This window comes from Seriola aureovittata, chromosome 9 (genome assembly GCF_021018895.1).
Source record: "Seriola aureovittata isolate HTS-2021-v1 ecotype China chromosome 9, ASM2101889v1, whole genome shotgun sequence".
Classification (NCBI taxonomy): Eukaryota; Metazoa; Chordata; class Actinopteri; order Carangiformes; family Carangidae; genus Seriola; species Seriola aureovittata.
The window spans coordinates 16,254,977-16,327,065 of NC_079372.1; the positions used below are offsets into that span (position 1 = coordinate 16,254,977).

The 72,089-nt window shown below is 42.3% G+C and overlaps 3 protein-coding genes across 8 annotated transcripts in view; 1 reads left to right on the plus strand and 2 right to left on the minus strand.

Moving 5' to 3' along the window:
* Positions 1-628: 628 nt before the first annotated feature.
* Positions 629-35,205, minus strand: wu:fa11c10 (protein FAM110A). 4 transcript variants are annotated; one of them, XM_056385342.1, is made up of 3 exons: positions 35,090-35,205; positions 4,072-4,489; positions 629-3,694 (listed from the first exon to the last, which is right to left on the minus strand). In XM_056385342.1, the coding sequence occupies exon 3, from the start codon at positions 3,682-3,684 to the stop codon at positions 2,269-2,271; it is 1,416 nt and encodes a 471-aa protein (XP_056241317.1). In that variant the 5' UTR covers positions 3,685-3,694; positions 4,072-4,489; positions 35,090-35,205; the 3' UTR covers positions 629-2,268. The 4 variants fall into 4 exon arrangements, with proteins under 4 accessions (XP_056241317.1, XP_056241318.1, XP_056241319.1 ...); XM_056385343.1 differs by lacking the exon at positions 35,090-35,205 and adding an exon at positions 22,051-22,069; XM_056385344.1 differs by lacking the exon at positions 35,090-35,205 and adding an exon at positions 14,284-14,301.
* Positions 35,206-45,398: 10,193 nt separating this feature from the next.
* Positions 45,399-50,109, plus strand: LOC130174538 (cytochrome c oxidase subunit 4 isoform 2, mitochondrial). Its single transcript, XM_056384445.1, has 5 exons — positions 45,399-45,559; positions 47,368-47,467; positions 48,409-48,573; positions 49,213-49,344; positions 49,665-50,109. Exons 2-5 carry the CDS (start codon positions 47,368-47,370, stop codon positions 49,796-49,798), a joined length of 531 nt encoding a protein of 176 aa, XP_056240420.1. The 5' UTR covers positions 45,399-45,559; the 3' UTR covers positions 49,799-50,109.
* Positions 50,110-50,397: 288 nt separating this feature from the next.
* The window catches only part of bcl2l1 (BCL2 like 1), a 31,099-nt gene continuing 9,407 nt past the window's right edge, over positions 50,398-72,089 (minus strand). For all 3 annotated transcript variants that reach the window (XM_056384441.1, XM_056384444.1, XM_056384443.1), the window contains one exon: positions 50,398-54,662. In XM_056384441.1, coding sequence (XP_056240416.1) covers positions 54,519-54,662 — 144 coding nt within the window. In that variant the 3' untranslated portion in view covers positions 50,398-54,518. The remainder of the gene's footprint in view (positions 54,663-72,089) is intronic.

A 72,089-nucleotide genomic window follows, 5' to 3' on the forward strand; every position in this document is an offset into this window, starting at 1 on the left:
AACTTACATGTGCTATGAACGGCTACAGCTTCAGTAGCCAAAGTGCCCCTTTCACACCCAGTCATTTTACCCTCCGTGCCCTACAACAGTGCTTTATTGAGCAGTTGCTCTCTTAAAGAGGGTCCAGAGCCGTGAAACAGGGTGTGGTATTGAGGAGAAGGTGGAGGGTGGGGTCATCACGACAGCCCACCAGACTGCACTCTGTGGCACACAGTAACACAACTTGTGTAGTTTCATGACAGAGCCTTAATGAAAGACTGCGAGTCCGAGACTGGAGTGAGAGATTGTGTGCATGTCCACATTTTGCCGGGTAAATAATGCAGCAGTCGAACACGATCAAGGTAAACAAAAACCATCCAGGGGAGCTCTGTGAAAGTGCTGCGTCTCAATTATTGATGCTGAAATGAGATTTGACGAGCCAAACACCTGCCTGTGCTGAACTGGACCAGCACCAGATTTCGCATCATCAAGACCAGGACTTGGCGCTGGCACTTCATAAACTCCCAAAACACTAGAGAAAGGGAGGAGTGGCAGTTTGCAGCCATATGCTGGAACCAGGAGGGTCTGTCATCCTGTTTACAGTCAACTTCAAAGGCTAGAAAAATAAGACAAACAGTAAACAGGAACATAAGTTTAACATTTTTTATTAACTGTTTAGAATACACCATGGTAAAGCATTTTGGATCTTCACTTGTAGACTCTTTGGGCATCCAGTGCCAGATTCAACAGCACACTTTGTTCACTGCTGTCGTGTTGCCCAGCCCTCTGATCTTTGCTGCTCTCCATCTACCTGTGACAGGTACAGGTACGAAGAGGAAAAGAAAAGAAAAACCCTGGCTGGTGCTGTAACTGAATATCCTGAAAAGTTAAAAAGAGCTCGATTTCAGAGGGTGGAGAGCTTGTTCCCACAGCGACAAACAGGAAGTCAAATAAATACACAGGTCTCACGTTCTGTAGCGCCCCCCGCCTCCCCGCAGGGCAGCAGGGCACATGTAGCATTCCTCTGTTTACAACATCCACACTTGTGACTGGTGCCTGTGTTTGCATGTGTTTAAATGTGATCCTACATATACTGTAGTTGTAGATGCGATCAGATTGCACTTAAAAGCAAAAAGATTGAATTCTGTACACACTCGTCCAATATTAAAAATACATTAAATTACATTTTCCAAATAAATATTGGTCCATTTTCATTAGTATGCCAAGTACATCTTCCTGAGACACTTTCGGAACTACAAACATATTTATACACCATAGATATATATTTTTTTAAATCCATGATCTATACTCTTATCAGTCTTCCTTTTACCCATCCTTTGATTTTCTCTCCATCTCTCTGGAGGCAAAATAACTTCATGCTACACTTACTTCAACCATCCACTTGAGATCATCCCTTATCATATGACTTGCTCTCTCATCCGTGCCAAGACATACATAGTAAACAGATTTCTCTGGCTGCACCAGCGCAGCGTAATCCAAGACGTGAAACCTTGTTTCACATGCAAACGCACACCGAGACATTGTCACAGTCAGACATACAGACTGCAGCTGCTACCGTATTTACTGACCTGAATGTACACCTGTGCTGTGAAGTGATTACTTGTGTGAGAGTAATACGTGTGCTTTGTTGAGAGGACATACCCTTAAGTAGATGTATACAAATGGTTCACTCACATGCTGACAAAAACTTGTATAATAACAGTCTTACAGCCAAAATGTTTTTTGAAAATACAAATGCGTTTATGGAAGCTTTTTTTGTGAAGTTTCACAGTATCAACGTGGTTCTCTTCCTGGCTTGCTCAACAGTCACCACACTGTAGCAGTGTGTAAGGGATTTACACAAACACACACACACACACACACACACACACACACACACACACACACACACACACATTAAGTACCTTTAACAGGGGGAACCACAATCGCAAACATCATCTGGCTTCATCCCCACCATCATCATTTATACCAGTCTATTATTGCTTTCGTATACCAATGTTGTTACACAAGATCAAGTGAAGAACAAGGGGAAATGTATCGTCCATCTAGTCTTGCAGGGAGGCAGTCCTGACTTGCAGCCCAGATAAGAATTTTCCAAAACAAAAGTCTTCACAGGAAACAGAAAAAAACAACTACTGGATTATCCATAAACTTGATGTAAGGCAGCAGAAGATCAACAGACAGGTATCCCTTCTTCTACGTGTGTGTACATACAAAAAGTACTGCGTCCCTGTTTTTTCGGTGAAGTCTTTTCAAGTCCTCATTAGTCTATACGTTAGACACAGCGTTGTTAGCATCTCGCGCCTGACGGATGCCGTATAGCCATTTGATGACTCGAGCGTTCCTCTCGATGACGGAGATGCCGTAGGGGACGCGGTCGTTGGCTCTGGTGGGCCCGTCCTCGTCGTCCTCGTCCTCCCTTGCCCGGTCAGCCTCGTCTCCGCACTCTGAGCTAGGCGTGCTGACGCTGCGGAGCTTGGAGACGGACACAATGTCTGAGTTGGCTCTCGTGAAGCGCTCCACTCCACCCATCCCCTCCACCTCCTCTGGGTCCAGCCCGCAGTAGTTGAAGAATCGCTCCAGGTCGGCTGTTGCGCGGGAGTAGCGGTCGCTCAGGTCCGATTTGGAGCGGTGCAAGGATGGGTGCTTGCGGGCGGACCCCTTGGAGCTGGCGTTCGATATACGGGTGAAAGCGGGGGAGGCTGGTGGGATCATGCCCGCTCGGACCAGCATGGGACTGGGCGGCAGGTAGACCGGAGGGCAGGGCAGGGTTTGGGAGGGGGTGTTGAGCTGAGGATGAGGTTGGGGTTGGCTGTGAGAGGGTGCAGGCGGTGGAGGAGGGGGAACCTGGGGGTGTGCAACTTGGCCTTGGGGAGTCTGTCTGGGCCTGAGCTGGGGCTGCAGCTGGGCCCTCTGGGGCTTCCTTATCTCCGCTTGAGGCCGGACATCCACCCTGCGCACCGTCACCGAGTTAGGGGAGCTATAGGGGGCTGGAACCCCAATGCGAGGTGCTCGTGCCGGGATAGGGGGTGGACGTCGGGTGAGTTCTGCTGCAGGGGTCCGGAGGTTGTTATTGAGCGGAGAGGAAGTTGAGGAAGAGGTGGATGACGAGTTGGTGGTGCCATGATTCAAAGGTTTGAGGTTGTTGAGGAGTCGGTTGCTCCTCTCCTGTTCTGCTGACAGGCTACTCCCGATGCTCTTAGCTCCCGATGAAGGAGACGATGAGGAGGGGGAGGTGGAGGAAGAGGACTGGGAAGAGGGCAATGGTCCATCACATACATCATTGATTAGATTATTCAGAATATCCAAGTTAAGAGCAGGTCCTCTCCTCCCTACTGGACCCTCTCTCCCTCCTCCATTCTCCACGTCCGCTGGGCAGCGGGGAACTTTGCGGGCTGGAGGAGTGCTGATCTGGCACTGGAGCATCATTCCCGGAGGAACTAGGGGCTTGCGGATGATTGGTGGTTTGATGGGGGCCTGACGAGTGAGGGCCACCTGCTGGCTCTTAACGTACTTGGCCTTGTCAGCCTCCAGACGCTCCACCGCGCTCAGTTTACGGGCCCCAGGCTCAGCTTGGCGGCGGAAGTAATCTGGGCCCTTGTTAAGTATCCTGAAGGGCATGGCAGAGGTGAAGGGAACTCCGGCCAGACGGCCATCTGACGGCCGCAGGGTCTCCACCGGCATTCTGGAGGAGCTGATGGAGACAAAAAGATTTTCAGTCAAATGGTTTTTCAAACAGAATTATGTGCAAAGAGACAAAGAGTGAATGAGCAAGAGCTGACAGAAAGACTAAGTGACTGATTTCTTCACTGTATTTATTGTGCTAAGTGTAAATAAGTTTTATAGCTTTATGTTGTGAGCATGAGGAGGTGTAAGGTAATGTGACCTGACAGACGGAGAGCTGGGTGCAAGTGGGGCTTTAATGGTCAACGAACATCCTTCTGGAGCTCCCACATGTCCTCTCTAAGCTTAAGAAAATAGCTCTTTTGTACTCTCTCTTTTCTTCCCACTCTCCTCCCCCTCCTCCCAGCCTCCCACCCTCGCTCCCAGAACCCCCTTTAACTTCCTTACCGGTTGCTGTGCTGCTGCTCTCACTTCTCTCCTTTTCTTCTCCGTCGCCCCTCTTGCTCTTTTATCCTTCCTTTTTCCCCAGTCCGGGATCAGTGAAAGGCTACTTGTGGGACAGGGTCAGTCGAGGTCAAATTCCACATCAGGCCCGGCCGGACCACCTCTATTGGCACAGCAGTGGCCCAGAAGGGGGTTAGGCTGCAGATCGGGGTCACCGGTCAGCGACAGTGCAGCTGATGGGAGCTCTTTATCCAAAAAATTCAGGTCTGGATCAGCCAGCAATGATACCGGCAACACGACAGCCTTTATGATCCCCCTTCACGGTCTCTGTCCAACTGGTCTGTTCAGCCCCCGTCCGCCTGTCCAGCTGTGATCACACACAACAAGCCGGCCGGCAACTCAGCTGGAGAGTCCCGCAGTCCTGGAGAGGGTTGAAAACAGATGCAAGTCCAAGTCAGATAATGGTACAACTCTGTGTTTTCTGTCCGTCTGTCATTAACAAAAACATCCACACACTGATACACACACACATTCACACACACACACGCTGCTCCGGCTAACAGACAGGCACTCTCTTCAACACTGAAGTGGAGCAGACGGGACAGGCTTTAATACCACGTCTGGCTCCTCCCAGCCGGCCAATCGCATGTCAGGCGGGGAGCCTCAGCGGGGCTCGGGGGGGCGGGGCAGTGGGCGGGAGGCATGCTCACATTGGTCCACCTCGAAAGGGATTCTGACCAATTGGACCCCTCCCCCCTTGGAGCACAACAAAACACTGAGGCAGGGTTTTCATTCAAATGAAAATTCTTTGAAAGGGAGAAAGGGTGGGGGGGAGAAAGGGAGAGGAGGACAACGGGCAAAACAGCTGCAATTTTTTACATTGAATTGCATCAAGCTCAGTGGGGTGCTCTGAAAACACAGAGAGCTGCACAACTGTTCCTCCTCTATAGCTCTTTGTTTTCATCTCAGTGGAGACAACGTGTGGACAGCAGGGACACAGTAAACAATAGAGGATTATCTTATTCCTCAGTCTAATTCCGCTTTAATTTGTAGTTTAACCTTTTAGCTGGTGCCTGTAGTGCAATGATTACAGTGTCTAAAAACTGACCACATAAATGCCACGCTTCTTTAGAGACGAGAAACAACAACAAAGACAGTGAACGTTTTTTTTTCCTGTTTCTACAACTTATCCCCCCCATTTACTCTCTGAGCTAAGGCGCTGCTGACACACACACACACAGTTCATCTATTTTCCTCTTTCTCCAAGCCCCAATTTCCCAGAAAAACAATTCTCTCCACCACCACCCCCAACACCGCTCATCCCTCCACTCCTTATCGTTTACAACATTACACTTCAGGGTTACATCACACTCAGTCAGCGTGCCCCCCCTCCCCCTCCTCACCTCCACCTCTAAGATATCTATCCACACATTTTTAATTAGTCTTTTTATAGCAGTCTTCCTTTCCTGTCTCCCTCAACATGTGATCCTGTTTCCCCCACATCTCCCCTCTCTCTCTCTCATCTCTGAACAGCAGACCAGCAGCAGACAGAGAGAAAAAGCAACCATGACAGCTTACACTTGGACACACACACACACACACACACACACACACACTTTCAGGTACTTCAAGAGCTTGAAAACTCAGAGATGTGCGCACACAGCCGCACACTTTACTTTCATCTCAACATTGTGACAGACCAAAGAAGAGTCTAAAATAGTCCAGCTTAAATTAAAAACACATTTGCATCACAGAAAATAATTATTCACAAACCTTGTGAGACCAAAAGCCTTCAGGCAAATCCTGAGGGAATACATATAGGTGGAAGAGCAAAAAATAAAATACTATATGGAAAGGAAACACGGGAGCAAAGAGAACGCTCTGAGTGAGAAGAAAATTTCACATCTTATAGACAAAGAAAGGAGGGAGTGTTTAGTTAGTTTCAGTCAGAGGAAAACAGAAACTCTCTAGATGAAACATACAGGAGATGAGGACGGCAGTTCGGACTTATGAGCCATTCAAAAGGGCTTAATGATGTGATGATGACGAGGGAGAGAAACACGCCTGTCTTTGAACCCTCAAGCTTTAATTCATTTTCCACTGATTTGTCATTGTACATCTAAAAAGTCTCAAAATCAATGCACAGACCCAGAGATATCATTTTTATTGCATGGACTCCTTTCCGTATCACAACCTGGCTCCTAAATTACCCATGATGCAATTTGTGTGCTAAAGAGTTCTCCTTTAGCACACGCATTAATGTGTGTGTGAGGTGTCAATGAGCCCAGCACATGCTACTTAGAACAGGTTTGAAACACAGTACAGTAAATTCTCAAAGGACCACAACCTATGCTGACACATGCAGTATCCATGAAAATAAGCTATTATAACTTAATTATATTGTTCTGAGTCTTAGAATCATACTTTAATTTGTATTTACATTTTTTATGATAAAGTACATTTTGATAATCTTTCTCGTTACAGATGCTCAAATGCTTTTCTTAAAAAAATCTCCTGACGAGAGGAACTACTCAGGAAACAGAAAGAAAATCCTTCAGTAACACCCTGGTGCACCAGGGAAGAAAAGACCTTCAGCCCAGCCACCACACTGAAAACACCAGCTTCACTGCAACAGCTATAGGTAATTATAGAAATGGTTGTATATGTGTCCATTCATAGAAACTCATCCTAAAGACTTTACCAGAAATGTTGAAGACAAACGTCTGGTGGTAGAAACCTCAGCTCCCTCACGTTTAGTATGCTGAGGCCTTGTCATTACCCTCACACAGGCCTCTCCTGGAAAAAACACATCCTTTGAGTCCAGATTTAGAGCCTTTTCATGTCCACAAAGACCAATGTCTTTAATAATGGCCGATGGCTGGTTCTAAGAAAATGACAAATACTTTGACAGAGGTCCCAGTTCAATGTGTAATGGCCTAAAAAGTGTACATATACTAACCTGCCCCCTTTCATGCCTTTTCAATAAAATATAATGATGTCATTTAAAGGCTCCATCTCTGCTGCTATGACACACACTTTACTATGTATAAATATTATGTATAAATCACATGAACACAAAAGGGGAAGATACTTTGTTATCTCCGCAGCTCAACTCTTTAACATAAGGTGTTAACAACCGTACAAGAGCTGTGTGCATGCAAACACACACTCACACACACCCGTGTAAACCCATTTCAGCTGATAACTAGAATCCCATGATCCACTCATTATTCTGTCTCTTTGTTGCCTCACTGATCCCAACACTTCAGCCTTGATACACGATACATGGAAACTATGGGAGATGGAGAAATGGAGAGACAGTTTGAACTGCTAACAATAACTATTGTCAGTGCAAGGACTTGAAGAAAAGGTCAAATAAAAGCTGGTAAATGAATTCACACTGCACGGAGATCAGTATGTAAATGAAAACCTGAGGAGAGCCATCTACAGTTTTAATGTTGTATATTGTTGGCCTAGATAGTCCCGAATCCTAAAAACAGCAGCTATTGTCATTTATTTCCACATTGTACAGGGTCAGAGCCTAAAGCGACGGCTGCTGTGGTGCTAACGTGTGTGCTAACGGCACCGTTAAACCTCGCGCTGCCACAGAACAAGGTGCGAATTGATCAAGCCCGGGTCCATGAGTCTGTGTGTGAGAGTGAGTTAGCAATAACTTCCTAAGGGAAACAAAAACATCCCTCAGTCTGTTGGACTCGGTTTTTCTAACTTTCCATCTTTCATTTTTCCATTCATGTTCTGTACTGCAGTTACACAAACAGCTGATGTCTCCAGAAGCGACGAGCACGCCACAGGCACCGACCGCAGCGTCAGACCCAGGAGTGATATTTTTATTCCACCATGGAAACTTGCTCGGGTCGATTATCACAAAACTATGCAAGCCGCTGCGTTGTTATGAATCTGACTGCTTTTGCGTTCAGCTTTCCAACCACCATATTAGAGGGTAATGATGTTTGCTGTGTGTGTGTGAGAGAGATTGTGTTTCATAGTGACTGAGTGGGTGAGTAATATATTAGCAAGAGACAGAAAGAATAGGAGGTGTGTATGTTTTTAATCCAGATTTGTTGGAACGGGTGGAAGGGGATGCTCCTGCTGAAAGGAAGAGATGACTAGCACTTTACCACAACTGACTATGGTCCTCTACCAACCAGCCTGCACAACACTAATTACAGGGAGAGCCCAAGATTTTCTAGCACTTAGTAACTGAGTGACTGAATAAACAGCAAACATCAGCACATGAGGAAGAGGAAGGAAAAACACGGGCCATATCTAAAAGTTTTTATACTTTTCTTTCTAGAAAATGTCCTGAAACGTGACAAATACCAAAAACAGGAAGATGCAGCAAAGATTGTGCGACAGGAATAAAGTGCGTTAATGTGTGTGTGTGTGTGTGTGTGTGTGTGTGTTCTGTGACGCCAGCTGGATTGTCCTATCGCAGCGGCCTTGTCCCAGCGGACATTGACCCCAGACTGTATAAAAAAACAGGAGAGACCCCACCTTAAAGAGATGTCACCAGAAACCCCTCCTGTCCAGAGTGAAACTCAGAAAAAGAAAAAAAAAAAAAAAATGTAGATAAGATGGTTTCACTGAACAACTATTTTCCTTTATGCAGCTAGATGCTGGAAACAATATTCACATCCTTCAATCTTTGAGGAAAAAACTCTGTATCATACATACTCTTTGCAAGAGTCACCTTCACCCCAAGCAGAGGGGAGGTGGTAGTGTGTGGCAAGTTAGTGAGTGGTGATTTCTCAGGTTCTTCTCCCACTGGAGGGACGAGCAGGAAGCAATGACGCATTTCACAACAGGAAACGTGTGAGAAAGAGAGTAAAATAAAACAAACATGCTCGGTCGGAGTGTTTGTTTCTGACTGTGTGTGACCAGCAGGTTAAGCCTGTTTAACAGTGACCGTAGCATCTATTTCTGGCCACTCGGACCAGCTTATTTTTTTGCTGTAAAGTCGGTACACAATGCCCGACCAGCCGCTGCAGAGAAATCACACAGCGAGGTAAGCCGTGGCGCTGACTGTCTGATCTAACCACTGTTTAACAGAGATGACAACACTATAAAAAAAGAAAGAAAAAAACAACAAGACTCCTAAGTACAGACTTCAGTAAAGCCTCTGTCATATCAACCTTTTGTGGAAGGGGAGAAACAGCTCTGATAACAGCTGTGACTACACACCTAAGTATTTTGAGAATGATTGTAAAAGTAAATGTTTTTTATCTATATAATGCGATTATATTTTTATCTGTTCAACCTCCAAAGTTCAGCATCAAGCGTTAAAGTTAATTTACTAGCCTTATCGTGGAAATATCTGATACACACAGATATACTGTTTATATCTAGCTTCTTTTTTAAGGCGATCCGGGTCACGCAGAGATTGTGTGTCTTGCTCAAGCGCAGTTTGGCTGATATCAGGGGATCAGCCAAGTTAGTACTAAGGATGCCACGGTGTGGAAATTTTACAACCATGTAATAAGCTCGATATTGGTATTACTTCCAGATGCTGCCGTATGTCCATCGGACATACTTTTCATATTGCCTCATTAATGTTATCAGGTTCCCTTTTGGCATTTAAATCTAAAATATTGCCAAACAGGAGGTTTTGCTTTTCACTTTGACACCAAGTCCTCAGCCACTGTCTCGTCAGTCAACTGTGGCATCCCTACTCAGTACAATTCATCCTCTGGGCACCATGAACATATGTTCAACCACCAGACCATAGAGTAGAGCGATGCAGCACTATGTCCTAAAACTAAACTAAAACTGTCCCATTTTTTTGTCACTTTACCTAGACGGAAAACATCATTCAGTTACGAAATGATGTCAAGTGCCCAGAGACCGCGATGTAATCACGTCGTCTTTGCAGGACAGGACAGGCAGTAAGGAAGAAAGTACTGAAGGACCTTTCCATAACATATCCACAGTCCAATCAGCTCTTGTCCCGGCTGCTGCTTGAATATCTGGCTTAATTGACTCAGTTAAGCATCTTCCTAGTGTCTTCTGGTTGAATAATAGTCTAACCTCATGATGAGTAGGTTCATACCCAGGTTGTGGCCGATCAGGTTATGTGTGTGCAACACTAACCCCGGCCAATCACCCCGCTGAAACACCCCGGCTTCAGTTTTTAAGTCAATAAAAAGCTTGAAAGAAGGGTTCAAAAGGTTATCAGCCACACCCCCCCAGGGCTGATTTAGGGAGCTCCAAACACAGCTAATGAAGACAGAGAGGTGAGCGCCACAGTACTAGACTTCAACCTTTAATGCCTTGGCTTCATCACACAGCACTGTGCAGTTATCAGCTCTGGCCACGCTGCTCATTTCCTACACAAAATAGCTCTTGGCCGGGTGGAGAACTCGACTGACATGCATGACTGAAGTGTCTGGACTAGAGGGTTATGAAACCGTGATATGCACCAGGGTCTAGTCGACTGCAAAAACAACCACTGAACCATAAGCAGACAGTTATTATAGCATCCAGCTCCATCTTTGTATGCCACTCCCCTACTCTCTCCATCTATTGCTCTCCCCCTTAAACCCCCTCCTCCACCTCTGCCCATCACTGTCTGCGTCTGTGGCCCCAGGAAACACACACATCCATGCATAATTACACCCAAGGGTGGGATGAGGAGGGGGCCCAATGAAGTCTTGTCTCGTGTGCTTATGCGTAGCTGTGCATCCATGAATGTCAGAATCCTCATTTTCTCTATGTGTTTATGTGACGAAGAGAGTTTTGACTGAGTAGGTAATCAGTGGAGAGCAGGTGGCCGAGTCCTCCCTCAGGAAAACTAAACCCAGCATCGAAGACAAACATACTGTAACATCTGCCATTTGCCTGTGTCAGCCGATAGAAATGAACCGATTAAATGCATTTGCAACATGAACAAGAACAAAATACAAAAATAGTTTCATATTTCCATCCATTCATCTCTAAAAATGAAAATGTTGTGAGATAGTTACCATTAAAAAAAGTGTCTCACCGTCACTAGATAAGTCTTTGATAGACAGCCAGAGAACTTCCAGCTCGCTCTACTAAGATGTACATACTTTAGTGTGTTTCTCTTGCAAAACCTAGTGGAAAACAGCCTGTTTTATTTCAGATATAGTCATCATAAAATGTTGGGTGACTGTTTTCCTCCCTGTGCCGAATAACTAGCATGCAGGATTTACAATGCCCGTAGAGATTCTGGCATGGCTGAGCCTCTGGAGGGTGAAATAACTGATCCAGCAAAGAATTTCTGCTGATGATGGAAACTGTTGTGATATTCCCGAAATTGATGTGCAGATCTGGGTTTGTGGAAAAATCAGTGTGTGTTTAAATGTTTGGATCAATAGTTAGAAGCAACTCCTCTCATCTCACTCAGTTGCAGCTAATCCGTTGGGTAACACACACACACACACACACACACACACACACACACACCTGGGGACATATGGGCACACAGACAGAAGTGTGCTTAAACAATTACATGCTAACTGCAGACAAAAAGACACACAACTACATAAAGCAGACACCTCAATAGTCAAATTCAAATGCACAGTTACACACAGCTGTGTGTTGCAACAGTGATGCCTGAAGGCAAACAATGATGCACGGAGATAGAAAATGACCGAGACCCCCCCGCCCCCCTACAACGTGGCGATGAACGCATTCCAGAGACATGCAGGCTTGGAAGCAATCACATACTGCTGTCCTCTCTCAGCTACAGAGCCACCACACACACACACTGTGGGGAGGGAGAGTGGTCACCGTGGAGTCGCCTGAATTGCTAGGCCTCACTGTTGGTTTGGATGCAGGGAGGATTACTCACACACACACACACACACACACACACACACATACACACACACACACACACACACACACACACACACACACACACACACACACACACAGTACAAACAGTCGCACATTGGACTCATTCCTCAACTGTTAACCCTTTTTTAATTCCTGATTACCTCTCCACTGACAGAGAGAGGAGCTGAAAGTTTACAAAGTGATTATGAACAGGTGACATGTCTTTCTCTCCCATACACACACACACACAGGCTTAAAAACACAAGTAAAACCAGACATGATTCATCAAACTCGGTTAGATCTTCGCCCTTTATCAACTCAGTCTGCAAGATAATCTGAAGGCACGATAACACTCTGAAACACTTTCCTTTTCTGCTGGAAATAAAACGTCAGCGTCAACTTGTTAGAGGTACAATACATGTGCTCTGCCAGCCTGCCACACAGCCTCTCGCCGTGTTACAGCTGAGAGGGCTGAGAGAATGAAAATAGTCCTGGAGCAGCACTGCCAAATGTTATAATCAAGACCAGTATTTTTAGATTTGGCATACCATCTCAAGGACAAGGAAGCACAGGCAGGGACACAGAAAGAGACAATAGCTGCCTCTATTATAATGGAGGTTTTCAGTTGCTCTGCATGGTTTCGACAAGTGTCACAGTGAAGACTTAATGCACATCCTCTTGCTATCATTAGATTTTAACAGCAACAAATGAATGAATGTCTTCACATAAAGACAATAAAAGGAAACAAAAGATCATTAAAGAGATACTGACAAAAAAATTTATAGTAAAAACATCACTCAATTGCTTTAATTACACAGACCAAACACTGCAGGCACACTGCTCTGTTCAAACAGGACAGAAGGTTAAGTTTACTCACATGGTGTGTAAAATCCCTCAACCTGATCTCTGGAATACACGAGCTGCGAGTCGCACTGAAAGAAGAAGGTAAGGAGCTCGGAGTCTGGTAAGAGCGTCACTGTGCCGGTATGTGTGCCTTGTGCTCCTGTGTGTGTGAGCGAGCCAAATAAACACTAACCTGAGCGTCTCTCCGCTCCTTAGACTAATAAGATCCCCTCCTTCTCCTCCCACTGCTGAGGAGGACTCCACCCCCTCTGTCTAGAAGCAGGAAGAGAGTTGGGAGAGCAGGAAGCAAGCGCCTTTGCTTGTAATCACTTGATCTTCCTGACTCTCTCATTACCCTGAGTTTCTTTAGAAGTGCCATTTCCACTACCTATGGCAGTGGCACCATTAATCCGGGAAACTGAGCAATGTTTTTTTTTTTTTTTTAATCCTGTTGATACTGTGGTACATGTAAAGTATCACCAATGATCATCATGACTAAAACACATATGAACACAAATCAGTTCTGTTAAAGTTCTATAAGTGTCTGCAATGCACACTTCTGTGATTTCACAACCAGGATTGATTTAGCTTTGAATGACAACTACTTTGTTTTTCTGTCCTTATTCCAAACAAACTGTCGCTGCAACTTCAGCAGATGCTGCTGAAAATATCAAATGCATCCTTCCTGTTCACGAGAGGACTTTTCCTGGAAGAGAGAGAGCAGCAAGTCTAGCACAATAAAAACTCTCTTTTCCTGTGCAATTCATGACTTAGACACTACTTCCTATGAATACAGTACAACTTTTTATAATTATATTATTGAAGCTGCAATGATTAAATCGATTAATGGTGGAATAATGTAGACAGTGAAAAACTATCAAAACGCTCAATCTATGGAGAAATGCACCTATTCAGAAACTTTAAAACAAGCATTCAAGACCTCGACCAACCATCATTTTAACTTTTCTAACAATACAACACCAAGCAATCCTTCTGCTGCTAAGCTAGCAAGCTACAAGACAGAAAAATGTCACAGAAACGCTGCACAATCATTTGATGTCAGGAATATATCATTGCATTCCTAAGGAAACAAATCTCCATATATCTCCATATTTAAACGATATTGGACAGGTTTTCACCTTCCACCTTCTAGTGTGGCCGTTCAGCACAAATACAAACACATTTGATTTTCCAACACGTCATACGAACCAGTTCTGTTGTAGAATAACCTTTAGGAAAATGTTTAAAAAATCTGATCTCAAAGGGCTGCTGTCATATCTTTTACACAAAAGCGGAAGCTTATTGAGACATGAGACCGACATGTAAAATGTGCAGTGCATGTCTGAAAGGAGCAAATAATTTAAAGACACCATCTTTGTACAGTTTAAATCAGTTTGAGACTAGCCCTTATGAATAACACTATTACCTTAGAGAACATTAATGGCAGCATAATTAAGTGGATAAAAGCTAGTAATTGACTGACTTCAGGGTGGGTTTACCCTCTAAATAAGTTGGAATTTGTCTCCATTCCTATCAGAAGTTTATTTCACTTACTGCACACCGTGGCTGAGCTGCCATTCCTCCTTACAGTCCAAACACACACAGCAGTGCTTATTTAAAGAGTCAGCAGGGCGGAGTGCACCAGACCAACTTGTGGTACACGTACACACACACACACACACAACACACACACACACACACACACACACACACACACACACACACACACACACAGAAACACATGTATACAAACTGACACACAGAATCAGGAACCCACACCCACGGCCTAAAGACAAACACACACATGCAGTGGTCGGTCAGTCTCCTGAGCAGCAGCAGGGAGCGGACTTCCACTCAGACGCCGCACTGTAGAGGAAAAGCAAGTGTTTGCTCTGAAGTCCAAAACACACAGCGGGAGCCAGAGAGATAGGATGATAAATATTTCAGCTAGGTCAACAAATTCCGACACCTTTTCTGCCGCCATTAACACCATCAATCACACTCTCCTCCCTTCCTTCCTCCCCTCCCTTCCATCCATCCCTCCCTCCGAAGACTGGGCCTGGTTGAAAATCACATACTTTCTGTTTCTGTTTTTTACCTTTTGTGTCATTCCTCTCTCCAACTTTCTTCCTCCCCTCCACTCAGTCCCTCTCACATCTCGAGAAAGCTACACAATCTCTGTGCCTTAGGGAAATATTTTCAACGTAACACCCTGTGAGCATCCCAGCGGCCCCTCCGGCAGTGGTAATGCACCTCCATGACAATGCACACCTTCGCTCGGAGACACAGTGGAGACAGGTGGATTAGGAGTATTAGTGCCTTGTCATTTGGCCAAATACTCTGTGATCCATGATGCACAGTCACATGCTTATCCCCCCCCCCCCAGCCCCCCACACACACACACACACACACACACAATGATGAGTCTATATTGACACCACACTGGATGTTTAGTAACACACACACCATTAGCTCTATTCAAAATTCTCATTTTTGACACCAGCTGAAAATGTCTTTTTATAGTGTCCTCTAACAGAAGGCAAGGGGTGTAAAGTTACTGCAGCTCTAGCTCCTTTCTCTCATACCAAAATCATAAGCTCCCTCACTTGTTGCACCCACACACACACACACACAAACACACACACAAACACACACACAAACACACACACACACACACACACACACACACACACATACCACAAGTGCAGGGACTCACATCTCACATTACTGCTCACATTACACACTGACATGCCTGAGCAGGGCCCGTCTCTGTCACCCTGCATCCTAGTTTAGTGCAGATACCAAACTGGAATCAATCTCCTGAGAAAATCAGATCTGGAAATGTATAACAGAGCTGAGCTGAATGCTTCGCAGCAGACCGTTGCCATGGGAATCGACGTCCAAGTCAGCCCATGAAGTAAGAAACAGTAATCCGACATTATTCATTATGCATCAGCATTGATTACAATTACTTATTGTCAGACAAGAGCATTTAATCTCACTGATAGTTTTGTGCGTCACAGCTCTCCTCTAACGTTACCAGCACTGACACTGGGACAGTGTCACATGACCACGTGACAGGTTCACAAGTTAAAACACAATGTTAGCAACATGTAGAAACAGTCAAGCATCTGGAATAACTTCTAAATTCGTGAAAATGGCCCCCCAAAAAAATGAAGGCTTCCACTCCAAGTTGAACAACACTTCTTAGAAAGCTTCATTGACATGGTAACAGGTGGCAAGCACAAGCAGTTATATCCATGGTCTTAAAACTTATCTGCTCAAATTTGCAATTCATGTCTTGACATTGGCCATGTAAATGGGATTATTTCACGAATGATAATAGACGGCAGTTGAAATTCAAATATCAGGTCTGGTTGGACAGACACTCAACATATGTTGACTTTCACATACTCAGTCGTGCTGCAAACAGACAGAGCAAATATTTTGGGCTTGTTTAAACATTAAGAGTTCTTTAGGGCAACATGTGACAGACCCCTTGACCTACTTTTTTAATAATAAATATAAAAAATGAGCAACCATACTGACTCACAGCAGAGAAAACTCTGTATTCAATGCAAATAAGGTGTGTTAATCTTTTAAAAAGAGCAGTGACATTCGTGTCACTTCTGGTCTGTATGAACTTTATATCCTCTTCAAACCATCAAGGGACATCTTACCTTGAACTATGCTCCTAGCACAGTGAAGGGCTCTACCTATATGTCTTTGCAAACACAGTGAAACAGGATCAAACCTTGTATTTGCGTTAGGTTAAACGATGGCAGAACTTGATCAACTGGTAGAGATTTCACCACCACAAAGGTTACAGTGGTAGCTATTCTCATAACATCTCTGCTTGTCCTAGGCCACTGCAGGCAATATTTTAAATTAAAACGAACTTGTACATTAACCTTGAAAGATTTTATTCATACCGCCCACTTCTACTCAGTATTATAGAGGTACTCCAACAATTTGGTATCATACCTCCATAAAAGCTGAGGGTCAGCTAAGGTATCCTGACTTTTATGCCGTGTCTCAATTCATGTACTTCCATGCTTACACTTGCTATTTTGAGTGCATGAATGCATTCACAGTGACAAGTGCGGCAACAGGCAGTGCACTATAAATACCTGGATGTTTCACTCAAAATGGTCAAAAAAGTTGAGTGTAAACACTTCTGTAGACTGTAGACACTTCTCACCTATAGCAGTTGCCATATCTTGGCTACGTGGTGGAAGGGGAGGGACCGCCAACGTGTTTTCAAACTCCTGCGGTGCCAATGGCGGCATAACTTCCATGTATCATGACACAAAAGGCGCGCACAGGAAAGTAAAATGTTCATTTTCAAGTCAAGGGAGCAAAGCGGTCGGCAGGCAGGCGTTGCGGTTGTCATTTCCAGAGAGTGCACAACGGCAGTGTTTCATTTGGCACGACACTACCCTGTCGGACTTAAGGCGTTACACCAGTGAGTACACTGTGTACACAGCGTACTACATGTGGGTGTACTGACTGAAGTATCCAATTTGAGAAAAAGCAACAGTCTCTAATTAGGGTCAAGCCCCAAAAACACTGGATCGGACAATTCCCACAATTAGGGCTGCAATAATGATTATTTCCATGATCAATTACTCAATGATTCTTCTGAACTGAACTTCATGTGTAAAAATCATTAAAAATGTATCACTGTAAAACTTTCAAGAGGAATGTTATATAATTTTCATTGTGTTGAAAGTACACAACTTGTGTTTTTTTATGTATCAAGTTAAACAAATGCTGCTTTCCTTCAGAATGCATCAGCAAAATCAACAGGACATTTACAGTACAATACAATACAACTGATAACCGCATATTGACCTTTTCCTCTGAGTTGATTTGGACTGTGAGACCCTTACGTGTAACTCTACAGACAGTCTGCAGCGATATAAAGATAGTATTGTAACAGTGATCCCAACAACAGGGATCTATAACACACAGACATGTTTGAAGCTCTCTGGTTAATAGGTCAGTGGGTCCAGTGTGGAGGGGGGCAGGGTAAATAATGGTTAACCAGAAGCATGTTAGTGACCTCTATACAGCCCAAGGCGCTGACAACAGGCAAACGGCAGTCTCTCAAACGTGCAGCGAGGAAGCATGGCCCTCTGGGAACGAGAAAAAAAAAAAAAAAAAAAAAAAAAAAAAGAGGGAATGATGAAGCGAAGGTTGGCATCCAGACTGCTGTCGTTTGTCTTGGAGGGATGGGGCAGATGGTTGACAAGGGAGAGCCTCCAAAAATACACGAGCAAACACACCCACATGCAAAATGCTCCTCCCAGCTCACACAGCGTGGGTGTGTAGGGATTCATGAAGACAAACTGATGAGCGCACACTTTGTGACCTATCAGAGACACATACAAACTCATCAAACCAGATATTGTGTTTGTGTAGTCACTGTTGATTCAGTCTAAACTGTCTGGTTCCCAGCCTCCAACCCATTTATGATAAATGACTCAATCTGTGTGTGAGCTGCATATACAGGAAATAGCAGCAAACAGGTACAAATTCACCCGGCAGAAAGACAACAAAACATCCAGAAGTCAGCCATTAAAAAACAGAGTCACATGATGCATCTACAATTTACACAAAGCATGTGGAGGGCAGCTGTCAGCTGCATTAAAAACAAAACGATAAAGGGGTTTGCAGGACCCTAACATCATGCAAGGACCTCCTCTCCACATTACCTCTCATGGAGCAAATCGCTGTCAATTTGTCTTTGTCGCGCAACTTCACACGAGGTGTTTGCATGTGAGGAATCTGCATGTGAGTCCTCAGCTGCTGACCTCCACAGTCCAGCAGAACCAGAGACACAGCTTGCCAGGACAAGGAGTCACACTGTCCTCATTGCTCAGGGGGGAGAGTCACCCAAACTGGGATCACCAAGGGCCAATGACTGGAGGGGAACTCCAGCCACATGACTAGTACTGCCTAGGATATTTGGGCCAGAGAGGGCTTAACCGGACTGTGGAACTAGCACGAATGAAAAGGCCACTCTTTAAAAGTGAGGCATCACAATATAAGTTTATAATACTGATAGCAGGATAAAACACCGGAGTCAAATCATCCATGAAAGCTGATACCTAATCATGCCACTATAGTTTAGTCTATGTTGGTGTTCATTGGGTATGGAGTATGGACAATGGGTGGTTCATACTTGTACTTGTTTGTACTATTTCAGTAATTCAATTTCATACTTCCACATTACAGAGAGAAATACTGTACTGTTTACTCCACTAGATGTATTGGACAGCTGTAGTAACTAGTTATTTTAAAGATTGAGATTTCACACCTAAAATATACAGTGGAGTCCAAAAGTCTGAGACCACTTTTCTATTTCCTTGAATGGGTAGAACATCTTCATAATACAAGTCCCAGAGTTTCATTCAGTCATTCAGGGGAAGGAAATGCACTTCGCTCAGCTAGTCTGTATCGCTGTACCTATATTTGTACATGTTATGATGTGCAATGGATGCTAGCTCTTGCTAGCTTGTCTTCCGAATTTCATCTAGTACATGCACTGGCGGCTGGGTGATGAAACAATCACGATAATTATTACAAATAAATTCCCACATGTATCTGCTGTGCATTCGTTCTGCACAGTTACTCTTTTAGGCTACAACAGTAGTTATGCAGCTGACACGTGTAGGGCTGTAAACTGCTGAAGACTCATCCTTCTTTGCACAAAGCAAGGACTGTGCATCTTATTTACTGATATGTGAAACAGTGCATGTCCTACCTATGGACAAGAATGCAGGAAGAATTGGATTCACCAATGCTAATATGCTTGGAACATCCTTGTATAAAGCCAGACTGTCTCTGTGGCTCTGTGTGTGTGGTTGTGTTGTAAACTCTGGCCAAGTGGAGCAGATTACTTTGCCTGGTCTGAAAAATGATAACGACATAGTATGACCTCATCCTCTCATGGCAGTGCAGATAAACCACACACAAAGCTGCGTCAGCGCCAAAATAAGGCCAAGCACAGGTAACACCACAGAACTGACGATAGCCATATAGAGACACAGAGAGACAGAGAGAGAGAGTCAGGAAGAGAAACAGTGACATAAGTCATGCTACTTCTGAGTCAGTCCCTTCAACACAAGGGCAGTGTGGTTTTTCCTGTGGTGACACTTCAACCAAACTCTCATGTTGAACCTGGGAAAACTCAACTGAAATAGCACTCATTGTCTTCTCTTCAGAAAAACATGCATTTAGATGTGTAAAACCTGAGAGTGACCGGTCTGCTCTCTGTAAAGAAAAACAAAAATCATTTTCCCATGTTGTTTTGCAACAATGATGTTTGCTATTATATTATAGGCTACAGCGAGCGGAGCATAATCTAGCCCAGGCCACACTATTATTTGCTGGCTATTCATTGTGATGGATGGTATGTAGGTTTGGTAGGAAAAATATATTTTCCAGCTAATCACAGGCTTGCTGTCGTATAGACATGCTGGATGAGCCGAGAGAAAACAGAGAACATCACCAGCATTAGCTACAGTGGTTAGTTAGTCTATTATGCATGCTATCCCAACAGGCTGATGTAACACTCGGGATTAAATGTTCCACTGTGTCTGTCTGTGTGGCAGCTATGTTTAAGCACAAACTGTAATATTACCACCGCTGACATCTACCTTAGTCCTTCATTAGAAGAGGATTCCCTCATTTTTTCCCCAAGCCAGCTAAATCCACGAGGCATCACCACCACTGAGACCAAAATACTGAAAAGTAAACAACAGCATGGACAGACAGAGAAAAAAAGACACTGTGAGAGCAAACCCCATGAACCAAACCTCAGACATGGTGACTCAGACTCTACAATACTCTGCATACATAAGTGCAAGCATTCATCTTATAATGCGCTTGTGTTTGCCACATAATTATTCATCTGATTTTCCTTTCTGAACCCAAACATTTAAAAAATATTACCTCATTAGAGCCTGTGGTAGTTGCTAAGAAGTCAAACATTATGTTCCACATGGTAAAGTCAACAGCATAAGCTGGGTGTAGGGCTGCAACAAGTAGTTCTTTTCATTATTGATTCATCCGTCCATTTTCTCCATCAACCATAAAAATAACGAAAACTGCCCTCCACAGTTTCCAAGTCTTAAAATGTCTCATTTTGTCCAACCAACAGTCCAAACCCCAAAGGTATTCAATTTACAATGACAAAAGCAGAGAAAAGCAGCAAATCCTCACAATGGACAAAGCAACAGTTCGGCATTTTTGCTTTAAAATTACCCAACATGGAGCGCTGTTTCTGAGAAAGCATCCTTTCATACATGCACTGTTTCTATAAGAGCTCAATCAACGAAAAAGAAATTTACATTTATTCTTAATGAAGATATTTTGTCCATTTCATTAAAAACTTCTTGCTTAATTTTTATGATTCATCAGAAGTACTTTGCCCACCAGCTCTCCAAAGCTGCTGATCAAGGCAATTTGAGCTGCTGAATTAGACAACAGGCTCTGTTACTAGTGGAGTATAATCTGCCAACATCTTCCAAGTGCATTACATAAGCTGGAGCCCATCTCCTGCTTTGATACCACTGATGTAAAAGTACACCCCCCTGGACAGGACACTAGTGGGTTGCGGTGAGCCTCCGTCTTGCGATGGGCCGAACTTAAACCCCTCATAAGCTTCTTTCCAGATACCACCAACCTATGCATTTCCTCCCATTTGATGTTTCCCCTTGTCTAAATGAAGGAAACAAAGTCTCTGCAGTTTCTTCAAAAGACAGATGTGAATAACAGTAGGCAGCTCTGCACCACTGCTAAATGCACACTGTCATGAACTTTAAACATTTGAATAGTAGTATGCTATTTCCATTTAAACAGTTTGCTTGTTTTTCCTGAGATGAATACTCACTCACAGAGGGGCCCATAAAAAAAAAAAACTCTGTGCTGCGTAGACGAGACTTTCCTAAGCTGCAGGATGCACATTCCTGGCCTGTGAATAATTAAGAATGGAAATTACAAGCTTGTGTGTTTGTTGCTATTGCCCAAGGTGAACAGTTTTTGCAAGTCAGTTGCAGTGTTTGGTGAGTAGAAGCCAATTATTAAACCAACATAATTTGGCTAGTCTGCTTTTCTCACGTTAGAGTTTATATTGAGGTGTCAAGCGCGGCCAGTGGTTCAACAGAAAGCAAAACAAAAACGGCAGTTACAGACTATAAAGCTACGTCTCTGTAAGTGAAGATGACCTTTGACCTCCAAGCAAACAGGAAAAGCTAAAATAGAAGTTTACAATGGGATTCAGTTATTTTATCACTCACAAGAAATATTACATACGTCTGCATCCATCTGCTCAAAATAATCCAGATTTCCAAGATGACTCCGGACTCAGTCTGTTGATTCAAAGAAAAAGCAACCAGGCCAATACAGGAAAGGACATCTGATTGAACAGCTGTACATTTCAGACCTTCACTTCCTGCTCTGATGGAGAAATAAGAACCGTTCTCCTCCCGCTTGCGAAAACCTGCAGTGTGAAGCCTTGTGTGACCTTTAAGCCAGACTAGAATCATATCCTCTAACACTCAAGTGGACTTCCTCTTCTTATACAATAGACTTCATGTTACCTCACAGCTTTTTACACTATTTTGGGCATCAAAGACTCCAGCTAAAACAGGCCTGGTTACCCAACATCACCTCCCCAGTAAAATCATCTCTGCAGATTACTGAGGAACTGAGGTGGTCTTGAACCCACCACAGGTGAAATGGGACATGAGCAGATGATTTCCTCTGCTGCTTAAAAGAGAAAATATTGCCTTTAAAAGCCACGATGTCAAAGGAAACGTGTGCCTATATTATAATTGATATATTGGTTAGAAGCAACTGCAAGGGACCATGCAAGTCAATTCAAACCTTTGCTTTCCGTCGTTTTTCCCCCCATTCAGTTTAGCTAACGACCTTTATGCTTAGGGTCACAACAAAAGTTATGTTTTTTACACAGGTACGCCACATTTTATTGGCAACTTTCATTTTTTAAAAAAAGACCTACTCACCTGTGTCAAGCAAGCACGGTGGATTTAATTTTCGTACAAAATATGTCGGGGGGGGTTTTCAGGGTACAGGCGAACGTTAGTATTTGACCACGTTAGATTCCCAACAGGCAGAGGTGTCCACTTTCACAGAAACTTTCAATGTTGGCGCGGAACATACCAAGCGCAAAGTCCAACCACAGTGTCACACACGGTGCTTTGTAATGTGCATCTTCGAAGCGCATTACAACCTTTAAAAAAAAGTGAGCAGATAAATGAGTTTCCGTTACCGTCGATTCAATCATTGGGAATTGCTGAATTCCTTTTACATTATAGTTTATATTTGAGAGACACTTAGCGCACCCCTAAAGTGATCCCCATTTTGGTACGGTCGGGGTTCACCTCATTGGTCAACCTGGGGCATTTACAGTTTTGGAGGACGCTGCGTGCCTGTTACCTTGGCAACCACTTCTTCTCGCGAGAACAAGCGCATGGAAACATAATACGAACTGAAACTGGCTTGAGTAAGCTTTGCATGTTCAATATACTTCTGTTTAACGTTCAATGTAAGTGATGGACGTCCGAAATTGTTAATTTATAACACAATTATGGAAATGTATGACGTAATTGAAATTATATTTACTATTTACATTTATTTTTATTTTCTTTTATGTAATATAATCTTTATGAATGTGGTATTTTTTGTTAAGATGTGTCTGTCTGAATCCAATTTTTATGAAATGCTCAGTGTCTATACAACAACTACAAAATTGCTTTTGGATGCCATTGCCAGATGTGAAAATACTAGACTTGTGTGTGTTTACAGTATTGTTTTATGACAGTATTGACAGACATGTAATCTGAATAAAGTGAATTTAATTGAGTGTAAAGTCTGTTCATCCTAAGAGTCCTAACTATCTTTTTTTGTTGCTACTATAATCTTACATAATTTCCATCATACTGGATAATATGCTTAATCCTAACAATATATCAACAAGGGATCAACCTGGGTTATTAGAGGGTTACTATGGGCCCTCTAATGAGGGGAATAGATAAGGGAATGCAGGAATACAACATTTTTCAGCCTATAATAAAACAAATCAAAACAAAAAATTCTAAAGCTGAATGGTGAGCAGGAAAGTTAGCAAGGTAAACTTTATACTTCATCTGCCCCCTTCATGTTCTCCTTCTTTAACAGAGGGGCCAGTGGAGGGGCTTGGGCTCAGCTAATAACAAAACAAGCTGGGGGATGATCTAATGTTTTGGCAACAACCTGTTTTAATTAACTAATTCAGGATGACCTCAGCTCTAAGGAGAGCAGCTTGTTCTTCTCCCTCTTTCTCCATGTGTGTGGATATGAGGATGCAACACTTACTGCACTTAATGTTCCCATGAGGACAATCATTGTTTTCTGTTCATCAGAATCCCAAGTGTTATTCCTCTACATGTTCTTCTTAGAATTAAAGAGAAGAGGCTAAATGTCTGGATAAGAGTGATAAGAGTGAGATTGATGCAATGAGTATACTTGCCACACATCAAAGAGCTGCTAAGAGCTGCGTGTGAGGCGATCATAGCTCAATCATATTATAACTACAGGCGTTTGGTGGTGGATGTTTAGTTTCTTATGGATTTAGCAGAAAAGAGTTAATGAAAATCAGGAATTTGTTCAGTTTTTGTGAAATAAAAAACAAAAATTGCAACCATGTGACCTGTAACCCTGTGCACCATTTATCTTCAGAAGAAAAACAACGTACAGGTCTGGAATGAAATGTGGAAGAAGGGAGAGAGAGAGAGAAACACATCAACACATCAGCAGTCTACTATCACCTTTCCATTCCTGGAGCCCAGTATGCTTTTCAGGATGGAAAGAACATTGCACCAAGCTCTAAACAAAAGGTGTTCTGGCCTATCAGCAAATGATAAACACCTTGTAAATTATCCTTCTGTGTTCTGGTGAGTTTGGTACACATCCATCCACCAAGCAGTGCAATCAAACTGCAGGTTTTAGTTGTTTTACGTATCTTGCTACAGCCCACTACAGTGTGTTTGTTGAAGATTGGGGGGTTTAAAGTTTAAAGTACATGCCCTCCCACCACCTTCGCTCTACTGAATGCCCAAACACGCAGCCCCTTTCCCAAACTGCTTGTTCCCCTCCAGCCCTTCGGTGTCAGGCCGAGTTCAGACACACAACAGAGATGCGTGAAAAAAAACTTGGCCCCCTCATTCGTCTAAATGAGACCACTGCGCTGGCACAGTAGGGGTTCAAACGTAGCGGGTTCTACATAACATTGCCTTCCAAAAAAGCTTGAACCTGGCTCAGTGCAATGCAGCGACACAAAAAAACCGCAGTTCAGTGCTCTGGTGTCTGAAAGGCCTTCAAACTCTCTGGATCTCTAACTAAAACCAAAGTTTACTCTCATTCAGCTTTATTGAATGTGCACAGTTGGCCAATAGAAACAATGATGTTCTGTGTTCTCTGTTTCCACACTGCACTCTGTTCAGTAGTTGTTTCTGATCCCCCTGTTGAAACAGTGACATCACGTCCTTTGTCGAGCTTGAATTCAGGATCGTTTGAAAGACGAATGTAACCGCACCTTTAGTCCAGGTGTCAACCCCCCAGCCTTTACCTCGCTGGCCTCTGATGAGGGTCTGAGGTAGCTGACCTTTTCCCTGCTGTCAACCAGCACAGACGAACACATGCAGGTTTTGAGATTATAACACACAGACAATGCTGTATTATAATACTCACAAATTACTGATGTAAAAACAACACTGTTTTTTCTTTTCTGCACAAAGCTGGCTGTGTTGTTGGTAAAAGAACCTCTCAACACTGAAGTCTAGAGTTACTGTCAGATGTCTGGAGACACAGAAACTGTATTTAATCTACATACCAGGCGTAAAGGGAAGTGAAATAAAACAAAGCTGGTAAAGCAGTCTTTGGTGTTTTATACATTTGAACATTGTCTGTGCTGAAAGAAACAGAAGCTTCTAAAATGAAATCTACATCTCTCTGAAGCAGCAACAGAAGAAGGAGTGCTGAGAGAAAGCTTGAAATCTGACATGGCAAAGGGTTTTTGTTTTTTTTTACTCTTTTTTTTGTGACTACTTGTCACAAAACAAAAGCTGTGGTGTCTGACTGTGTGACTGTGGCTTTATTTAGCACATCTGGAGCGGGGATGTGCACTGTGCGAGTTGGCAAGGCCTCATTTTTCTGGTTACGTAAATGTCTTATCTCTTTTATCTGCTACCTGAGCCCTGGGCATCAAAACACACCCCTACACTCCCACACCTTAATAACACAAACTCTCAAAGTGCAAGTATTCATAAATAGTAACGACTTAGAGCACTTTGCTCGCTCAGCTTCCTTAGCATTTGCCGTAAAACTCGTAATTAGATTAATAAACATGGCTGTTTCCCTTCTTATGAAAGCCAACTAATATCTCCCCACCAAGTAAGATATTTTCCACAGCTTTGCATTCATTAAATAAACAGTGGGCTGAAGCGCAGCTCCCACTTATGCGGGTCGATTGTCCTTTCAGTGACTTCCAGTCAAAGAGGAGGAAGCTCATAAGGGCTCAGACTCTGAACCCAAGTTGAACTGCTGGACATCAGAGAGGAGGAAATCATTCAGGGGCCCCTGGGAGACACAACGTCATCAGTTGCTGAGGTTATTTTTGCTCAGACAGGGCATAACATACAGTAAAAGAGGTAGTGGAGCAAATGAGAAAGTTCTTACGGTATATGATGCATCATTAATGCAGGTGAGTTGTGTATTATACATCACAATGGCCTTAGCATTTCCTTTAAGCAGGATTTCAGAGGCTCCTTATAATGATGTTTTTCTTCCAGTGGGATTCTGTAAATATTAAACCTGCATTAATGAGTTATTGGTAACCTGGGGGCAGTGGAAACATGACACCCACATATTGTCATAGAGTTGTTACGGTGAACGTGACAGTTAATAGGCTGATAGGAATCATTAGTTTTAGACAAAATGAAATTTAAACCGAGGATGGAGCAGTGGTTCAAAGTTAACACTCTGTGAGTCAATCTCTACAAGCGACACCTTTCACATTACACATAATCATTTTATCCATTGTTAATATGAAAATATGGATTGGAGCAACTTTAAAATTGCACGCTAAACACAGAAAAGAAAACACAAAAAAGGTCCATGTGCAGGCAGAGAGAGGATTAAGATATATATTCACATTGATTGAAGTTGTTTACACACAAAAGTGTGTGTAAACAAAGGGGAGACTATAAAGTAAAGATGCCTTTCACTCTGAGAGTTTGTCTTTACAACATACAACTTTCCTTAATTAAATGAGTCAGCCTGGAATTCCTTACAACAAATCAATGCATGTGACAAGTAGGAACGGCGCTTTTGAGTCCTCAGTCAGGTGATATTTTACAATGAATTTTATCTTTATCTTAATCTGCATTCTTAATAAGTTGATTCAGATCAGAAATTTCCATGTAAATGACGCAGCCATCCTTCCTCAACCGCCAATGTCGTGTTTACACTCGTCTCCCTCAAAGTTTCCAAGATAAACTTTGTGGACAGACTTTTCTTCCTTGTAACTTTTTTCGATTGATTAATCAAGAATGTGATCCAGAAAAAACACTCAGGTACCTCCCAAAGAGTTCAAATCAGAGCTTATGATATAACTCAGAGATAATTCCATGCCTTCCAGCATGAGGCTTTGTTTAGAAATCTCTTAGTATCCAGGATAAATGCATGCGGCATGAAACACTGACTCAAGACGTGTAGTATAATCACAGTCAGTCATCAATAAATACACCTCTCATTCACACTCCCCTATCCTCTTATATATTTACACACACGCTTACCATTTGTTCTCTGTCCTGTCTACCCAATCAAAGTCCACCTTTCGCAGCTCTGGGTTCTTATCTGATTGAAATGCTTTGCTTTTTCAGGCGCCTCGGTGGCTCACCTGATAGAGCGCGTATTTATTATCTTCAGACATTGTATTTCCTATGGTAAAATAATAGATCTTCACCTCTTTCCGCATATGTAAAGTAGGGGCTTTTACTTTTTTTCCCCTAGCTTATTATAAACAAGACAGGAAGAAAAATAATCTGTCATCCACAAGGTGCCACAGGAACACATTTTGGATAAGACCTTATTTCAGTCATCTAACCTAAAACCGCTTCCCAAAACCTGCAGATTTTCAGGCTCATTACTGCAGGTGAGAATTCATCTTTTCTTTTGCAGGTCATCAACATCCATTCTTGGATTCATTCCATATTTTGTTAATTTTTGTACAAAGCCAAAACAAATGCATAAGGGAGTCATGACAGATTAGCCCACAGATTAGACTAACTTGGATATATTCTTGTTATTAATTTGTATTAGTGGCAATGCTGTTTGTGAGATATACGCATTTCTTTCATTTTGTGCTGCTCCCTTTAAAACGGAGCTCTTCATATCATTTATCGTGCAACGTGCACGGAGAACAATGTGTGGAATGTTTGGATTTCTATGTGAATTAAAATAATCATGTAGTACAACGTCCTGTCAGCTTTTTTTTTTCTGGCTTCATATGATTTCCCTCTCGCCTTGACCATATATGTTGATTTTCTGTTGTTTTTATCAGCGCTCTCCATCAGGCATCAGTCTATTGAGCTATTTATACAGCTGCTTTCCTGCTATTCAGAGGCTGCACGGCTTCTGTTGGAGAAAGACCTGGCCTGAATACAGGTAGTCCATCACAGCTGACAGCTCCACTCTCTCAAGACTTCTGCTCGATTCATTCAACCTGTTGTCTCACTCCTAATCAACACTTAGTCAGTCTCCTTCACAAGGAGCTTTTTAGGAAGCAGGAAATCAAAAATAACACAGCATTGCATGTGTTGACCTTTTATTGGAAGTTATGTAATAACTCTTTCATCTTTTGTGTTAAGGATTTTTCCTGGATACTGCTCTGTTGTTGTTGTTCACCTGACACATAATAAATCAAGTACAGACAAGAGTGATTAATTTATTTCTATTGTTTTGGACTGCAACTTAACTTCGAGCTAAATATTGATATAACCCTTGATATAATAGCTAATATGAACAAAATATTTACACTCAAGAGAAACCAAACCAGTGAACCCAACAGTGGAGAAAATTATGAAATCATGTTGCACAACTGATTTCAAGAGGGGACAAACAGTGAGAGGAAAACGATGGGGTGAAAGTCTCGAGCAGCAGGCTGGGTCTGGTTTGCCTTGGCGCTCCGGTTAAAACGTGAGTTGCGGATGGAGCAATTGCCCGGGCAGCAGACGAGACTTCCAGCGGGAACCGACCACAGCGTTCCTCTGGGTTTTATAATGGTAGTGTAGAGCTGTGTTACCTCCACTCACTGGAATGTGAGAAAAGCGGAAAAACTGACACACACATATAAAAAAACCAGTCGCTAAATAACTGCATTCAGCTCCTCCATGAGCTCATAACAAAGTCAACAAATTTCTACTCACATGTGGCAGCAACCACTAAGACCTGGACATGCTCACGTGGGTCCTGTTATTTACTGGGTATAAAACGTATTTTATTTCAAGCTATCATTACAACTAAATATACTGTTTACTAAAAGCAAACTATAGACAGAAACCCCACACCCTTTTGACTTCCCTCAACCTTTTCTTTCCCAGACAAGCTCCTTTAAAAGGCAATTCACCCAAATCACTACAAAAACAGATTCTCTCGAACTCCTTCTGCCATTCATGATAGTTTTGGTTTTATTAGAGTTTGAGATTGTCTACCACATCTTAAATATCTGCCTCTACCACGGCAGTAAAGGGAATGTTGTTTGTGCTCAAAACATTGAAAAACTACATTTGAAAACAACACAAAATGTGCCTTAGTGAAGGGTGTAATTTCCACTGGGGATGACTGACCACTACAGTCTCTGTTAACAGTGTCCTCTGACTGTCCAGCTGCCAAAATGTACCTTCAGTTATCACTGTGCCTTCTCCACAATAAGCTTTACTTGCAGCAGCAGCATCAGTTTGTTTTTCACTTTTCCTCCTGAAGTTCTGAGTTTTGTCTCTCATGCGATACAAGCAGCCTTATCTTCTCAGCAGAGGCTGTCAGGACCATATGCAACCTGAGAGGAAGACCTGCAGGCAATACTCAGGGCTAAAATAACATCCTCTTCCTCTGCATGTATTTCCAGTTAATATTCTCCCCAAAATTATTATAATTGAACATTACACAGCTATAAAAGTACAGTGCTCTTTTTGAATGTGCCTGCTGCTTGGTGGAGATGGTGTTTGTGTGTTTGTCAATGTATATGTGTGCGTGGTGTTAGAAACTGCCCAAACTTAACCTTCAAAAAGCCCTTTGAAGTTGTCAGGACGGGGCAAAATGACCTCACGATAATGGTTTTTAACAAATTTGTCCTCACAATAATAGAAAGACGTGTATACACATGCAAAGAACCACACAATCTGAATTTAAAACTGTGTGTGTGTGTGTAGGATAACAGGCCAGCAGGCACATGTGGGGGCGCGGGGGCGGGGTAAAGGTCAAGGTTGACAATTTCAGGTCAGGTGATCACAGAGTTGAGACAGATGGTGATTTACCACCATTTGGTAGCAGGTTCCCCTGGGGACATCGCAGACACCCTTGGGGGGCCAGTTGCAAGTCAACAGGCATAAAGACGAGATGAAATGGTGAAGATGAGGAAGAGATAGCAGCAGGAAAACCTGGTGGCACGTCAGAGAAACAGGAAGGTTTTCATTTATTTTTTTAATTTCTTCTCCCCCTAAAGGAGTTATAAGTTTTGCTATCAACACATAGCCAACGTTAGCATTAATAGCTGTTTATTTTACCAGTCTACGTCCAATGTTGTGAGTTCAGCATCAAACTTCATTCCTTTACTCACCAAGAGCTGTCTCCAGTGTCGGAGAGCAACCCTCTTGTTTTGCTTCTATTTCTATCATTTAATTCCTTCTACTGATGTTCGGATGCTAACCAGCTAGCATCAGCCTTTACTGTTACTTGGATACTTCTTATGACCTTGTATCTCAGCAGCAGTAGACTTCTGGCATTTTATTGTGTCACATTTAGGAAAATATGTGCCACCATTAAAGAAGTAGTTTGACATTTTGAGGGTAAAAGGTTATTTGCTTTCTTGCCAAGAGTTGATGAGAAGTACTAATCTCATATCTGTTGTTTAAATAGGAAGCTAAGCCAGGACATGGTTAGCTCAGCTTAGCATTCATTGGAAGCAGGGGGAAACAGCTTGGCTCTATTCCAAGTTACATAAAATGCATCTACCAGAGTCCAAGTTTTGTACTGGTACACTTTCTTTAACGGGCCAATTACTTCCTGGAGTCTTGTCAAGAAATAGTTTGGTACATCACCCTCTACAGAAAAACATCTCGGTGCTTTTACACCAGCTGTTTCCCCTTGTTTCCAGTCTTTGCACCGAGCTAACTGGACACTGGCTGTTATTTCATTTTTTACAGACAGATTTTTGAACGGTATCGATCTCAAACATGTGAAACTATTCCTTAAAGTAAAAGAAAATATAAACAAATCTGATATTCCTCTTTTAAGAAATGCCAATTTCCATTTGAATATGAAAACACACACAGTAGCACTTCAGATGTGGGGTGCAGTGCACGGTAGTAAATCTATAACTAATTTGCCAAATCGACTGTTGAAGTCAAAGACATCTGACAACGATGCAAATCTGTGCCAAAGGTTGGAGAAAACTCATAAATAAGATCAATTTTCCTTTATTCTCTGCTTCCCTCCCTCTTCCACTCATCCACCCCTCTGCCACCTTCACTTCCCTTCTTTACAGACAACCAGCTGCTGCTCCACACCTCCATCTGAGCGAGGGATGATCCCCAGAGAGGAAAGGAAGGGATGGAGGTAGACGAGATGGGGGAGGAAGAAGGGCTGGCAGGATGGAGGGAGGGAGCGGATGGGTGCGACTAGACGCTCCGGGTCGCAGGTCAGGGCTGCATGTGCTGGGATCTTTTGTGTTGAACCCCCCCTCCATCACCACTAAGACCGTTGTTATAACACACACTCATCGCTTGGTGTGAACTCTGGGGTCCACACACACACACACACACACACACACACACACCCACCCACACACACACACATCTAGTGGTCTCTGGAGGTCTCCGTCACACACACACACACTCCTCTAACTGCCTTTGGGGGTCCCAGTCCAACAGACCCCACCCACACACTCATTATGGGCTTTAACCACGGACGTGTGATATAGGGTTTGAGTTTAACGGCAGAGTCAGGGTCAGAGCCCAGGGGAGAAAAAAACCTCCCAACCCCAACCTCCAGCCTCAACACACACATGCACACAAAGGCCCATGGGAAGATATAAGTCATAATCACTCCATTCTGTCATCCTGTCTTCCTCCACCTGAAATATTCCCCTATCTCTCCCTCCTCGTTTATAATTTTAAAAGTGTTTTTTTTTTTTTTTTGAGAAAAGTGCTGCCTTTTCTAACTTTTTTTGCAAACACATTTTAAGCAATTAAAGAAAATCAGGTCACGCAGCTTCACTTTGTTACTTCGGAGCGGCCTGGCAATAATGTAAAGTGCTTGAAACACATACAGCAGAAGTTTTACACTGCACTTGGATTATCCGAAGAAATGACCTAAAAAACTTCTTGTGCAAGGTTAACAGAGCATATGATTGTTATGATAATGTAGGGAAGAGGGCACGGCAGGTATTAGGAGTCAACCTGATCACCTCATCAAACCTGATATGACCCATACGAGTGTTAATTAAAATAATGGTGGCATGGTGGGAATCGAACACCACTCTGCTGTGTGATATTCCTGTCTTGTTGAGCCATCCATCGACCCCAACCTCCTGCTCCTGTGGAGTTTGTCGCTCCATATACTACGTCACCGGACTTCTTCTTTTGCTCTTGTCAAAACAAGACATTTTCCAACATTTTGGGAAATAGGTTCATTTGATGATAAGATACCACTCACATCTGCGTGCTAGAGCTGAAGCTAAAGCCAGCAGCCAGTTAGCATAACTTAGCATAGTGTTGACTGGAGGTAGGGGGAAGCAGCTAGCCTGGCTCTGTCCAAAGGTAACAACATCTGCCTACCAACACCTCTAAAGTTAATTAATTAACATGTTATATCTTGCTTCTTTAATATGAACAAAAACAATAAAGCATTAATGTCATAACATAATAGTGTTCAAGCTGTAATATAAGCAACCAAGTTGACAAAAAGAGCTACAGACATGTCATCAAAGCATTGGCAACATGGCTGAAAGCCTCAATCACTGGAAATTACATTTCAATAAAATCCAATATCAACACTAATGATTCTAATCAGTTCATCTGATTTAAATTGAGCTGTAAAAGTTTACAACTTTTACAAGACAAAATAACAAGTTTTCCTGCTCTTCCTGTTCTGCACATAAATACAAACATTAGCTGTGTCCCAATCAAAGGGCTGCATCCTGTGGAGGCTTCATTTAGAGACCGATTCTGTAGCAATGGTGCGACTCGGCCGACCCATTTCAAGTATTACGTTTCAAGCTTAGCTGCATGGCCAATGGTGCAACTGTTAAAAAACCAAGTGCCTTAAAACTTCATGTTCTGTAAAAAAAAAAAAAAAAAAAAAAAAAGGTAATGTGTTGTCAAGGTTGCTAGGCAACATGAGCGGCGCTTTGTGACGCAACAGTAAAGGCAGGCACAGCTGGTGATGCAAAGCAGAAATCCTCCATAGGCCAGACCGTCGTGTTTCGGTTTGGCCCCTGAATTCGAACACAGATATCGTGTGTGGGACTATTTCTTTGCCCGGCGCAGCGACTTCCTGGAGTCTTTGCTGGTCAATAAGCGATGACGACAGGACTCCAGATCAGTTCCCAACCACAAAGTTGCCCCCCACCCCACCCCAGTTACTGATTAGAGTTAAGATTAAACAAACAACATAAAATGTGTTCATTCATGAACTAAGAGGTGCTTTTAATACCTTTGGGTAGAGCCAGGCTAGTTGTTTCTCCATGTTGTAGTCTTCATGCTGAGGTAACTGTCTCCAGGCAACAGCCTCAACCTCGTACAGTCTTGAGAATTATGACAATCTTGTTTCTCGCAAGGAAGCGATTAAGACTATTTCCCAAAAATGTTGAATTGTTCCTTTAATCTTGTTTTTCAAGGATATCCTGTCTCTTTATGTAACAAACTGACCATCTCTCACCACTGAATCAGCACACTCATTACCCACTCCACACTCCAACCCCATCATTTTCCTGTTCCCTCCATGTAACTGCTTCCTCCACCCCCCCCCCCCCCCCACCCCCCACCCCATCTCCTCATCCTTGATAATCTGGGACGCATGACACAGAGTGTGTGGCACCAGTCAGACTGCAGCAGCATGGATCCCCCACAGACTCTCAGCTGTACGCATATAGAGGCACTTCAACAAAACATGAATTATGGATGCCATGAAAATGAATAATGAAAGGGAGATAATATACATGACTGATACTGGAAGCTGTGCAGCTGTAAATAAGAGGCAAGAGTTGAATCATCCCAGAGAGGTAGTCGTCAGATTTGACACAATGTTCTAGATGTCAACGTGTTTGCCAACAAACGCACTTATGACGTTCAGTAAAGAAATTATAATAATCTAAATCTCTGCATGACCATTTTTGTTACGTCATGAAAGAATCATCATGAAAAAAATGCTGTTATGGCGATTGTTCTATCATTCTCAAAACAAAATCATCGATCATCAGTAACAATGCAGAAAGTCACGTGAGCTGATGCTTTGCACAAACTGTGTCGCTTTGGTATGGGTACAGCTTTTTATATTCTGATTAGGCTTGAACAAAAAATAAATCTGCTTGCGATTGAGATATGAATCAAGATTTCATTAGGAATGATTATTTTTGCATTTCTTCTTCACTGAAAAATAAATAAATGAAAATGATGTGATTTTTGCCGGGACTTGTACCAAACAAACATGTTGCTTTACGTCTGTAGAATATGATTTGTAAGCCAGGGCATCTCTGTAGCACCACAATGCTTCATTTATGGTCTCATACTTTTATCCAAAATTATAACTCCTGTGATTTGGATATTGCACTTGGCCATATTGTGAGTTTGATAATGTTTCAATTAATTGTGCAGCCCTAATTCTGATTATTATAACAATATAAACAGAGCAAATGATGCACCGTCAGAAGCACTGGGCGTGTGTAGTCAGAAAAAAGAACCACATCATTTTATATAGTTTATATGAATCTTTTCATTTGCTGACAAAGTTGTAAAATGGTAATTAAGAAATAAAACAGTAGTACACACAGCTCTGTATCTAGATGAGTACCTACATGTGTCAGTGATGGCGTCCATGCTCCTCCTGCTATCTCTTAGTATGTAATGTTTAAACACGGCACCAGCTGCCTCAGACAACCTCTCCAGCTCCAGCCCTCACTTTTGGCTCCCTCCAGGTCACCTGTTCGGAAACCAGGATATGAACAAATTCCTTTAGAGAATTCCTGGTTCTCTTCCCAGAGTGGGTTTTGAGAGAGAATGTGTGTATCCGTGTGCATGTGTGTGCGTATATGCTGTGTGCCAACACGTGTTTGGCCGCGTCGACAACTGTGGATTAGGAGTTTTATTTGACTCAATGGTGCTTCATGCACTTCCTTCTTAATGTGATTTGACACTTCAGTGGAAATGTGTAACACATCAAATGTGAAGTCTCTGCATGTATTGAGTTGTTGTGTAATGTAATGTGTAACCGTCAATGTCGACTCAACATGCACATATTTATGTAATACTTTACACTATGTCAACAAAAACTCAGTTTAGTGGGATTTAATCCAGTACGTGCTGACATGCCCCGGGGTCCCGCCCTGCAGCAGCTTCCTTTCAACTGACACAACTGTACAATAATCGTACATTGAATCAACCTTATTGACCTGTTGCTCGACACCTATCATCGAGCACCTGTGTTTTACTTTCAACATCCACCAGTAGCTTTAATTTCAGGTAAACATCTTTCCACACCTATTTTACTTGTTCTAACACTTTTTTCCACAGATTTTAAAATGGAGGCACATCAGTTCAAACTGATTCTGAAAAATACAAAAATGAGCTGCTGATATTTATTTAGACGCTTATCATTAGTATTTAGCACTGGAAAAAATCTGACAGACAACAGTGAAGTTGTGTCACTGGTGAAAATGTAACTTAGTCCATCTCTGTTTAGTTTGCTGAGACAAACGTCAGCGATCCAGGTGATCAACTGGCTCAGCTAACAAGGTTCATTTTGTCCATTAATAAAAAACACAAAGAAATGTAGGATTGCAAAGCATTCAACCAAAACTGCAACTCAAAATGATCTTCCACATGACAAAGAGCTACGATGGTAAATGTAGGTGAGTTTCAGCGTGACTGTATTGCTTGTTATTTGGTTTTCCAGTCATAGTTGTTTTTCTTTTCTGTTCTTTGTTTCGCACATCTCAGTTTTTCTGTTTGCTTTTAAGCTCATGAACTGAGGAAGTCTGAGAAGTCACCCTAATGCTATTAGTGTTCAGGCAGTCAGAGGCGCCCCCTCAGGAGAGGCAAACCAGGCAAATGCTTGGGGCCACAGAACACACAGAAATATCTGTAGCCTGAGTCCAGTCATGAGCTGATCTGTTTGTCTGTTGTCTATGAAAGAAAAGCCATTAGCCATTAGCCATTAGTGCCAATTACGTAGACCGGGGAGCCGATTCATTCCTGTCACGTTTGTCCGAGGCCCCTTCACAAAAGACCCCAAGGTGGCAGAGCAGAGCAGTCTTGTAGATTAATTGGTATTAAGTTGATTCGGGCATAGCTGGGAATCCCAGTGGGTCGGGACCCTGGCATTGTGTCCACAGGTGATCCATCATGAGGACTAAACCCTGGCTGACACACAGAGGAAGGCTCACAGCTTTAAGGGCATAGACAGAACCGACCCCTCGCTGCCACGGTAACCAACCAACACAACAGTGCTTTTTTCCATTTCCTTACCTTTTTCACTCATGATTGAATTTTCCCATATCATACTATATAACATTAATGCTGTGCTTGCCAATGCACTGTGTTGCAATGTATATGACTGTGGCAGAGGTTTGACTAACATGAGAATAAGAGTTATACAGTATACCTCGCACTCCATTAACCCCTGGGTGTTGTTATACTAACAGTATGACAATCGAATGGCTCAAATTAAATTAATGATCGTTTTGGTAGCAACAAGATTTTCCTGATTTTGCTCTCCATGGGAATGAGAAACCTGGTTCCTTAATTGGCATAAATGTTTAAGAGAGACTCGCTCAAACCCTTAGATTTCTACAAGACAGATGCCTCTATACAGGACGTGAGGTTTGCTGAGTCTGAAAATGATGCAACGCTCACCACCAGGCAGATGGTCGCCCACCCTGAGCCTGGTGCTGCTTGAGGATTCTGCCTCTTAAGAGGAAGTTTTTCCTTGTCACTGTCGCCATGACATCATCTTTCTGCATAACGAGCAGGCTACCTCACTAAAAATATCTGAAATATCTGTGAATGACACTGACGCAGCTGTGCAGGCTGTTGTAGGTTGACTTACAGAGATACGAACTCTTAAATCTCTCATCATGAAAAACATACAGTTAACTTTAAAAACGCAGCTTCCCTGTTGACTAAACAGACATTGATGGGACGGATGCAACACACGCTAATGGCTGGTTCAGGGCAAAACAAAACAAAGCTAAACTTTTATTTCCAGACACATTCACACATTTAGGAAAAGTGTGCTTTCTCACAGTCTGCTTATTGCCTTCAGTCTAAACGTTGTTTCATTCTTCAAGTTGCTAATACTGGTGAAAGAATATAGAAGATCATAGAGGAGAAATTCTATGGTTTATGGTTATTCGGTGCAGTCTCAAATTTCCTCCCTGAACCTGATTTCTCCCAATAATCTAATTGTCTTGTGTGTGTATATAAACACAGTGATTGAAGAACAGCGCTGTTGAAAGACCCAACAATTAACCCAGCTTTCCTGGATGAAGGAAAACTCTAAAACTGCAAACTGAGGCTGAGCCATCTTGCCCAGTGGAAACATGACAGCTTGCAAACACAGAAAATGTAATCACACCTCACCAGACCTCTACTTTAAAAACTCCCTATCAGTAGAGGAACTGAGAGGAGGAGTGAGAGGGAGAGAGAAAGAGAAAGTATGAGGAGAAAACGAAGAGGAGAAGCCTCAGTGCTGATTAGTCCCTTTTCCAGTTCTGCATCAAAAAGTCTTTCATCAGGTGTATGGACATATGGGAGACGACTCGATCGTGATGTGTGCCACAGCGTGTTACTGAACAAGCTACTGCTAAACTTGATTTCTAATCTGGAATTCAAATCTGGGAAGTTTCACGGTCTAACAAAGTTTTTTCTCCTTTTCAATCCAAAACTCCAGTTACAATACAAAGCAGGAGAACGTCAAAATGATCCGCTTCATGCTTTATCACTACACTGCTAATGCAAACCTCAGATTCGGGAAAAGCAATGTGGATTCCATCTTGGTCATAAAACCGTGGTCTACATGTGTTTTATGTACTTGGAGAAGGTTTATGACAGAACCCAGTGGGGTATCTTGTTAGGGGTAGAGAGTGCCGAGGAGATGTTTGGTCTTCATATAACTGGAGAGAGAGCTGTGTTAACAATCCCGGCAGGAAGTCGAGCGCTTTCTCTGTGATTTTCATGAACAGAATCTCCCAGCACAGGTAAGGTGTGGAGATAAAGGTGACGTCAGGATTGCATCTGTAGCTTTTAGTGGATGGTTCTGCTGGCTTTATCTGTTAAGTACAGACAGTCCACTGGTCAAATTAGTACGAATGACAGCAGGCAGAAATTTGCGTCACTTTCTGTCTGAACACACAGAGATGAGGAGAGAAGCTTGGATGTCTGAAAGAAGCTCAGAGTAAAACTGCTGCTCCCTTGTGTAGCAGGGGGTCAGTGAAGGCGGTCTGGACATCTCATTTTGAGGACTTTCCTGTGGAGGTATTCTGAGTATACCCAACATCCAGAACACACTGGATGGATTACACATCCTATCTGGCCTGGGAGGATGTGGCTGAGGCTACTACCGCTGCAAACCCCAACCCCAGTGAAACAGCTGAAAACGATGGATGGATGGTTGACACACAGAACGAAGCATGCTGACATGATGAGTATTCTGCACGCACTGCAGTAAATGATCAAATAATGAAATGTAGGCTGCATGTTTGGCTACTGTCATGGATTATGCATGCAGAGCGAGCACTCGATCATGGCCACCTCCCGGTCCCTTTCATCCTTAGTCATGCATCGGTGTTCTCTTTGAGGGGATGCCAATAAGGGGGCGAGGGAAGAGGGCCCACCAATGCAACACAAAGCAGCAGAGCAGAATATGGCAGAAGCGATCTGGAAGAGGAATAATGAGGAAGAGACGAGAAGAGGAGGAGGAGGAGGAGCAACATCATTAGCATGGAAGCGATGGCAGTATGACCCAGTTACGCACAATGCCTCAAGGGTGGAAGTGGAGGGGACGGACAGTCATGCAAACTCACGTGCCGACACACACACACCCACACGGCCGTATTCTGCCAAGGTGCAGACAAGTTCTACAGGAAGGACGAGGCCAAATGCAACAAGCCTGGACATGCTGAGGTTAGGTGGTGACAAATAGAGCCAGGCACGAGTCTGAGGCTTTCACACACAGGGAGGAGGAGGCCAAGCAGCGAGAGAATGATGTGAGGCCACACACCATCACACTGGGGTTTTTTTTTTTGCTTTCTGTGACCTACATACACCATGTTAGCGGAATTAAGGTTTTCTCTTAGACGCATTCTCGTGCCTGACGAGCAGACACTCACTCCTCGCTCCTTCTGTCTCTCTGCCCCGCGGTTTCCCCTCAGCTGAGTAAGCTGTAGCACTGTTATGTGTGCTGTATATGAAGAGATGAAAGAGAAACTTGAGAGGCAAAAAAAGTTGCAAAGCACAGTGGAATCACAAGGAGCGAGTCACCCTCAGAATCACTTTCCTGCAGGGTACTCTGAATCGAATTCATTAAAAGGGATGTGACGAAGCTTCATCTCCACAAATGGAGATGATAGAGGATGACAAAGCACTCTGGGTGACACCTCTCTCTCAGCAGCCATCAGCACCAAGAACCATCAGTGTCACTGTCAGCGAGCGGAGGGCTGAATCTGTCTTGTGTCAGGATGTCAGACAGGAAACAAGCTCGAGCAGGCTACTGAGAGATCTGCTGTTAGGACCATTTTGAGGAGGTGTCGTGTGGTTAACGTGCCAGATTGACTCCAAACTGACAGTCTGAGCTGATAAACCCCCCCCCCTTCAATCCTCATCTCGCTGCTTTATTGTTATGAGAGCGGACGAGGGGTGAGCGCTGCACAAAGGGGAGAGGAGAGGTGACGGATGGCAAACGTTTCCTCAAGAGAGATGGAGAAACATCTCCAATTCTAATGGGACGGCAGAGGGTGGGCTGGGGGGGGGGGGTGAAACCCTGCAAGGGGATAAAGGACAAGGGTGTTTGTGGAGGGGAGGGGAGAGGGGGTTGATTTGGGGTTATTTGCACCGTCACGGTCCTCACCTAATTTCCATAAATGAATCAAGGACGCGTGCCCTACTGTGTCTGTGTTGTACTTGCAGCTGCTGTCTTGCCCCGACAGACGCGATGTCTTCGCTACATGTCGACAAGGGAGCAGCTTCATCAAATTAATTTCTGTCGGGAGAGAGATAAACGCACTTCGTCAAGCTTGACTTGACTTTCGATCATTTAATCATCCGTGAGAATACTTCGCGTGTATTTCTGGAAAATCTGCTGCGCACCAATCGAGTTTCTGCTTCTCGGCTTCAGATGCTTTTCCACAAATGAAAACTGAAAACTCCAGCTGGTCGGGCAGCATGAGACTAGTAAATGATATTGACAGACAACGGCTCTCAGAAGAAGTTGGAGCGTTCACTGACACATCTGAGTTAACCATTAAATGTAAGAAGGCAGGACAAGCAATGTTTCCTTGAGGGGATACTGAACAGTATTTCTGTGCATCATTAAAGTTCATGAATTTTTCAAACAGTAACAGATGAAGTCTCAGATATCCAATAAAAAGTGATTTACCTTAATGATAACATGCAAATGGTTATTCATCCAATCCAAAATATACTGTAGGACAAAAAGACCCATATTGTATTTACTAGTATTACAAATACATTGGTGTCCTGTTTCTGAAATGCTTTCATTTTCAAATGTGTTGCATTCAAGGAAGTTTTCAGTCCGTCGCCTCTGCTGCCTCAAAGGTTTATGATGTGCTGCTATCTAGTGGACATTTATGGTATTTCCAATTAAAGCCTCATACTCAAATTAAAGGGTTAATTCACCCAAATGTCATAGTTTCTCATTTGCTCTTTATAGCATGAAGCCATACAGATAGTTGTAGTTTAATTTGTCCAGGTTTTGAGATTTCCGTCTCTTAATTGTCTGCATCCTGTGCAAGACAATAGAAGTGGATGGAAACGGTGTTGTTGAATCAGTACATTTATTCACTCTCCAAAAATAGTGTATTACAAGAAAAGTCCTGCTCTCAAAGTTTTAAATTAAAGCACCTCTAATGAATATTTTTTATCCACAGAGAATAATCACCTGATTCTGCAGTTCCTCTCAGTGTTTTAGAGTGTTTTAGCTCATTGAATTGTTTTGTTTATTTTGTCCTGCAACTTTAGAGTTCACTCTTACAGCAGCTCATAAGAGGCAGAATGGTCCCTGTCATTTATAGATTACATTTTATATTAGGTTTTTAATGCTGATACTAACCCAATGTGTAAGCAGCATTTTAAGGTTGTAGTTGCTCAAGCTGGTTATAATTCTAACTGCTTTATACACAGTTATGTTGTTATACACCTTTAGCTAAAACTAACACAGTAATGCAGCATTGATTCAATTTTATTGCCATTTTAGACAATATAGTTTGTTGTGCTTTTGAATTGTATTGTATTGCACTGACAGGTCTTTCTAATATTTCTATACTTACTCCGTCTATATTATTTATTATATCAGTGAGGAGAGTTATGTTTACCTCCAACAGTAACTGAACTGCAAAGTAGCATCAAATGGAAATGAGCACACCACTGCACTTGGCACAAGTATAACACAAGAACTTAGATAAAGCATAAAGACTTATAAACTGGATAATAATTTATGAGCACTTGCCCATTCCTGCCAAATGACATTGTCATTCTAAATGTACTTTGGCCTGAGTTTGTGGAGGGACAGCAGGTGAATATGCAGACTGTGAGACCAGGTAGGGTTATTGAGCTATAGCACATATTCTCAGGGTTATGTAACACAGCAGTGGTGTTGAACAATCAAACAAAGGGTGGCAAAGCGCCTGACTGCCACAACACCACAGCTGAGGTCTGCTACATCCCCCTCTCCATATCAAATAATACAAGCTCAACACTGAGACTTATCCTACATATTATATGTTAACTATATGAGAGAAGAAAGTTCTGATAACTTCTACTAACTTTTTTTAAATTAAAATTTTATGTTCAATAACCACCAATATAACACAAGCGACAACAATTAACAACCAGAAATCAACAAGAGCAAAATGACAGAAGAAACCCAAACCCAAGACGCCCCAGACCATCGACTACAAACTGGAACATGAGCAGGTAAGATCTTTTCTGGCACCCAGGAGCTGGCAGCTGAGATAAATCATCCAGGAGTAAAGAGGTAACGGGCAGGTGAGTATGGTGCAGGTGGATTTGTTGGTGATCCAGATTACAAGATCAACAGGCCAGCAGAACTTCAGCCAAGACTGACCCCCAGTCAAAATAAGGTCTCAATTATGGCACATCTTTTCTCCGAGGTCTATCTAAGGGAAGGTCTTTGTAAGAGGACTCACACAGCCCCCGGAAGTTCTTCTATCAGTGATAAGTTTGTAAAATAGGTGTTAATTTAATTGCTGATCCTAACAGCCTTTCAGATCCTGGAACAAGTGAAGACCAGTAAATATCATCTAGGGTGCGAACACCTTTTTTACCCCGATGAAGAAAAACTAATCCGTCCAATGAGTGGTTGATTGTTGTTGAATATCGAGGTGTCAAAATGCCATGTGCATTGAACAGTGCATAAATTCTGGGCGTTGTGCCAAGTCTGAAAAATGGCCAAACCACAGCTGACTGTTAGATAGAAATGTAGGTGTGAATTATATCCTGGAGTCTCCATGGGGAGAATAACTTCTCTTCTAAAGCACGCCAGTTAATCCAGTTAATCAAAAGGTGTTAGCGAGAAGGTTCAGAAGTGTAATTTAAAATTTGGGACTACCCACCCCCCAATCCAGCCTCCTCTGTTGAGGAGTGAGCGTTTTGAGTCTGGGCCACTTATTGTTCGAATGAAATATAAAGATTGCTGAGTGGAGTTTCCGCCAATGACTTTAAGGGCGGACGAAGGGAGCATTGAACTGTCAAAATTAACTTGGTAATTAATTTATTTTTTATTGTTGAAGATGGCAGTGAGATGGGTAGGGTCAACCATCTATTAAGGTCCTGGAGGACATTGTTTTACATGCTTGTATAATTGAAACAGTCTGCTGTCGGTGGGGAATACTTTGACGCCAAGATATCTGAAGTGTTTGACCACAGGGATGTTTGCAGGGAGAACAGCTGATTTGGCAGCTTCATTAAGGTGGAAAAGGCAGATTTGGTCCAATTAATCTTAAAACCTGATAGATTTCTGAATTCTTCTATTATGCTTAGCAGGTGGGTTGCAGATGTCGAGGGATTATGAATAAAGATCAGTACATCATCCGCAGAAAGGGCATCATGATGAGCCGTGCCTCAGATAGATATGGGCTCGAGAGACAGGGCAAAAAGACCTGGACTCAAAGGGGAGGTCCTTCACAGTCCCAAAGATATGACCACTCCAGCCTATCAAAAGCCTTCTTGGCATCGCAAGATATGACAGCTGCTGGTGTTTTATCATCTTTGCTAGCAGCAATTATGTGCAGTAACAGTCTGGGATTGTCAGTGGCTAGACGACCTCTTATGAAACCCGTTTGGTCCCAATGAACCAGAGATGTCACACAGTGTTATAGTTGGCGAGCCAGGACCATGGTGTAGATTTTACGATCGACATCGAGAAGTCTCCTTCTTTAGAAGTAAACACATAAGTGCCGTGTTGACATCCCTGGAAAATACACTCTGCTCTATTGAATACTGAATAACAGAAAGCAAATAGAGCTCTGGGGGAATGCAGTCCCATCAAGGCGCCTTCCCTCTCTGCATGTCAAGGACTGCATCTTTAAGTTCTTAAGAGTAACAGGTTAAAAGGATATGAATGTTTCATTTATCTCTTTGTGATCGGTAATCTTCTCCCCCTGCTGAGTTCTTATAGATGGGATATCATGGACAGTAGGTGACCTTGGTCTAGAGCGGGGTGGTGCTTGATCAACACATAGGTGCACAAGAGAAGAGTTTGCTGAGAGAGGCGGTGAGAAAGATGTCTATGGCTGCAGTGAGTTACTGTACGTGCAGCAAGGAAAGGGGGGAGGAAAACAGGTTGCTGATTCTAGGAAAGATCTTTTACCTCAAGGAGAAGAAGGAAAAATCTCAAGGACTTGTTAACCTGGCACCACAAGTCCTGCGTCGCAAGCCCATGACTTCTGGGCGTCAGAGGTCTGTCTCTGGTCTGATCCTGTCCTGATTTATCCAAAGCTGGATCCCATACAGCATTAAAAGTTCTATTAATAACTATTAAACTCACAAAAACAATACAATAAAGCATCAAAGAACATTTACTAAAGGTTTATTTGAGTCTGAGTTATGCTACAGAGTTACTTTAAACAACAAGTTAAGTTTAAACAAGATTTCAAGCTAAATAATTACTATTATATATATATATATATATATATATATGTGTGTGTTTGTGTGTGTTTCCTCTCTATATAATTACTGTAACAGTATTTATTGCACATTTTAATACTACCTAAGTTGCATTCAAATTCGAGTGCTCTGTGCGGCGCACACAGCGAAGCAGTGTGGGGTTACTGTGAACAAGTCTGTCCTTATCTGACCCATGGGACTCTCCTCCCCTTCTCCTCCTGCCTCTGCTGTGCTGCTGGTGACCGTTGGCTGCCTTGTGCGCCACAGACCCACCCACAGTCAGTCAGTCAGTCAGCCGCCGGGCGCACTGCCAAACAACTGTGGGATAATGGTGACCCGGCGCCAACCTGCACTCATGGAGGCATTAGTTAGTGTAAAACGTGGCAACTTATCTCTTGTGTCCGTCTGTCTGTCTTTACTCTTCAACTTCCACAACCCTTGTTCACTATGCGCCCACCGCCCCACTTCCTGCCTGCTGTAAAAAATAGTCCCGTCTGTGTCCTAAAGCAACCTCACCTAAAGCGACCCCATCGTCTTGTGCGAAAAAGAGCTGTGAAGAGAGTGAGAAGAGAGAGTATCCTTGTGTTGAGTTTGTGATCTGCAAACTAAACTCAACCCACTCTCTCTTTCTGCCTCTGCCAGTCCTATCACATGCTTTCCTAGATTGTTTACTTGCACTGGTTTGGTCTCTCTCCTTTCTAAGCTCCCTCCCTTTCCCTTGCTCTCTCTCTCTTCCTCCCATCAAGGCTCTCTTGCCCGCCCACCAGTTGATTCCTGCTTACTCTTATGTGGCGATAAGAGCAGAGACGAAAACGGGAAAGAAGGCCTGTACAGCCCTTTTCTCTCAGGATTTGGTCTTTTGCTGTTGCAGTTTCTGATACTTCAGTTGCACTCCCCTAACAACTACCGTGAGTATCTGCCTATGCTGGATCAAATAAACAAGACTATAATAGGTAGCACTGGAGGAGATGACAGTGGGACAGACCCCCCTCCCTCCTTCCTAACCCCACACAGCTAGGGAGAGTGGCGGACGTGCAGAAAAGATAGAAACTGTGACACAGATCGAGCTGAAAGATTTCATGAAACGCTTAAATGTGCAGCAGCTGTGTTGATACAGGAAGCTGAAAAATGTTCTCTAGACACAATGAAGTATGTCAAACATGATGGTGCTGTATTTAAACCACATTAAAAACATTAACTAGTGGTTAAAACATTTCTCCGTAAGAATTCTGTGCATGTTTTGTCTCTGCAGGAATAAAACACTTATATGAAAAAGTAAACTTGAAGGCTGAATGATATCTGTTACTGGACGCAACCATTGCTCCCTCCAGTTCCTTTTCTCATGTAATAAACAGTGTTCAGATAAAAAGACTGTATGTAACAAAATGAGACTTGTTTTTCATTAATTATGTTTCAGTAAACAGGTCAAATCTTTCCCCTCACTTCTGTCCCTCTCAGAAGGTCAGCATGGACTCTTAAATTGACTACCTGCCAATATCCGCCATTTTCACTCGCTGTGTGCTTCTGTGCGTGTGTGTGTGTGTGTGTGTGTGTGTGTGTGTGTGTGTGTGTGTGTAATAATCCACAGAAAGTCAGGTGAAAGGACACAAGCAATGTGAGAGATATTAAATCTTCAAGCATAATTTAAACAATTTTCCTCATCAATGACAAACTTAAATCACAGACTGTGAACATGAACCATTTTCAAAATTCAGTTAAAGGTCAATGCACTGTTGTCCACATGATGCGATCTGTTGTGTATCGCTGACCCTCAAATTCATCTGGCACCGACATCAAGGACGCACATTTTGCTTTTGCAATTAGTTTTTAATTTAATATAATTTAATATAATGCTAAAGCTAATGCTAATATAATCAGACAGAGAATCTCTCCGCATCACTGCAAAAATTCCCTGGTAAACAGCACTGTGAACTCTCCACTGGCTTTCATCCAAACCACCTTTATAAAGCACAAACATGATGGATCATGGATATTAAGAGTTTATTTTACATAAATGGATCTGTGCATATTTGTGTGTTTACAATAGCTCTTACAGAACCGAAATATCTTTCATGCCTTTCACTGAACTGCTGGTTGTAGTTACAGCTGCCCTTTAAATGCTCTTCTGTGCGTCATGTCGCGCATCCAGGTGCTTTTGTCCTGTTTAACAATGCAACTTACTTTGTAACAAAATAATATTGGATGTAAACATTTAGCTATATACTATATATAAGTATATAACAAAAAAAAGTGACAGTATAGACTAAATATACTGAAATTCAGCTCTTCCACGTTCATTTGCACTGTTGGGACATTTGCTTTTAAAACAGGTATCTAAATCTAAATCTATTTTGAAATGAACTTTAGTTTTGTTTCACTGCCTAATGTAGTTTCACTGAACACATTTTATATAAAAATATTTCACAGAAAGGTTCATTTGTCTAAAAATATTTATTTTTATGCTCATTGAAAACTTCTAAAGCTAATTCAGTCACCCGAATCTAAAAGTAGATCACATCTTTATATCGCTACTGTATATATCGCTAAGTGATTATTTTGTCCCTCCCAGCTCAGGGACCTGAAAGAAGTAACTTAGTTTATTAAACTCAATAATTAGCCACTTGTAAGAGGATTATTCTAACGCGGGTATGTGGAGAATAATTAACAAAGGTTGCTGTTCAAATCTGTGATAAACTGTTTACCTGTGTGTTTTCAGATGCTCCACCTGTCTGCAGGGCGCGTAGGAAGCCTACTGGTCAAGCGCGCGACGGCGGCCTTGTCCACCAGCAGCGCGAGGATGTCGAGCCACGGTCACGGTATGATTAGTGTTTTTCCACATCCGCCATGTAACTTAGTGCCTGTGAGGTAAAAGAGGGGAAGCACCTCGTGAAGAAAAGTCACTGTTTTCTGGATGAACTGAGGCAGATTCAGGGGGCGGGAAGTTTTCTTTTAGCTCTGTTTACATAACCGGGTCAGAGGTCACTGCAGCTGGTTGCTGTCCAAGTGTAGACCAACAGGTGTTCATCTCCAATAATGCTTTATAATTTATTTGTTTATCATTTTTGCCGTAATAATCAGAAACTACGAAGTAACTGAAGTTAGAAATGAATGCACTAAGAAACTAATAATATTTCCCTCTCAAATGTGGTGAAAGTGAAGTATAAAGTAGCAGAAAAATGAAATGCTCAACTAAAGTACCTCAAAATTATGCTTTAAATTACCTGAGTAAATACTGATACACTGAAATCACAACTATCCAAATTTGTGACCCTGCCTAAAGTCCAGGGAAGTACCATTATTGATGACAGCTACTATCAAGTCTGTGAAAAGTATGAAAAAACTGTAAATAGGTCATAGATTTCAATGTCACACTTGCACATATTTTTCAGAAAGCTACCTGGAGATTGTTAATGTGGATGTTTGCTGAAACTGACAGGTAGCCTACCTGGAGATAACAGCAAAGGTTAAGACTAACAGCCTAAATTAATCTGTATGAAACCAGATTTAAATCAACTAGTTTAACTGAAATAAAAGTTCTCAGTATTTTAGTTTTATGCATGAGGTCTGATAATGTGCCTCTGTCTGTCCGACCAGCAGATGGCGCTGCTGTACCACCATGACTTCACATCCATGTATACAGATTGTCTTTTGGGCTTTTGTGTTTCGTCAAGTAGAATTCCCTAATTCTGGGTTTCAAAAATGTCTCTTGCCTGGATTTTGTTGCAGTATTTAAAAAAAGGTGACTCTGTCCCTCCAGACGTGGCAGAGACTACGGACATGTCTCGCCCGATGTACTGGGACCGTGTGGACCTCCCTCTGCCTGACAGACCCTACAAAGAGGCGCACAGTGCTGCTGAGAAGAGCCTGAAACAGAAGGAGAAAGGACCCTGGGGCCAGCTGTCCAAAGAGGAGCAGCTCGCCTGTAGGCAACACAAACACACACAATACACAGAGTGTGGAAATCCACAGTTTAAAGTTTACATTTATAAGCAAAGGAAAGTCAGTAGTGAAAAGTAATTTATTTAAATTTGCACTGTTGCATCAGTAGCAATTTAATTATGTCAAATGTTATTATACATCAGTCACAGGAGAGATTTTACTGCAGAACAACAACTTAAAATACATTTTGATCAATACCCCCAAAAAATTAATGTACTTGTACTTTTACACTGTTCTATTGGTTTTGACTTTAGTAAACAATTTAAATACTTCTTTCACTAATAGGTAATATTCTGTCTTTGCTTGGTGTTTTGTAAGTTCTGTAAGTTTTAATACTAATAGATTATTTTTTGATTATTATTTTTTTCATTCGATGGAGACAGTAGAGATTCAGACAGGACACACGTGGAGAGATAGAGAGTGTTAAATCAAAATGTGGGTATAGAGAATGATCAGCCACTGGACGCCCCAAACTACTCAAACCTACTCACTGACTGGTTTCACTCAGTGTTCAGTCTGGGAATCACAGTCACAGAGAGAGGAGAGGGTTTCACATAATGTATTTAATGTCTCCTCTTGACCTCTTGACCTCTGCCTCTGCCCCGCCCCTCTCCGCCTGCAGTGTATCGGCTGGCGTTTCGTCATACCTTCCCAGAGATAAAGAAGCCATCAGCGGAGTGGAAGACCGTCCTGGGGGGCATCTTCATCTTTCTGGGCTTCACTGGCCTGGTGGTCTGGTGGCAGAAAGTCTACGGTAATAAATCTGCCTGCAAGTTTGCCTCAACGTCACACACTTGGTGCCGCAGGGGTTTTTACGTGGTGCAGACCTGTTTCGCAGCAGATATTTTGACCTGTCAGTGCAGAAAAAGCACAGAAGTATCTAATAACATTAATGATGGCTCTGCTCCTTTTAAGTATAGTGCATGCACAAGAGCAGGGCTGCAACTGACTCATCTAAACCCTTTATTAGTGTCACGAGTAGCAGCTCTTCATGTTCATGTACAGACGTGTTTTTATATTCATATTGACTCCATTACAGTGTTAAATGATGCGCTGTGTATCTCTCTGTTCCAGTCTACCCTAAAACCCCCAGGACCTTTGACGAGGAGTGGCAGGCCAAACAGTTAAAGCGGATGTTGGACATGAGGGTGAACCCCGTCGAGGGCTTCGCCGCCAAGTGGGACTATGAGAAGAAACAGTGGAAGTAAAGAGACAGGTTGGACTGCGGCTGAGGTGGCTCACAGTTCGGACCCGTCACTCCGGAGCACGGCTTTGTTCCGCTCTGCGAAGCTGCTGCTGAGCTAAAACTGAATTTGAATGTTGCATTATAAATGTTAAAACCACTAGAAAGACGGAGCTTATCCACTGTCGGCATCTCTGGGGTAATTTTACTTTACTGTGCCACCTCTGGCCCTCAGTCAGCCGCCTCTGCCTCCAGCCGCTGCGACCTTCTGTCAGGGTGATAACTGTGCCCGTCCAGGTGTAGCCGTATGATAATAAAGTTTTGCTTGTGTCTCTGTGCCAGTCTTTTATTGTGTTTTTGTTTTTGTGTTGTGTTTGATTGACTGTCATGAAATCTGTACACACGTTGATGCTCAGAGTCCTCAGGATCATCTGACTTTTATTATAGAGCAACCATGAGTTTCACATTTGTGGTTTTGAGTGAAACGTCTCGACATCACATCGTCTGGATTGTCACTAAAGCTGGTATGTTAATGAATTCCTCTTTAGGATGAACTGCAAGAACTTCTCTGACCGTCTGACCCATTGTTCAAGACTCTGGAAAAGACGAGACAGACTCAACACGTCCTCCAACATCGGCTTTATTAGGTTTAAACGAACTTAAAAATTCTTACAATGCCATTCTAAGACATACAAACAGACCATTGGACATGGTTGTTCTAGACTCTTATGACCAACAAAAATGCACCAGAGACCCAACTTTCCTCTTTTGAAAATATCCTCTTGCTTTGTTTTTGCATTTTCTCGTCTAGTAGCAGTCCAACAGTCCTACAAAATAAAAGCACAATGAATGACAATGCACACCAATAGAAAGATGGTTTTTAGTTTTAAGGCCAAATATGCTTTTTACACCAAATATAAATAATGTTTAAAAGCCATCAGTTCTGTTTTTCTTAAATATGTTACTAAGCTAACGTACTATTCTAATTAGTTTAAATAACTAGCATATATATATATATATATATATATATATATATAAGTATATATATATATATAGGGTCGTGCCAATGCTGTCACGCTTCCTTCATTTGTGCCTCCTTCAGGAACAAAAGCTCACACGCATGCACACACACAGACACACAGACACACACACACACACACACACACACACACACAGACACACACAGACACACACACAGACACACACACACACATAATATGTAAGAAGGGGATTTGTTTAAGTGAGGGCCTGGACCGCAGAGAAAAGCCTACGAGCAGCTTCTTGGTGGGGCACACACTAGAAAAATATATATATACTGTACTGGAATGTATGAGAGCAGACCTTGGCTAATAAGATGCTCAGGACACAAGCATTTAGAGGGGGATACTCATCAGGTTTTTTTTGTCATTTTATTTTTGTGAAACATCGGTTGGTAGATGTACATGATTCTGTAAAGATGGAAAAGAGCAAACGTGAACATGAGAGATGAGAGATGACTCCTGCTTTGAAGATGGAGGCACAGCTGCACTGACAGTGTAGTGATGGATGTTTCCAGATATTTTCTTTACACTCCCCTCCTTTAATGTTTTCTCTGTGTGGCTCCACACGGTTGAATCTAGTGCTGAACTCTTGTTTGATGAGCTTCAGATGGCGCCTGTCGGTCCTGCACTGAAGCTGTATTGTGCTTTATATTGTTCTGCTTTAGCACACCGGGACATATTGTTGTGAGCTGCAGATTGGATTTGAAATAAGATCAAATTTGAAGCAGTTGGAAGATGCTGGGAATGGGGAGGGGTACATCCCCCACCACCACCCCTCTTTTCCCTCCCTTCCCAGTAAATTAATCGAGCTGCCAGTTGTTGATGCGTGAAACGCCTGGCGACAAACACTCCTCCGACTCCAGCTTTAAATTAAAGATTGAAAGATGTTGAGAAACAAAGACGAGGTCTCCTTCTCCCTGTCTCTTGTGGACTACATCTGATTGGCGGGTGTGTGTGTGTGTGTGTGTGTGTGTGTGTGTGTGTGTGTGTTACAAGCGTGTCTGTGCGTGCCGAGGTGTGTTTATGTGAAGCAGCAGGTGGGCCAGCTGTGACTGACACACGTGACTAGGTGCAGTGACAGCCGGGGGACCGCAGAGGAAGAGGTGGAGCTGGATGGAGAGGGAGAGAGGAGGAGAGACGGATGGAGATTTGACAGATTTGAGGTGTCTGGGGAGGACGAGGCGGGGAAGTGGAGGGGCTGGACTGTGAAAGTAACGTGTGGATAACTAGGAGTGAGTGTGTGTGAGATGAGATATGAAGGTTCGGGTGTCTAGTTTTACGCATCTGCCGCCACAGACAGTTGCTGATTTGTTTAAGATGGTGAACAGACACATTCTGACACATTTGTCATCAAATTCAAACCAAATAACCTCTGAAGCAGAACTGCATTGTCTCCTCACAGGCAGCTGCTGCTGCAGTTTGCTACATAAACTGATGTTTACTGTGACGTTAACATGAAACATAACTCTGACTGTAGGATCTGACTAATGGAAATGATTAGTGAATTAGCACACGGTGGAAAAAAAACAGCAAAAATAGTTTTCTGTTTGATCAGTGCAGCACATGATTAGGAAACTTAAAATGACTGATACTTTACTTAAACCCCCCACCACCATACTGAGCAGTGTATATAAACAACTATGGCAGCAACTAATGGGTATTTTCTTGATGACTTGATTCATCGTTTATTCTATAAAATGCAACTGAAAATTGTCTGTCAATAATCCAAAACCCAAAGAAATTCATTTTATCATTATTATTATTTTTTTTTATTGTATATAGACAGAAGGGGTAAGTTTAACATTTGAGAATCATTAACTAACTGTTGTCATTTTTGCTTTCTAATTATCAGTTATTTCCTCCATCAAGTGGTTGTAACCAGACAGACATTTTAAGTGTTAATTAACGTTTCATCAGTTGGCTCCTGTGAAACTTCCATAACTGGAGTATGAACAGAGAATAATTGATTGACAATGTGTATGTTCGCTGGTAAGTGACAACAAGGAGCAGGAATGTAAAACTGACTGGTTCTTGAGTTGGACAGTGTCACCAGAGAGCACTGACAAGTTTTTTTTATTTTTATATTTTTTTGTCTAATTTCGCCACTTGTTTGTATCTTGGTCACATTAAGGAAAAAAAATTATCACTATAATTTATCACTATCTGTTTTTTTCCCGCCTAAGAGTGAATTGTAAAACTTCTGATAACACACAGTTGGTGTTCAATCATAGAGAACATTAAACTGAAGCTGCGTTATATTGTCAATCATTCATTAACTGTTAACGCACTAGTAATGGATGCTTCACAGACGCCGTAATTGTCAACACATACATTAGTAAAACCTTATAGCTGCTCACAATTACATTTATAGTGTATTATAAACCATTTATTGCTTGTTTTTATGTTGTTTATAAAAACTAAATGGAGGGGAAGGGGTTAAAGTAAAGTGTAACCAAAATGACAGCTTAACATCCAAATATTCAAATATCCAAGTATCAACCCTGAAGACTGTCGAGATGAAAGAGTCTTTCATGCTGTTGAAAGATCTTTCCGAGTCGTCTGAGTGTCGCTGTGACCGGTGCCGCTCTCATCTGTGTGTGTGTGTGTGTGTGTGTGTGTTGCTACAGTATTCGCTGCATTCTTTAGCTACTGTGAAGTAAACACGGAAGGTCTGAGCCACGGCACGCTGCTCGTCTGAAATGCAGTCACACTGATTCTGAGGAGTTGCCACACACATGGTGATCTGGCAGTCAGCAGGCTGACTAAACACAATCAGGATCAGATCAAGGCCAAGTGTGACCATGAAGCACAGATCAGCGGGAGCAGTGGGGTTTCAATGTTTCACAAATCCAAAAACCAAACGCACCAACAAACACAAACAAGCAGAGGATTTAGTTTCCCACAAGGTTTTTAGTTGAAGACTCCCATGTTCTGTTAACTAAAGTCTGTTTGACTCCTTTTCATGTATCATTCATACAAAACCTAGAAGCATGAGCACAGAGCAAGACAAAACAATCCGTGTATGCAGTCATGGATTATGATGTTACACTGTATGTGTTGGTGATCAGGGCGGCTGGCAGGGAATGGGAACTACAGAAGCTGTTCAGGGGCAGGTGCTACATCCGTCCCTGCTTTTACTCTCCATATGGCACATACAAAGCTATTGTCGAGCTGTGTGTGGGGACGTGCAACAAAACAAGCTTCAAGACGAGACATGTAGAGCAGCTCAGGCTGGCTCTTTATATCAGACAGGTCTGGGTTAACTGTGGAGACTGGAATCTTTTTGCCTCTTTTGAGGATGAAAATGGGAAACAAAAATTTGTTAAAACTAAAACACACATACAAAAAGAAAAAAAAAAATCATACAGGAACAAGTGGAGAAAGGGAACAGAAAGAACGGTGATTTAATGAATTAAAGAATAATATGCCTGTCTCTGTATAACCATGCATTTTTCACCAGGGTGGGCGTAAGGTGGAAACATGAATAATTGTAACTCCTCCTCTTCTCTGTCTTTTTCTCAAAGTCCAACAATGTGAGGATTCTCAGTCCGGGGGGAAAAGTAAAGTAAACATCATCAGCAGTTCTGAGGAGACAAACAGGACCTTCATTTTAACTTTCGCGGTGTGTAAGCTGAGGGTGTTGAAGGAGGCAGGTGGAGAGGGACGTGGGAGACGAGCGTTAAGAGGGTTTTCGTCTATCTCCTCTCACAGGCGCTTTTGGGCGATCAGTGAGCCCACCACAACCCCGGTCACCAGGGTCATCCCCGCCAGCAGCCACTTCTTAAAACTCTCCTGAGACCTCCTGCTCTCTGCTGCTGCGTCCTGCCCAAAGATTTCAGCAAATCGCTCCTGGAAGACATGGAAAAAAGAAAGGGTTAACACCAGGGTATTTCCTGCTGACTATATGAGATATATTCAAATATAAAAAAACCCACACACATATACACTTCCCAAAACAACCCTTTAGAAAGAAAAAAGAAAGAAAAGAAAGCCACAGACAGGTTTAGAGAGTCAGGTAGATTCCCCTCTGTAAAGGTCTCCAGGCCTCAAACAAGCAGACAGCTGCTGAGACACCCACATCTGGGTATTCTTATGACTGTCACAACAGACATGTTCATGTGTGGAAAGTTCCATGCAGCACACCAATCACACAGGTAAGGCACCATCACAAGCAGAAAAAAAGCCCCAAAAGCCACCTTCATTGAAGCTGCTCACACCAACGACAAGATCTCATTGATTAAAAAGGAAAAAACCCACATCATTAAACCCTTAATCAGCAGCCGGTCACAGCAGCTCTCACTTTAAAAATGTTCCACCAAACCTCCCCTCCTCTTGCCTGCATCCTATCAGTTCTGCAGCAGATCCCTGCTGAAACACTGTTGTTGCTGACATTCTCTCCCACCGTTGTCTTCACTCTGCCAAGCCTACATTGCCGCCCACTGAAATCATTTCCTGGAAATGAGCTACAGAGCCTGCAGTTCTGATCTATGGCCACAGGGAGGCGGCAGCCAGGCTCAGATCTCATGTACAAACACAACAGCAGATCAGCTGAGGTGGACACAGCCCACTGAGTCACTACTGATGATGTTCATGTTGTTTCTACTTTTATAGTGTCAGAGCTTCACTCAGCTCACTCATGCAGCTTATACTGAATGAAGGTCACATGACTAATTAAGATGTCTGATTCGGTCATTATACAGGCAGGACAAGAGGTCTACTGTGGGTCGTTACTGCTGAGAAAGAGGACGGGAACAAGAAAGTGAAAGGACTAAGCAGGAATGACTGAGACACAGAAAGAATGCAGGGGTGGGGTTGGGTTAGGGGCTATTGCTGGAAACAGAGAAACAAAGCAGTGGATATCATCATAGCTGTATCAAAAGGAGTTACAGGAACATGGGGGCTGTTCCAGAAAGTTTAACAAACTCAGCTGACTAAACTTAACTTAACACTGAGTAAGCAATCTGCGTGGTAGGTGAAAACAAGCTCCAACAACAGGATTCCCCATGGCAACCGATAAATAAAGTGCAGAACCTCAGCTTTCATCCAGAGATAGAAATGCCTTACATGCCACATTCAGCTACGTTTAGACCACAGTCACACTCACTGGGCATGTTCAAGGTTCAGGGCTCTCACAAACCCAGGATTTGTTGAAGGGAACCAGCCAGTGAGCAGTTACTAGTTGGGGCCAAATGGACACGTGAGTGAAACAATATGAAGAAGTGACAGTCATAAATCAGAGGTGGTTCACAGAGAAGGGTGGTGACTTTCATTCCTAAGTCATTCCAGGAGCTTTAGGTCATTCTGATTTTGGTTTGATAACAGAGGTGTGGAGTTCAGTTTCTTTCACGCCCCCGCATCTCTTCCTGCTTGATATGTGACATCATCACCACAAATGGACCATTAAAGACTAAAACAATGAAACTGACTGGTCCCTGAGCTCTCAGGAAATAGGCCAACAATGACACACACATAATAACAGGATTACTTGTAAATAATTTAAGTATGAGACGGATGTTGGTGCATTTCTGCAGAAATATGATGCTACGCAGGGGTTCTAAGGAAACAAATCTTAACTTTGTGGCTAGTGTTTCTAAGAACATGCAGAGTGTGAATGTGCAAGTGGAAGATTAGAGATGGTGGAGATGGTGCGGTGGTGACCTCATTCATGCTCCGACCTTAACCATAAACTGATGGCAGCCCTATGCATGTGTCATCACAAGAACTTATTTATAGCACCATTTATTGTAATAAATACATTTCCGTCAGATTTTCTCCTAAGCTATTTATATGTGTGTGTGTGTGTGTGTGTGTGTGTGTGTGTGTGTGTGTGTGTGTGTGTGTGTGTGTGTGTAAGCCTGGTGCATCTTATTTATTGGTTTAAAAGCCCATTAAAAAGCACTTGCTGACATCCTTCATCATGATGAACCATCTGTACACTGTTTTGGTTTGTTTCAAAATTCAGAAGGTGATAACGAGGTTTTTCCCATAAATGCAACCAAAACATTTGTTGAGACCTCTGTCTAAATCTTTGGATCTCTAGGGCAGGTTGTGGGTTCAGAGAGCCAAGCTGGTCTCACAGTAGAGTCTTTCATTCATGGTTTCACTCTATTAAATAAACACATGAATACTTCTACTGTAAAACACTAATCAAAACATCCTTGAGAGGCTTTTACACTTGAGTTGAGATCAGTGGCCCCGGTCAATGAGTAGCATCTAAGGAATGTGTAAATATGTAGCTTCGTGCACACAGAAGCAGGTCTGGAGGCTTCACTGGAGGCCTGGCTTCTTGTCATACATAGTTCAGTCAAGGCTAGAACAGGTTGGCCTCAAATACTGACTCTCTTTACCAAGGCCTTGTTAATGATTGTGAGGAATCAAAGAGACTCTTTACTGTCTGTGTGTGAGGAAGCTGCCAAGAGGATTAAATATTTGTCTTCAGTTTTACCGACTTCCTCTTGGCCATTTTTAGAAAAGGCTATTGATGCAACTTAAGACACAGATGATAACATGGATGGACACACACACAGGAGTGTGTGCAACAAGAGGCTGGGTTGAAAGCAGTACTGGAGGAAAGTTGCTTTTAAGTGTCTTGATTACTGAGCAGCAATAAAGTAAAGCAGCTTGAATTATGCACAGGGGATTGATAAATGGAACTAAAGTAAATAATGACGTAGTGTGATTACACCGTACTGTACATCATGTAATACGAGTCAGTGTTTTACTGCTGCCCCTTAAGTGTTTCTTAAGAGCTGTGTGACCGCTGCCTAGAACAATGTGAGGAATGAGGGTGTAGAGAACAAAACTACAGCACCTTGTGATGGTGACTGACACCTGTAAAATGGACATGTCAAGACATGTTACTATGGAGGGCAGGAAAGATATCATGAAGCAATGTGTCTATTGATTATGTGATAGTGTCATGTGATGTAAAGGAGCGCTCCTTCAAATGCTCGACAGCTAAACATTACTTGTTCGGGTATCTATTTATATTCATATGCTTTATTTATTAACAGAAGTCTTGTCTAGATTTGCTTAGATTTAGTTCAACAGCTAACATCTGCACTTACTTGTATGAGTAAGACCATGACTCTTCTTAGCAATATTCAAACATAGATATTTTACCAAAAGAACTGTGGTTAAAACCTCCACCAGAATCCCCACAGATGTCCCTGTTAGGGCATAAATCACTTGCACTGACTAAAGCAGAGTCTGTGCTGGCTCATTTAATGTGACTGGAAGAATCCACATAGACCAAAGGGGGCAGAATGGCTTGAATGATGAGGTTGGTGGCATTCTGTGTTTTTGTTATTGTCAAAAAACAAAAAAATAAAAACCAACAGTGCTAATAATATAAATCTTTAAAAACAGATCACAAATATGGATTCTTTTTTTTCTTTAAAAAAAAAAAAAAAGTCTTAATAATGTTCTAGAAAAGCTGACCATCTACAGTGGCCATGTTCATAGTAATGAAGGAACATGTCTGCCAGTTCAACAGTGAGGCACATTAATTGTTTTTGAACAACAATGAAGGTCTATGGCCCAGGTGAAGATATAACAGGCTTTTATACACTTATTGGTTAGTAGGTTAGTCATTGCTGGTTTTAGTTAGGATTTGCTGCTCATAAGAAACATATAGAATATCACCAGACTTATCCATAATAGAGACTGCTTTTGAAAACTGAAAATAGTCCCGAGATCCATCATCTTCCAAGCAAAACAAGTCAAATTTGAAAACAATTATCTTGCATAAATAAAGGCTGCAGCATATGGTATAGGATATTAGTTAGCAATTGTAATGAACCTTTTATGTATAAAACATCGTTTTTTATAGAAGTTTTCCATCCTTTTTCAATTTTTTAAATATGTCTGAACTACAATGCTACAGTATTATTCCCAAATAAAATACCAGTTTGTATGCCAAATATTGCACTGTCAAAATGACAGTTAACAAGCAGCATCAGAAACTTCTTGTTTACTTTCTGGTGATATCTATCTTTGGATCACACAGGAGTTACCTGTGTTGGCCTTGTTCATCACACAGGTGACGAGTTTACAGCCTTTGAAAGCATGAAAAGAGGTATAGATGATCTTTAGCTCTGATCTTTTGTTTCCGGAGCCATGCCTTTACATACTCTTAGTTTTGGTGACAGGTGGGTCGTCAGTGATTCAAATGAGATGTTGCACACAAACAAGGACACACTCACGCAAAAAGACACACACACACACACACACACACACACACACCACACACACACACACACACACATACACGTCTCCTAGTCTGTTAGCTCTCTCTGATCCGTTATTGCAGCAGAATAAATGTAAAGACGTCAAACCTGCAGTAAGCGATCTCTAACAGTCTATGACACTCCTGGACACTTGCCCAAACCCTGTTTTCTATCACACAATAACACACAATAATAGAGTGAACAGCTCAGAGATTGCACGTCACCTACCATCCAAAAACAATCGAAGCAGTTTCTTAACTATTGGTTGTTTATTTGACATATTTAAATGGATGAATCACACTACACTGCAAGCTAGCCATTCCTTTGGTGATGCCATCATTGGTACCAGGATGTCATGCTATTATTTGAATTTAAATATAAATCATCTGTCACATCACTGTCAGTGCCTGCAGATATCTACTACTGTTCCTGTTCACATCTTTGCATATGGATACACGTTTCAAACTATGAATGAAAAGAGATCACTCTTCTGTTACCTCTCTGCCTAACATCTCCATTTCTTAACTTAAGAATCAGGAAATCAGAAAATACATATTTTTTTAAAAACTTGATTTTACAGAATAAAATGAAATTACGCGCGGGGCCCCTGCTTTATTTCTTTAGCAGCATTACCAGTCAGCTCACTGTGCACATGTCAAGGCAGCACTGTCGGTTTGATATGCTCAATCTCCCATAGTCCCACCTGGCAGGTAAACCCGGTCTTTATCTGCTCTCTTCCTTTCCCTTTCACACGGTCACGCCTTTATTTCTTTATCTCTGCTCCATTCCCAGAGGAAATCAGGTGCTAGGCAGCGGCCTGCGGAGAGCTTTCAGGCCTCGTCTCTGTTTCTTTTCTGCTTTTCTACCTCTTTAACTTTCTCTCTCTTTGTTAGCCAGGGAAAAAAAGGATTAGCTCATGAAAGCATAAGGTTGGATGTAAGAGAGAGAAAGGGAGAGAAATAGTAAAGGGGCACAGGGAAGGAGATTCTGCAGTTGGTTGCCACGGTACCGGAAAGCAGCTGATTAGTGTGTGTGATGTGTGTGAGTGTGTTGGGCCTGTAGGTCCATCTCTGTGGCTGATAAATGGCCCAATACTACATGTGGGGAAAGGAGCGTTTTAAGGATCATTAGCAGCAGCTTCCCATTCATCAGCTCTGACTTGTCAGTTGCTCCAGTGTTGCACCATAACAAGCTGCAACACTAAAATCCCCTGATGTTGAAATTCTCTGAACACGACATGCGCGCGCGCACACACACATCGACTAACACCCAACATCCTCTTAATTTTAGGCAAAACAGGGCTGAAGACAGAATGAAATTCAATAAGGACACTTTGAAAAAGTACATTGAGATAATATTTGCAATCCTGTGTGCAATCATTATGTCAAACTGAGTGCCTATAGTATCAGGCCAAGTGAGCAGATACAGACAAATCTGTTTATCTACTTCATTACTTGGTAAAATGACTAAAAGTTAACACATCCCAAACAAACAATTTTCAGTGATTGGTAAACAAATTCATGGATTTAAACAATTTATCAAGCAAAAATGACAAACATTTGCTTGGTCTAGATTCCAAAATGTCAGGATTTGCATATCATTTTATATACTTTTAGGGTTTGGGACTGTTAATTGGACAGAAGAATCATAAGACTAGAGCCAGAGCTATAAACTGGCCAATGCACAGGCCAGTATTATCTTATCACAACATAACATGTCATACATCAGCTGATAGCTAACAGGAAACTGCAGAGGAGAAATGTCAAAGATTTGAAGTCAAAGAGATACAACCTCACAGTAAAAAACTGACCACAGTTGTGTATTAAGTGACAGATGAAGTTAAGTTTCTGTTGCCATGCGCAGCCAAAGATATTAATACAACTTTGAAGGGCACTATTTCTAAAGATCCAGGCCAGGTTTTGCAGGCTGCTCCATAAAGAAGGAACCTTGGACTGATATAGATCTAAGCTCTTTTCTCTACTTAACTGAATCAATGAAAACCCTCCATGAAAGGTTTTTCCAATGGAATGGATCAGTGCTAAAATAAAAGGAAATTACAGTTTTATGGAGCTATGAGAGCCAGTAAACAAACTTAATTGAAAAGGGTAAGGGCCCATTGGATGTGGGTTCCTGTTGTTTCTATGTAACACATATTAGACCTGGATTTCCCTCTACATCATAATATTCTCACTTAAAGCTCAAGTCAATTGTGACTGGTATTGTGATGGATGTGTCGAGCATTGTTATGGTGCAATAAAAATATAATTATCAAAACAAAAATCCTGGGGCCTGACTGAAGATTAATTGTTTAATCAAAAAACAATCAACATCTTTATTGCCAAGCAAAATGATCATTCATTCATTTCTGTGATTAATTTTGTTGTGAATTTTGAAGTTCAGCTGTATATTCTCTTAACAAGGTGAGTGTCTCTCTGTGACTGTGTGAAACATCTGGTCTGGACAGCTCGCTTTCAACAGACAAGGACCACTTTCTAGCAACCTGCTGAGCATGTGACATTCAGGCCGCACTGGCCACAAACTGCGGCTGGAAACCGGTCGACTGTGATGAAAAAGTGCTGGCAACAGGAAGGATGTGGAAGGTGCCATTCGTATGCAGAGAAGAATTCAGGGCATTCAGTATCACCAACTACAAACAGTACTCTGATAGAAGACAAAGATTCCTCCCTCTGGACAAACAAAGAGCCTCTTTGAGTGTGTGTGTGCATGCGTGCATGCATGCGTGTGTGTGTGTGTGTGTGTGTGTGTGTGTGTGTGTGTGTGCGTGTGTGCAACACTCCCTCTGGATAGCAATGACTTGACAAGAACAATCTAGATCAACCAGCTTTGAACCAGTCCCATCCAGAGAAAAGGGTAAAGGTTAAGTAGAAAGTTACAGGAACTGTAGGAGGTTCATCGTGGGAATAAATTAATCATCAATGCTGGTATTGATGATGACACACAGGTTATGGTTTGGTGTTTTAAGCTTTTTTAAAAACCATTTGATTCTACTTTTGGTGGCTGGCGCTTTAACGTGTACATAAACTGTAGTGAGCAGAATCAAATTAAAACTCTGGCAGTTTTTTTTTTTTAAGAATCCCCAGTTTTGATATATGTAGGTTTCCTGGTGCAAAACCTAAAGCATGTAAAACTGTTACAGTATCTGATGAACAAACACGACTCCAAACCACAATGAGCATGTTTTGAATTCCATATGCATGTGTTATGAAGGGTATATCTGTATATCTGTAGTGTAGGATTGAGCAGAGTGTACTGAGTCATGATAAAGGTCACATGTGCACAGTCATCAATGTACAGACAGGAGAGAAAATGACAGAAAGAGTTTTCTCTTCTAGACTAAATATAATGTTTATGTTGTTTATACTGAGACAATACATCCTCTATTTCCACATGTTTGAGAGGGCTGTCTAGAAATGGAGACAATATTATATAAGAGTGATTCTAAAGAATAATTTATCTTGTGTGACGGCTTGGTTACACTGATTCTAAATAGGAGGGAACATTTAGAGATGGATTAGGAACCCAAAAATGAGAAGGCAAAGGACCTAAAAACATGGGGTGAGGAAGGAAAAGGGAGAGCAAGTTAACAAGAGGCCAGTGACCAAAAGCCTGACGGTCACTGAAAGTCACAAGGAGACTGAGCCAGCTCATTTAAAAACGTCATCCATCCTGGCTGTCGCTGAGCAACATTTCCTGTAAGTTGCAACATTTGGGATGTGTACAGCCGAACACTGCATGGCCTTGTGTGCACACACACATACATTGTTCCTGAGCCCAGAGTACAGTGTGGAACACAACTCTTCATGTATTTTTGCTAATTGAGTAAAGAGACTGTTGAATCCATCTGACTGATGAAATACTGTTTACAGAGCAACACACGGAGGTGACACGATGTCCTGGCTGGTGAAACAAGATGATGTCATTCAAACAGAGAGTGTATATAAAGTTCCAAGTACAGTGAGTGAATGTGATTTGTCCTGTGACCTCTGCCTCATATTGTGACACACAGCCCATCAGCAGATCACAGGATCACAGTCAGTGAGCAAAAGAAACAACAAACAACAAATTGACTTCTATGACCAAGATAAACTGAACCTAAACCTGAGGAAATACAGACTTCCTAAAATATCATGCTGAATGACATAGTGACATACTGCAGTCAAACACTAACAATCACATTCATGACCTTTGCAGAGAATAAATATTTTCAGAATATTGTTATAATAATATAGATCTTGTTTACTCCTTTCTCTGGCGTTTCATATTGAGCCCACTTGCATCCTGTTTGATTATTCTGGAGTTATTTTTAGGACTTGATGGGAGACCATCTGTGGCAAAAGCCAGGTGACTGGACATGATCCAGAAAAACACACACCTGTGTATACAGGTTCCCCAATTCACAGTGCCTGTCACAACGAGCACTGTGAATTTTGTGTTTTGTCTTTTTGGACTGAACCTGATCCTGATCATTTTACCTGTATTTTGCCTGGACTTTGCTCCTCTTAGGATTATCCAGCATCTACTCTTGTCATTTGCTCAAGTAGAATCCATTAACCATGAGTTTGCTTTTCAACAATATTTCCTCAAGCAAATTGCCATTGATGAGTAAAAGGCGTATGACTGTGCAATTGGATTTTGGAAAAGGTATTTAAAAGGAGTCTGAGATCATGATGACAAACGTTCTCTGATGATGTTTGGCCTTAAACTCCAAGAGCTACATCTGGCGAAAATCAGATACTGCTTATCAGCTGGATAATAAGTACATGAAGAAAAACCTGCTCCAGAGTACATACAAACTCACACAAGTTCACATTTGAGTATAATAATGACCCAAGGCATACAGCCAAAACAACGCTGAAGAGACCATAGGATAAGTCTCTGAATGTCCTTGAATGGCGAAGAAGAAGAAACCTGACAGATTCTACATAGAAAGAATATTGTCTCTGTCATTTGGGCAAGACAACACAGAGTAAAAAAGAAGACAAAAGCAAACACTACAGAAAGACAATTTCAGAGTGCATGGTTCAAAAAAGAGAGACTGATAGTAGCCAAAGTAATTGTTCATTAATCACAATTTAGGTAGGTAAGAATTTGAAACAATCGTGACATTGACTTAAAGTCATAATGCCAGGCCCTAATGGAGAGACCTGAAGATGGCAATTCACAAACAGACTGGCTCTTCCAGGAAGAATGGGAGAACCTGCTGTTCCACAAGTCCACTTGCACTAAGTTTGTACAGAGTTGCACAAGTGGCATTGCTGCCAAAAGAGCTTCTACACGGTCCTGAATAAAGGTTCTACTTATGCAAATAATGATTTTTGATAAACTTAAAATATGTTGCTTTATCATTATGGGAGGAATTACCAGAGATACTGGGCTTCCAGACCAAAAACAGCATAGGCTTTTTTCTTCTTTTTTTTTTGCTGTGTTGGCTCAACACGGTGGTCTAATTGAAATGAATGAGGGAGCTGCTTTCTTTCACACAGCACTTAGGTCAGTCTCAACACACCCTAAATTTAGTTCAGTATCATAACAGAAAATAATTACATAAAATAATTTACAATTACAATGTTAAAATTTAGAATAACTTCATAACCTTGATTCCTATCAAGACTGTCATCATCATCATCATCATATGATTATAATTACTGTATTCATTATTACCACTAGAAGTTTTTCTAGAGGCTTGGTGGTTTCATGATGTCAGTTTTAACCTTTATAGCATCAAATCTGTGTCCAGTTAGAAAAAAACAACAACAATGTGAGTGTCTGTTCCTCCCTCCTCTCTGTCAGTGTCCTCATCCACTCCACAAGTTCCATCTATTCGTGATCCTCCTCAAGGCCTTCTGAACCTTTTTCATGCTTATCATATTTGACAAGGCGTTTTCAGGAGAGAGGAAGTCAGGCCAACTGCCAAAGGTCCCATATGACCAGGATAGGAAGAAATTACTGAAGAGCTGGGCACTGAGCATAGAAACCAACAGCACAGTCAGATCTTATAACACGGGCATTTAGTTGATGCCCTTTTAGTAGCAAGTAGGGAAAACTCACGGTTAACAGATTCTTCTTGAGCAAGAGGAGCAAAGTCCAGGCAAAATACAAGAAAAATTATCAGCATCACATCCAATCCAAAAAGACAGACTGCTCAAGCTCACAGTCAAATAGCAGAAATGCACACACTGTGAAAGGAAATATGAAATATACATATAACACTTGCTGAGCCCTGAAGAAGAGAGCACCCTTTTGAATCGTGATGCTTAAAATGTGCATGTTTCATATAGCTGGAATAATTCTTCCATTGCTCAGGAAGCTGTTTTACATTTAAGTCTCTAAATAAATGGGGCTGTGGTTCCTCTCTACTTATTTTTCTGATTCAATGCTAGGAGTAAGAAAACATGGCATATTAAATGACAAGTTGACAGGCAGCAGCTGTACGGACAAAAGAACCAAATTGTCACAGCTTTAAAACAAGTGTAGGGTCAAGTAGGAAGAGTTTGAGAGACAGTGGTGTGATAACACTTTCCCAACTCTTCTTCTGTATGACTCTGATGGAAAACTGGACTTCAGCCAGAAAGCAGCTTGAATTAGTCCCAAGGACGAGCAGCTTCACAGTGCAACAGTAACCTGCATGATAGGTCATCATCCATAAGTCATTAGGCTATTTCTCACTCTTGTTAACATCACATTCTTGGCTTGATCACTGCCACAGATTATTAAGAGTCATATTTCATTCCGCCTTCAACTCTCAACAATCGAGTGTTTTCACGGAAAACACTATTTCTTAACAAGCGTTGCACTCTGTGGATTTCTGTCATTTGTAACTGCAGTTGTCCATTTGGTGTTGCTGTATCATAATCAGCACAATGCACCAAGAAAGATGCTAACAAAACTGCCTAGGAGGAAGAGAAGAGCTTCAATTTTCTTCAAGAAATTTCCTCCAAATAAGAGTGCCTATTTTTTTCCCTACAGCAGAAATGCATCAGGCATGATATTATGTCGCTGTTTAAACAGGTGGATATTGTATTTTTGCATCCAAGCACGTCTGTTACATCCTATCAGTGTAATGTTTCAGCACTGCAGATATGGCAGTTGAATAAGCTATTACTTTATAAGGTGAGTTCACAGGGAAGAGAGTCATGAGGGCAGTTGACACAGCGCTGTCATCATTCATAGTCAGAATGGCCATCAAGAGCACCAGGAGAAATTCCAGTTTCTCTTTATCAGCCATCTCTGTGTGCCTGTCAGTCAGGGTGTGCATTAGAGCATGTAGTGTGCGTGTTCCAAGACCAGGCTCACTGGCCAATAATAACCATAATCGACCCAGACCTGACCCGAGCAGTTATCACCTGGAAAATATTCAACTGGTACAGATTAAAAAATTCTTGACACTAACAGTAAATTTGTAAATGTGACACAAAGGCAACAAAAGTTGTTGTACGGCTGAAAGAAAATATTATTTTCATTCTTAATTGTTCTATTGATTATTTTTTCAAATATTTTCATTCTTAATTGTTCTATTTATTATCTAATTTAATTATTGATTTAATTTAGTCTTTAAAATGTTATGAAATTGTGGCAAATGCACAAGGTGACACCTCCTAAATATTTCTTGATAATTATTGTCCTTTTTTTCCTCCTCAGGATCAAGGACTCCTATTACGTAGCTTGTAAAAAATGTTTGCTTGAGCCAACTGAAGGCATGGTACACATGTTCACACGATCAGGATGGCACCACCTCCGCCTCAAAACAAAACAAAAAAAAAAAGCACTGACTGCCACCCAAAGCATGATATCAATGTTGGCATTGAAGGGGGGCAAACCACAGAACTGGTTTGAAGTGTGATGGATGATTTCCAAGCAGCTGAAAGTAAGCTCGAAAAATTAGGAAATTTAATCATTAAACCGCACCTCAGAGGTGACACTTGATGATGTGTGTGCCAGTATCAGTGTGTACTCTTTCTTCTCTTTTTGGACCTTGGAGCGGGCTATATGAGAGTGTGTATCTACGTGTGTGTGTTGAGCCGGCGGTGAGGCCATGAATTAAAGAGGAGATTAATGAGTCAGGACAAGGAGGCTCAGACTCCAATCTGTTCCCTGCCCCACTCTGGGGGGTGTTTCTCTCCACAAAACCCCATTCTGTCAGCAAACGCACACACGTACACACATATGTATACACCGCTGACACACAGCGGGAAGGCCAAGGACTCAGGACTGTGTGTGTACGTCTGACAGAGGGAGCACATGTTTAGGAAAGTGTGAAGACAGAGTAGGAGAGCAATGCGAGGAAGCTGAAACAGAGAAGACAAGGATTCTCTCTGACTCGATGTCTTCAGCAGTATAACCCTCCACCCTGTAGGCCATCACCACACCCAGACACCTCACCATGACCCTGAGATTTGCCATCTGTCTGGAAGAGAGAGAAACAGACAGACTGGGACAGAATGAAAGACACACAGACAGGCAGGGAGTACGACAGAATAAAAAAGAAAAATGTGAGGAAATAAGAACAAAAGAGCAATGGCAAAACATTTTTCAGAGGAAAAAAAAAGCTGATGAAAAAGACTGGAAGGGGGAAACCCATGAGGAGAAAAGTATGCGTCTTTGTGGAGGCTTCCTTGAAACTGCACTTGCCTTCACTTACTGTATATTTTCACAAACTTTGATGACATGAAAAAAATTAATTCCCCAGAATCATTTGAGCAGGAGATGAGTATCTACCTACAGGACGTGCACCAGCCCTCTTTGTATTACCCCCTCTCTCTTATTGCAGAGCCACTGAAGATATCTTTTGTCTTTATTGTTTTACCCCCTTGGCCATTCAAACAAGCCCATGATGTATATAATGATGATAGCCTTGATGCTCTTTATCATCATTTAGTCTCTGTGCTGTTTGAGATTGGGTGCCACATTACCATGAAATACTCATCAAGCCTCTCAACCCATCCCTCAGCTCTCCCACTTTAATACATGCCATGAGACTCACTAATCCCATGATATGCCTCATAATCTGATCACAGATATGAGCATAGAGAGAAAAATAGAAAGGAAAGAGCAGGGAAGAGACGGATATAGAGAGAGAAGGATGGGGAGGAATGAAACACAATCAGAGAGGAGAGGGATGCAGACAGATGCTTTGGCTTTGCGCTCGGCTGCATGAAGACAGAAGGTGGAGAAAATAAAAAAGAATCTGTCACAGGAGGAGGCGTAAGGATGTGGGCTGGAGTAGAGAGGTAAAAAAAATGAGGGGACAAGCAGACAGAAAGAGAGGGAAGAATGAAGAGGAAGATGGAAGGGGGGGGGCTTGCTCGTGACCTGATTTCACCACTAAGCCTTGGAGAAGTGGAGCAGCACACACGCAACCAAACATAGCGTCTTCACTCTGCTCCACAAACATACAGCTGTTCTGTTCATGCAGCATGTAAGCTGCACATATAGAAATGTACACCACACCATACATGCAGAGTAACCTATTGGCCTGCATACTGCATCCTCAACTAGCTGAGTCACCAGCCTTGTCTTCCTCTCTGTCCGCCCTCTCGCCATCTGCATCTGACTCTCTACCCTCGTCTTCTTCAGTCTCGGCTTCTCTGCTTTGCCAGATACTTCCAGGGGGGGTGGCACATAATGGTGCGCTACAGCGGAAGTCTGATGTCTACCAGTCTGGCAAAGGCGCTCTAATAGCTCCACGCTCTGTGGTGTCCTGGCAGTATAGACACACACACCCATCTATTACACAGCTGGATATCCGTGCTGTATACATAAACAGCGTCTGGGTATGGAACATATATGGATGTCTCGCTACTGTGGCACCGGAGTGTGTGTGTGTTTCTAAATGAGAGGTTCAGATGCAGTCCGACTGCTACAAATGTGGTCATTAGAGTCTGTATTGATGTCTTGCTGCTGCGTGTTTCCCTCTGTGTTTGTGTGTGTGTGTGTGTGTGTGTGTGTGTGTGTGTGTGTGTGTGTGTGTGTGTGTAATGCTCCAGATCTTAAGGACAGGTCTTGCCTTTCACATGATCAACTGATGACAGAAGACTGACAAAGGAGAGTTGTTGTCTGAAGGCGCATAAGGTGAGGAGTTATCAATTTACTGAGTGTAAGATTGGTCTCAAGCACTTTCTCTTTCCCAAATCACATGATGGGAGGTAAACAGTGCCATGCCAGGATTAATTACCATTGCTTATTTCATGTGCTAAAAAGAAATATGCATCAACATGTGTTCAGATAATTAACTCGAATCTCTCTACATCTGCAGTTTGGTTGTGTTCTCATGCCCACTGCACCGGGCATGTAGCCGCCGTCTGTCACCACACAAGAATGGTTTGAGTCTTTCTCCTTAAAGGCAAACAAAAGTCTGTGTATAAACAAGTAGGACACACGTGTACTCATACTCACGTAAACACAACCAACACATCCCTGATGTTCTTATCACGGAGCTGGAGGCAACTGAATCATACAATCTGTTCGCTGCCATTTTCAAACTGTGACTCTGACACACACCACTGAATACTGACACACACACACATTCATACACAAATCTGATGTCACAGGTCCTGAAAAACTAGTGCGAGAGCTTAAACGCATGCAAACAAAAATGGAGAAACGTCCATGGTTGAGCAGCTACATTCATATGAACATTCAGAGATCAATCTGCATAGAGCCGCCCACCGCACAGAGGCGTGCATGGACAGCGCTCGAACAAAAGTGCCCGCCATTGATCCAATGCAAAGAGGGTGTGTGGGAGCATTGTCTATGTTTGGCTTTCATGTGAGTCACAAGTTAAAGATTGAGACAATGACAAAGTCGCTTCTGGATCAGTGCGTCCTTTTCAGCGATGGCTTCGACACACCTGTAGGCACAACTAAAAAGCCAGTAAAGCAAATTCCTGTGTGTGTGTGTGTGTGTGTGTGTGTGTGTGTGTGTGTGTGTAAGTGGCCACAGGTCCTTTGTTTGAGATAGTCACATGACCAGTCCGACTTGCCGCCGTCCCCTCCCCTCAGCAGCATACCACCATACAATAAAACCCTCAAATGTATGAGACAACAACACCCCACACCGTGTGTGTTTACAAACAAACACACAATCATGTTCATGGAAACTTTGCTTGATGAGCAAAAACACTGTCCTTAAAACAAAAACTCAGACAGCTACAAAAAAAAAAAACACGTCTCTCCTAATTAGCCACACGTGAGCCATTAGCGATAAAGGAAGGAGGAGGAGGACGGAATGGTGAGAGAGGAGAGGGGAGTAAAAGAGGGATGAAGGCAAAGATGAAGCGATGGCGGCAGCTGCACGGGTGGGTGTGGGGGGGTAGTGAGCAGGGATCAAGTCAGAGGGAATCGATAGCGTTGACGACTGCGTTATGAGATATGTGTGTGTGTTTTTGATAAACAAAACTGACAAACATGGGAAAAAGGACTGGAACATTGATACACAAGGTTAACGGCAAGGTTGACGACGTATGTAGCATGTCTGACCTGTAATACGTTTAGCCACCTTAATCTGCAGCGTAGACTAGAGATAGATGGATGTAAGGATGGAGGGAAAGGGATGAAAATGAGGAAGGAGAGCAGAGGAAGGACAGGCAAGGTGGGAAATAAAAAGGATGATAAATGATAAATAAAGCAAGGGGAAGGAGGAGGAAGGGAGGTACAGATAGAAAGATAAGGGACAAAAATCGATTGACAGCAAAGGGACGCGGGCACATAGAGGAGATAGAAGGACACGGAGAGAAGCAGAGGGAGAAACACATAGAAGATGAAGGGGGGGTTGTGAGAAGAAGAGAGAGAGAGAGAGAGAGAGAGAGAGAGAGAGAGATGGAGGCGGGCTTGATTGGTCCCAAGGGTGAGATTTCCCTCTCTTCTTCGATAGGGCAGTCTGACAGACGACTCTGTGGATCTAACTGCCTATCCTATGTGCATGTTAATTACAGAGAGAGAGAGTGGAAGAGGGAGAGGGGGAGAGAGAGAAAGTGAAAGTGGGAGAGGGAGAGGGAGAGAGAGAGAAAGAGTAAATAAGTCTGCCAAGGAAAATGGCACAAAGGAAGCTCAGGTGTTTCCCTCGCCAAAACAAGTCAATGGACTTACCCTCCATAGGCCTTTAATTACAGCCACAGTGTCTAACGCACTTTACAATACAGCCAGCCTGCATGTGTTCATAATCACACATATACAGCAGATAAATATACTGTTAATGTTACAATAGTCTATATTTTTGTTTATTCTTAACTACTCCCATGAGAAATGCCAAACAGAATAAATCAACTGAATAAGGCTCAGTAATTTCCTAAAACAGCTGGGCACTGTAATTTGTAGTAAACATCAGTGATGCTCCAGTGACAATATTCAGCAGCAGAATGGTTATAGCATTGAGTCAATAAAAACAGTTTGTTGTGTTCATGGTATAGAAGGAACATGTTAGCCAGTGCAGCAGTGTGGTTCACTGATGTGTTTTTAATGATTTTGGGCAACAATGGATCTCAATGCTACAGACGAGTAAGATATAGTACTTGTTAGTAGGATCAGATCAACCATTTGTGTTGGTCTTTTCATGGTATTTATAGACAATAAGAAAAATATAGAATACAGCATAAAAAATCAGCCAAGAAAAACTAATACAGACAGAATTTCACTACTCAAAGACATTTTTTCTGTTTCATTTTCTCTTTCGTGACCTTCGCGAGACCATCAACACCACAAAGCAGAACAACTGGGCTAATGGTCTCTTATTTCCTTATTTCCCCCTGTTTCTGTACTGTACTGGACCCCCCCCCCCCCCAATTCACATGCAGCTCCAGCCAAGCTTCCCCAGACCGTGGCAGCATGGTTCTTCTAAATGAGTTTAGCCTTTATTAGTCTGTCAGAGGGGAAAAAAACATTGTTTCCCCCAGTAGCAGGTCGAGATATTATTCATCTATAATTGGTAATAACCCCGTACCCCCACCCCGAGGCGGCTCAATCTCCACTGAGTAATCACTGCCATCGCCTGCTCTGCTGGAAACATCATTATTAGGTCGATGGCAGTGTCTCTA

What these genes read in the sequence shown, in the direction of transcription:
- wu:fa11c10 (XM_056385342.1), bottom strand. Translation starts at nt 3,684, where the DNA reads ATGCCGGTGGAGACCCTGCGGCCGTCAGATGGCCGTCTGGCCGGAGTT.
- LOC130174538 (XM_056384445.1), top strand. Translation starts at nt 47,368, where the DNA reads ATGCTCCACCTGTCTGCAGGGCGCGTAGGAAGCCTACTGGTCAAGCGC. An exon ending in GATGTCGAGCCACGGTCACG is followed by an intron (nt 47,468 to 48,408) that starts GTATGATTAGTG and finishes CTGTCCCTCCAG; the next exon opens with ACGTGGCAGAGACTACGGAC. An exon ending in CAAAGAGGAGCAGCTCGCCT is followed by an intron (nt 48,574 to 49,212) that starts GTAGGCAACACA and finishes CTCCGCCTGCAG; the next exon opens with TGTATCGGCTGGCGTTTCGT.